Source organism: Gossypium hirsutum, chromosome D08 (genome assembly GCF_007990345.1).
Source record: "Gossypium hirsutum isolate 1008001.06 chromosome D08, Gossypium_hirsutum_v2.1, whole genome shotgun sequence".
In the NCBI taxonomy this organism is placed as follows: Eukaryota; Viridiplantae; Streptophyta; class Magnoliopsida; order Malvales; family Malvaceae; genus Gossypium; species Gossypium hirsutum.
In genome coordinates, this window is record NC_053444.1 from 50,678,886 (window position 1) to 50,750,974 (window position 72,089).

General features: G+C 32.9%; 3 protein-coding genes and 1 pseudogene across 5 annotated transcripts; 2 read left to right on the forward strand and 2 right to left on the reverse strand.

Moving 5' to 3' along the window:
• The first annotated feature begins 21,641 nt into the window (after positions 1 to 21,641).
• LOC107900904 (shaggy-related protein kinase theta) lies at positions 21,642 to 27,751 on the forward strand. Its single transcript, XM_016826681.2, has 13 exons — positions 21,642 to 21,937; positions 23,676 to 23,936; positions 24,312 to 24,404; positions 24,728 to 24,787; positions 24,899 to 25,171; positions 25,343 to 25,417; positions 25,740 to 25,796; positions 25,877 to 26,017; positions 26,459 to 26,509; positions 26,605 to 26,700; positions 26,783 to 26,866; positions 27,111 to 27,213; positions 27,288 to 27,751. Exons 1-13 carry the CDS (start codon positions 21,878 to 21,880, stop codon positions 27,347 to 27,349), a joined length of 1,416 nt encoding a protein of 471 aa, XP_016682170.1. The 5' UTR covers positions 21,642 to 21,877; the 3' UTR covers positions 27,350 to 27,751.
• On the reverse strand, positions 27,734 to 29,543 carry LOC107900905 (uncharacterized). 2 transcript variants are annotated; one of them, XM_016826682.2, is made up of 3 exons: positions 29,152 to 29,543; positions 28,923 to 29,069; positions 27,734 to 28,076 (listed from the first exon to the last, which is right to left on the reverse strand). In XM_016826682.2, the coding sequence occupies exons 1-3, from the start codon at positions 29,434 to 29,436 to the stop codon at positions 27,933 to 27,935; spliced, it is 576 nt and encodes a 191-aa protein (XP_016682171.2). In that variant the 5' UTR covers positions 29,437 to 29,543; the 3' UTR covers positions 27,734 to 27,932. The 2 variants fall into 2 exon arrangements, with proteins under 2 accessions (XP_016682171.2, XP_016682172.2); XM_016826683.2 differs by having other exon boundaries at positions 27,734 to 28,116; positions 29,152 to 29,533.
• A 1,191-nt stretch (positions 29,544 to 30,734) lies between these two features.
• Positions 30,735 to 33,498, reverse strand: LOC107944914 (eukaryotic translation initiation factor 3 subunit I-like; annotated as a pseudogene).
• A 13,825-nt stretch (positions 33,499 to 47,323) lies between these two features.
• On the forward strand, positions 47,324 to 49,729 carry LOC107900903 (uncharacterized). Of its 2 annotated transcripts, none has more exons than XM_016826680.2 (3): positions 47,324 to 47,471; positions 47,605 to 47,830; positions 49,435 to 49,729. In XM_016826680.2, the coding sequence occupies exons 2-3, from the start codon at positions 47,648 to 47,650 to the stop codon at positions 49,507 to 49,509; spliced, it is 258 nt and encodes an 85-aa protein (XP_016682169.1). In that variant the 5' UTR covers positions 47,324 to 47,471; positions 47,605 to 47,647; the 3' UTR covers positions 49,510 to 49,729. The 2 variants fall into 2 exon arrangements, with proteins under 2 accessions (XP_016682169.1, XP_016682168.1); XM_016826679.2 differs by having other exon boundaries at positions 47,384 to 47,526.
• The last annotated feature ends 22,360 nt before the right edge of the window (positions 49,730 to 72,089 follow it).

Consider the following 72,089-nt stretch of genomic DNA (forward strand, 5'->3'; position numbering starts at 1 on the left):
ATAATATTAAAATTTTTTTTAGACTCGGATTTGTGGTCCCGAAACCACTGTTCCGATTAGGGTCAAAATCAAGTTGTCACAGGTCTAAAGATCCAATAGATGATAAGATGAAAGAATTGATCATGAATATTAAAATTTACAACGAGGTTGGATGGAACATAGATGGCGGGATTAAACAAACCCTTTTCGTTTGACACACCGGGAGGTAAGGATAAAAGATTTTCGAAATCTTTTAAGGTCAAGAGAATTTTTGTATTCATAAGATAAGAGTTGATAGCAATAAGACTTTTGTTAGACTCATCATGCTTGAGCTTGGCGCTACAATAAAAGGTTTGGACAAGGATTTTGTAAGTTGGAGAACGGATTCTAAAGAAGTCAAGCCATTGCCACTCACGTAAAATAGGAATATAACGAAAATTAAATATTTCTAAGCAGTCAAGGTCTAGAATTCTAGAAGTATTAACAATTCTAATGGCAAAGTTTTCATCAAAACATTCTCGTTCTCCTGGAGAATGAAAACATTCACCAAAAGATGAATTAGACCCACTAGATGTAGCAACATATGAGGGACCAGAGCGAGGTCATTTCTTAACAGGCATAATGATAATATAAGGCTCTAAAACACACTAAGTTCATTAAGAAATTTTGTTTGGGAATTTTTACAAACACTTGGTGAGCAAAAGGTTAAAACAAAATTTTCAAGAATGTGGGCACAAATAGGCAACCCCTTGCACAAAAACACAATATATAGATTCTAAATCATCCCAAAAACACAATTTTAAATAAAAAATTTAACAAATATTGAAGGAAATTAGAAACAAATAAAAAGAAAATTCACCTCAAAATTGGTTTTAAAATGATGAAATTCTTGAGCAACCTTGTGTAATCCTTGATGAAAATGACAATGAGAGTTGCTATGTTTAGAAGTTTTAAAGAAAAATTAGAAGATTTGAAGTTATTGGAAAGTTAAGGTTTTAGAGAGTTTTAAAAAAATGGGTGAAAATATTTTGGGGGAAAAAACACTTTTTGTTTTTAAAAAACGGTGCAAGATTATAAAACCCCGACGGGTATCGATATTTTTAAATGAGTATTGATAATTTTTTATAAAGTATCAATATTTTTTTGCTGATTCGATACTAATCTACTGTAATTTGATATGTCAAATTAGGCTTCCCCATACACTTAATGAGCTTGTTTCTGAGAAAATTAGTGTCTTTTTCGTAGCTCTTCGTAGTTTTTAGGATTTCAACTTAATAAGTGTAAATATCTCATTTTTCTAGTTTTTTATATCAAAATTGGCCAATTATGCCATTGGGGTCCCTAACATGCTTTTGAGTATTATAAGTGCTTATCGGAGGCCCAAAACTATGCAAACCTATCACCAGAGGAAGGGGTATCTCGACATCAAAGCATGGGGGTCGCAATACCCATACAAAGGCCTTGATGAAGACAACCTATAGTGGTATCGCGATATCCGCCCCGTGGTACCGAGACATCCACTTACCTTGGAGGACTCCATTTCAAGATTGTTGACAGTGTCAAGACATCTATACTTGGGTATCACGATACCCATTTCGTGATGGGATAAAAAATGACACAAATGGTACTCTTTGACCGACCAAAGCACCAACTATTGAAGGCTCGTTCAGGGGCCTTTTAGGCACAGGAATTGGGTCAAAATAGCTACTATATTAGCCAAAATTTTGCTGAGAGAGAGGAGAGACACATTAGAGCCACATTAGGGTAGTTTTAGCTTAGGTTTCTCTTTAGTTTTCTTTGTAGTTTCTTTTCTTTTTCTAGGGGTTTTAGTTTTATCTTCTTCCTTAGTTTAGATATAGTTTTGCTTTAATTTTTTGTTATTCATCTCTTTTTTATAGTAGTTAAGTTAGGTAGCATTGTAGCTAGGGTTTATTTACAGCATTATTCCTTTTCCTTACTGTAATGACAATTCTAGTTTTAGTTTAATGTATTTTAATTTCTTTTACTTTAAATCTGCTAAAGTTTGTTCCTTTTATGTTTATTGCTTTAGATTTTCTTATTTAATCCAAATTTTTATATATTTCTTAAGTTTTACTGTAATGTCTTCTTTTCTTTTCATTTGCATGACCGTTTGCTTTATTTTCAGCACGAGTAGCTAAACCTTTAAGAGGGTTGGTTGATGAAGATGCAGTGAGCTAATTTTTAGATGAATGACCAAATCATAATAAATTGGACTAATTTAAATTAATTTAAAAACTTAGGATTGACGACCCTAATGGAACATTAAGGCAAGTGAGACCAATAGAAGATCTTGTTGGGCACCAGTTCATTTGTCCCAGGTTAATTGGTGAGATCGACAGATAATCTAAATTAATTTGTCTAATTTGGTAAAACTGAGACCAAGAGGTAAAATGGAGCCATTTTGAGAGTTTCAGTGATTTGGATCCAAAATTCAAGAATTAGTAAACCGCATCAATGTCAACCAAGCATTGATTGTTATTTAATTGTTTATTTCGTAACTTTGAATGTTTTACAATTTAGTCCTTACTAGCTAGATTGGACGTGTCACTAAATTAGATGTGTCTCTAATGTACCTAAAGCTTCTCTTAATGGCTTGTAAATGAGAGTCTTTAGGACAAGATTGATATCTAGCATACAAGAAAACACTAAACATAATGTCGGGTCTACTTGCAGTAAGATAAGGAAAAGAACCAATCATTGACCTATATAAATTTATATCTACACATTTACCTTATTTATCTTTGTTAAGCTTTGTAGAAGAGCTCATAGATGTAGCTTGTGGACTGAGATTGTCCATTCCAAACTTCTTGAGTATTTCCTTTGTGTACTTAGCTTGATTGATAAAGATGACATCCTTCCTTTGCTTGATTTGGAGTCCCAAAAAGAAGTTTAGTTCTCCCATCATGCTCATCTCAAATTCACCTTGCGTTAGCTTTGAAAACTCTTCACAAAGAAAATCATTAGTAGCACCAAAGATAATGTCATCAACATAAATTTGTACCACTAATAAATATTTTTCTTTTCTTTTGATAAAAAGTGTTGTATCAACCTTCCCTTTATAAAAACCTTTTTCAACAAGAAAATTTGACAGTCTTTCATACAAAGCTCGAGGAAGTTGTTTCAAACCATATAAAGCTTTTGCAAGTTTGAAAACATGGTTTGGAAATTTTGGATCCTCAAAAATGGGTGGTTGTTCAACATACACTTCTTCATTTATAAAACCATTTAGAAAACATTTTTCCCATCCATTTGATATTATTTAAAATCATTAAAGCATGCAAAATCTAAGAGCATTCTAATGGCTTCAATTCTAGCTACAGAAGCATACATTTCATCATAGACTATTCCTTCTTCTTGAGTGTATCATTGAGCAACAAGCCTAGCCTTGTTCCTCACTATGTTTACCACTCTCATGTAGCTTATTCGTAAAAACCCACTTAGCACCTATAGTAGATTTTTCACAAGGTTTTTCTACAAGGGTCCATGTTGGGAAATGTGCACATATTGTAGTAAACATGTTACTATTTTCTATTTATTTAAACAATGAATAATAAATAAAGTTAATTTCACATTTCACTATTATGTCTTTTGTATTTATGTCTTTTATATTTTGCATGCATAGCGAAATTGTGACAAGGCAAATATTAGTTCATTGATTGTCTAAAGTTCAAACTGAAGATAAGTGGCATTATAAAGAATGTTTACATTGCGAGAAAGACAACTTACTTCAGTAGATAATCTAAATGAGTCCGTAATCCTGTAAAATAATCAAAGTGAGCATTTGATTCAAATACTGAGAATGATTATTATGTCGTCTACAATTTTAATTGGGGAGATGACTAGTCTTGGTTATCAGAGCAGTTGACTTTACAAATAGAGACATAGATGTATTCATTGGTAGAATGATACATTGGACTGGAATCAAGATGAATTAATTCTAAATCCGTTTGTGAATTAATTCACTTGTGACGCTCATGGCGTGCTTTACCTAAATCTTGAGTTAGTCACTGACTATGCATATGCAACTCATGTGCTTTGATATAAGTGGAGGCTTATGCTCTAAAGATGATCGAGCCCTTAGCCAGTATGATGGGTACATGACTTGTGTATGGCATGGATTTACTAGCAATAGTGGAATTCATAGATCAATTAAAGAGTTAATGATATCCTCTCATTGGCATTGTGTGGATTGATAAATATGGAACGTGGCCACGAGTTTCTTGTTCTCGAACGAGCAATTTATCATAGCCATTTGTTAACAGTGATCATATTAATCATTAAGAAGACACAATGGTGACAATGAGATAAAATAGGATTGTATTGAGTGAACGGATTTAACTCAAAGAAATCAAGGATATCATATGAGGGTAACACACACATGACGAGGTCATTGGACAAAACAGTTGTATGACTTACTTTAGGAAAGAGTATGCAATAAAGAGTTTTCAATCATGATACTTCTTGTGGACTTACTCCATGAGTAAGTAATTGTGAATTATTGGAACGATGCTTCTGAACATAATTGCAATCACTAGAGCCTAATTGTATATGTCCGGTTGATCCATCTGCTAGCTCAACAAAAGCTCGACCGTACTGCATTTGAATCAGAAAAAAATTCTACGACTTTGGGAATAATTTAATTGAGTCGATTTATTCGATGTGGAATTAAATTAGGTGGTCGTGAGAATTGTTCAACTAGAGAATTTGATTAAAGAATTTTCTTAAAATTTTAATTTGGAAAATCTAAGTGATTTTTGAAAAAATTAATTTGATCAAGTAAAATTAAATTAATAAAATTAATTATAATTAATGTGATATTTTTAGAATTTAATTTTCAAGTCAGACAACTGGTCTAATGGGTAATTGAACTTGAAAATTGGATATGAGATCGTAAACTGAGCCCAGGAGCCCAATACCAAAAAACTGGTCAAACTGGGCTCGATATGTGAAATCGAGCTGACGGTCCAACCGGTGGGTAGATCGAACCGGTCTAGTTGGGTCCGGCAGTAGCCGAATCGGCTTGGATGCCGTAAGGGTGCCGTACCTGCATTACCGGACACGATGGTGCAAGTGGCTGCGACAGCGGTGTCCTAGTGGCCGGTGGTTAGTCGTCGGTGGTTGAGCAGTGGAAGAGTTACACTCCTACTGTGACTCTACCAGAGAATTTGATTTCAGATTAATTATTTCAAGAATAATATCATTTTAATAGTTTAATATTAAATTTAATTTAATACTCATCTTAATAGTATTTTATTCATTTAATATTAATGTGATTATCTTTAATTTAATGTTTATCTTATAGATAAACATTCTATTATTTTAATAAGATTTAATATGATATTTAATCTAATATTTATCTGATAAATATTATATTAATTTAATATTATACACACACTTGAATTCAAGAGAAAGTTGTAGAGAGAAAATTCTCTGAAAATATTATTCTAGAAAATCTCTAGAGACATTTTTTTATTTACAACTTGACCCAAAAGTTTAGAGAAATTGCAAAATTACCCCACTAGTAATTTCTTTGAAAAATTTTCTGATTCGAAGCGAGCCCACATTCGAAAGACGTGAGCTTGAAGATAGCGGAGAAGACTGCTCGGTCGAAACGCTCATCCTAGACGAATCGAAACGGTGCAATTTTGATTAAATATTTATTACATTGCGTATCATAATCAAGATCTTATTTTGGAAAAAATTTTAAAACTTTGGTTTTTCCCTAAATTTATTTTCTGCTTCATTTTTCAAACCTGTTTTTCCAATAGCCCATACATTACTTCTCTCAAATTGATTTAATTCCTCTTGCATAGCAAATACCCAATATTCTTTTTTGATGTTTTTAGGCTCAATGCATGAGATAAATGCAACATAATTACATGTATTTCTAAGAGAATTTCTAGTAGTTACCCATTTTGATGGATCTCCCAAAATCTTATCATTCTTCACAAAGTTGTACTCTCTTGGATGATTGACTTCTCTCTCCTCTATGGTGAGCTCCTTTAGAGCTTCTTGTGTTTGTTCTTGAATCTTGTCATTTGATTAATGATCAGCCTTATCATCATTGTTTAATATTCCTAGATCAATGATCGCCTCTCTCTCTCGATCTCGCAAATGACCGGAGAGAGTAGAAAATAAACACTCGAGAATTTAAGATAAGATATCAAAATCGCAGTTTTACTACAAGTGTGACAGGTCAGTTGTAATATCTGTAGTGTTGCAATGGAACATTAGCGTATTACAAGGATCGAACCCATGAGAATCATGGATTGAAACGACTTTTAAATGTCGTGCATGTAAAATAAAGAGTCTAACCAACTAAACTCAAAAAGCTATATTACGGCAAATGATAAAAATTAAGAGAAATTAATCTACTTTACTATCTAGCTAACAAAGACTAAATTGTAAAACATGAAAAGTTACAAAATTAACTTTTAAATAATAATTGGTGGTTGGTTGACATTGATGTGGTTTACTAATCCTTGGATTAGGGATCGAAATCACTTAAACTCCTAAAATAGCTCCGTTTTACCTCTTAGCCTCCACTTTACCAAGTTAGACAAATTAATCTGGATTATCTCTCGATCTCACCAGTTAACCTGGGACTAATGAATTGGTTCCCAACAATATCTCCTCTCAATCTCACTTGCCTTAATGTTCCCTTAGGGTCGTCAATCCTAAGCTTTTAAGATTATTCAAATTAGACAAATTTATTATGATTTGGTCCTTCATCCAAAAATCAACTCACCACATCTTCATCAACCAACCCCTTTAAAAGTTCAGCTACTCATGTTGGAAATAAAACTAACAACCATGAAAATGAAAAAGCAAAGAAGCCATTAAAGTAAAGTTTAAGAAAAATATAAAAGTTGAGATTTTTATGCAATAAAATGTAAAAGGCATGTAAAGAAAAGCATTCAATAAGAAAATCTAAAGCAATAAACATAAAAAGAGAAAATTTTAACAACAACAAAGTAAAAGAAATTGAAATACATTAAACTAAATCTAAAAATTTCTTACAACTAAGGTATAGGGACTAATGATATAAATAAACCTAAACTACAGTGATAATTAATATAACTAACACTAAGAAAAACTAAAACACGAAAAAAAGTTGCTAGGAAATGTAATATTTACAACTAAAGAAATGAAAATGAAAAACCCTATAAAAAGAAGAAAAAGAAGAAGAAGAAGAAGAAGAAGAAGAAGAAGAAGAAGAAGAAGAAAATCTAAGAGAAAACCTAGAGAAAACTAAGCCTAAACTAAGGGAATGTGGCCTCCTTTCTCTCTCAGCCAAATTTTGGTTCATATAGTAACTATTCTAACTCACTTTATATGCCCAAAATACCCTTGAACGGGACTTTACTGATTGGTGCTTTGGGTGGACAAAGACTACCATTTTTATCCAATTTTTCCCCTCACGATATCGATATTGCAATATCAAGCAAGAGGATATCGTGATACCTCAAACAGTTTCAAACTTGGGGGTCTTCTTGGAGGGTGGATATTGCGATACCAATGAAGGGTGGTATCCAATCTTCGAGTCAGTTGGAGGTATCGCGATTTCAAGATTTGGATATCATAATACCCTCTCTTTTGGTGTCGTTTTCGCTCATTTTCAACCTCCAACACATCCCTACATCACTCAACCACACGTTAGGGCCCCCAATAACACTCTTGGCCGAACTAGGTCTCAAAATGAATAAAAAAAACAAGGAATTTACACTTATAAACTTAAATCTAAAAACTACAAAAAAAACCTATAGAAAAGACACTACTTTTCTTGAGAATAAGCTCCTTAAGTATACTGGGAAAGCCTAATTTGCCATATCAAATTACGACAGATCAATCATCATCATCAACATAAGTATCCTTTCTAGGAAAAGGATTAGAATCATCGAAAACAAAATGTATTGATCCTTCAACTACTAAAGTTCTTTTATTAAAGACTTTATAAGCTTTAGAAATTAAAAAATAACTAAGAAAAATTAATTTATCACTCTTTGCATCAAATTTACCAAGATTATCTTTGTCATCCAAAATAGCTAATGTTAGGCATTTTGTTTTTTGAAATGTTCATATGGAGTTTTCTTTAAAATAGACCTAATAATTACTCTATTAACAATATAGAAAGTGGTGTAATGAATTTTATTAATTTCTGTTCCATTGGTCACTTCTAACATTAGTGATAGAGTAACCTTTTTTTTATTAATTTCTGAAAATGTAATGAATTTTTCTAAAGTTTCATCTTTAGCACTTAAAGAAAGAGCCCAAGTAAATCTAGAGTAATTATTTACAAGCACAAAAGCTTATTGTTTTCCACCCAAGCTAGTAGTCCTCATTGGTCCAAAAAGATCAATGTGAATTAATTGAAGAACTCTACTAGTATGCCTCTCTTATGCATGCCTTTAACACATGCATCACAAATTTTATCTAAACCAAAGTCAATTTTTGGTAAACCTCTTACTAAGTCATTTTTGGCTAATTTATGCAATATGTTCGTGCTAGCATGTCCTAATTTTCTATGCCACAATAAATAATTATTTCATTTTTGGCAATAAGGCATATGTTTGAATCATGCATATCATCTAAAATATTTCTCATCATATATCCTACAAGCATAATCTTATTAGACACAATGTCAATTACTTTACATCCATTTGATTTAAAGATGACATTGAGACCTTTATCACATAATTGACTAATACTTAATTGATTGTGCTTAATATTGCTGACATACAAAACATTTTCAATAAAGATTGAAGAGTTTTTACCAATACCATTTCCTTTAATAAGTCCTTTGGAGTTGTCACCAAATGTAACTTCTCCTCCACTTTTTGGCTTCAATTCGATAAAATTGCTCGTCACCAGTCATGTGCCTTGAGCATCCATTATCAAGGTACTATGAGTTTTTGCTTGAATTTCTCACCTTGAACTAATGCTTCTTTTCCTACAAGCATAGCGTTAATTTTTTATTTTTGGTATCCAAATTCTTTTGGGTCCATAAGCATTAGTTTCCAAGATTGTAGTCCCTTTAGGTATTCATTTAGAAAGGATATCCTTATCTTTAGTAGTAATGAGTCCTTTAGGGACCTATATACTTCTAACTAATTTTCCCTTATAAGTTTTAAAAGGACCTCTATGTTTATGGTGATTAACAATATTTTTAACAAAGTTTTGTTTGAAATTGTCTCTTTTTTCAAAACTTGTTGGAAAAATTTTGTTAAAGTGAGTTTTTTCTCTCTTAAGCAACTCAATTTGCTTTTCATGATTTTTATGAACTTTTGAGAGTAAATTATGCAAGTCTAAATTTTTCTTCTCAAAATCATTAATAATTTCTTACATTTTTTTTTTACCTTCTCTTCAAGTTCATGATTTGTTTTGAAAAATAAGTCATTTTCATTTTTCAATTTTGAAATATTTTTCTTATGCTTTGTAACCATGACTTCAAATTCCAAACCCAACTCATCATAAACATATTTTAACTCATCAAATGAATAAGAAATTGATGAGTTAGAAGTTACCATAGAGTCATTAATGGCCATAAGGTCAAAGGTTGGCTACTTCTTGATCTTATTCATTGGAGGAATCATCATCACTCCAAGTAGGCACATTGGCCTTAAGCTTTTGTTTACTTGATCCATTCTTCTTTCATTGAGGATAATAAAACTTGATATGTCCTGATTTCTTGCACTCAAAAAAAAAATAACGAGATCTTTCTCTTTCGTAGATTCAAGCTTCAGTCCCTCCTTCTTTTGGAATCTTCTTCCTTTATTAGACTTCATAAACCTCTTGAATCTCCTACAAAACAAAACCATCTCTTTGTCTTTATCCACCTCTCCACTTGATTCACTATCTTCATCTGTGGTGGATTTAAGAGCAACAATAACCTTTTTCTTCTTTAGCCCCTTCGTTAAGTCTCATCTCATGTGTAAGCAAAGAATTGATAAGCTCATCTAAAGTTAATGTTTCCAAATTCTTTGCCTCTTCAATTACAGTCACTTTGGCTTCCTAAGATTTAGGTAAGCTTTGAAGCATCATCCTTATCACCTCTTCATTTGGATAAATCTTCCCATAAGACTTTAGACCATTGATGACGATGGTGAAATGATTGAACATCGTCTTAGTATCCTCTTCCGGCTTCATCTTGAAGGTTTTATAATTAAGAGTGATAATTTCAATTTTAGATTTATTCACTTGACTTTTTCCTTCATGAGTAGCCTCCAACTTGTCCCAAATTTCCTTGGCATTTGAGCATGACGACCCTCTACTATATTCGTCGGACCAAGTTTACAAAATAGAGTGTGCATTGCCTTAACATTAAGTTGAGTGCTTCTCCTATATTCCTCATTCCATTCCTCCTTGCTCTTTGGAACTATAAGCTCTCATTCTTGTTTGAGTGGTATGGAGGGACCATTCATGATGATATCCCATATGACAAGATCATTTGCTTGGATGAAAAATATCATCCTTGTCTTCCAATATGAATAGTTAGCACCATTGGAGTAAGGAGGCTTGGAGAGAGAATGAGATTCACCAAGAAAAATTAACCCAAAAGTAGACGTTATTGTTTGGATTGAATTGTTGATTGATTAGCTTCCTCAAGGATATTCTTTTTGGTTGTTACATAATTTAAAAGAGACTAGCTTAGATACCAATTGTTAACTCAATAAAATAACTTGAAATAGCCAAAATAGGGGTGAATTATCCTTTTAAAATTTTGGTGGAAGCAATGAAAATAAATAGAGACAATGAACACAGTGATTTTCCAAAATTCACTAATTTGACAACCTTTAAGCATAAGGTTTAACCTTACAAACTCCCTTAAGGTTTCTACCCAAACCTTAAGACATAAACCCTCTCAAAGAAATATAAATAAGCAAATAAAGAAATAATCCTTATAAGATCAAAGTGTTTGCCAATTAAGCACAATTACAAAGAAGAATACTTGAACTAATAGAATAATAATAAATCTCACAAGTGTATGTAAGAAACGTATAGAAAAATTGTGCACAAAGGTTGTTTGATTGACCTTTTGGTTTTGATTCTCCTTCTTATTATTGTAGAACCTTTGGAAGATAGAATTTATACCCTCAAATTGATTTCCAACCGTTGTGGTTATTGAGATGAAAATACCAGTTCATTTAATTCAACTGCAACAAAAGTTATTGATACTTAATTTTAACATTTAATGCCTTGATTCAGTGACCATTAAACCGATAAAATCGATACCAAGAGAAAATTATCGATACTAAATAAAAGGTATCAATACCGGTGATAGTACTAGAAAGAACATATGTTATCTCCTTACTTATTGGTTAATCTGTCCCCATTTAGTTATCTTTAGCACATATTTTAGCAATTTTAGTTCAATAAATTATATTTTATAACTCAGTAGATCTTAGCCTATTTATCCTTAAATTTTGCCATGTTTTGGTACCAATCTCGCTGCATGAGTATTTTCAGATTGCACCCAGAATTGTCTCTGCACCTGACAGTTGTCAAGATAAGAACAAAAATGTGTGCGATGTCTAGTCTAGTATAACCAACTTTTACATGCAAAGGCAACATGATTCTGATGAAAGGACACCTGGGCTATTTGGAAGAATATAAATATTCACGTGAAAAGAAAAAAAAAGTAAGGCTTTTTGGGGGGTATTATCTTCTTCAACCTATCTTTTGAAGCATTTCTATCATGGCAGGTTAAGCTTACTATAGGTGAACTAGCGTGAAAGGGATACAGATTAGCTCTTGACGAGGAGCCCTGAGTGCGACACAAGAGGGAGTTGAGAGATCAAGTCAAGATTTTCTAGGAATAGTACTTTCCACTTGTTTCTTTTATGTTTCTTTTATATTTCTTTTCTAAACGTTGGTGATTACTTTCTATTTCACGTTTGTACGAAAGTATACATGATTTCTAGGATAAATGTTATTTTATTCCGTCTTGCTCCTACTGTTTAATCTTTGGGTTTGAATGTTTTTAGCATGGAAGTGTTATTGCAGTCACTGACACTGGAAAGTGCAATGGCAGTTCAAGCTAACAAGCAAGACAACGGAAGTTGCTTGAGGATTAGAGGAATTTAAACTACTTATTCTTAATAGTGTTCCATTGCCATCATCGGAAGGTGTGACTAATGTGCATGTTTAAGTTTTAGATTAAATATAGAAGTTAAGCTAGGTAAGATATTCATTATAATTTAATGCATCGACAATCACCTATCCTTTTATACCTTTTGAGCACTTAGTATTCTGTTGAAAATTCACATTAGGGATCCCAGTTTATCATTATCATATTTTATCTTATTATTTTCAAGTTATTGCTTCGACAATTACTCTTACAATTTATCTCGTTTCTATCTATCTATTGCATTGACATTGATAGACAAAAGGCAACCATCCTCGTGGGATCGATATTTGACAGACTCATATCTGTCTAGTATACTTGCATCGACAGTGTACGTTTGTACATTATTGTTGTGACGTTAAATAGCTGATCAAGTTTTGGTGTCGTTGTTGAGGATAGCGTTTGTTTGATGTTTATTTTTGTTTGTTTTTATTTCATAATATTTAGTTGTTACTAACTTGTTTTCTTTTTTTCGCTATTTTCACATTTTCTTTTAGGAGTTGCATGACCCAAAGCAATTCGGATTTTATTGTCGATTTTAATCCAAAAACTAAAAGAACCACTTGGAGGAGACTTCGAGAACAAAGGAATATGGCTTTACCATGAAACTATGAACTCATACCCTCGATGCAACACCAAAATGCTAATGACCAGCCGTTGCCGCAAGACGCTGAAATACAAAACAGGACTATACGAGATTTTATAATACCTGTCTTGGATGACTTACAACCGAGAGTTGTTAGGCCAACAATCTAAGCTGGAAATTTTGAACTCAAGCCAGTAATGTTTCAAATGTTGAATTCTGATGGCCAATATGTTGGACTGCTACATGAAGACGCATGAGAACATTTTAAATCATTTTTATTGATTTGTGTTTCCTTTAGTCAACAAGGCGTTCCTGATGACGCTTTGAAGATGTAATTATTTCCTTATTCCTTGCAGGGAAGAGCTCACACTTGGTTCATTGGGCTACCTTCTAGATTAATTACTTCTTGGTATGCACTAGCAACACAGTTTGTTTTGCGATTTAACCCGCCGACAATGAATGCTTGTCTCCGAAATGATATTACAGCTTATCATCAGTTGGATGATGAGAACCTTCACACCACATGGGAACGTTATAAATTTTTGCTTCGACGTTGTCCCATGCACAACATTCAACAGAAAATACAAATTGAGATTTTTTATAATGGGTTGAATTCGTACACGAGGAATCCTGTCAACGCATCAGCAAATTGTCCTTTGTTGGATTGTACTTATAATAATGCTATTGGAATTCTTGAGAGAATTGCTTAGAATGATTATCAATATCCTATCTCTAGAGCTGCACAAACAAAAGCTACTCTGGGAGTTATTGAATTGGACGTAACATCTGCACTTAGTGCTCAAGTTTCTTCTCCTGTAAATATGATAAAAAAATATGCAATGGACAATTAAGTTGCACCTATACAAGTCGCTCAATAAGTTTTTGTTCCTACCTTTTGTTGTGAGATTTACAATGACCACCACAGCTATGAAGATTGTCCACAACATGCAAAGAAAGCCTTTTATGTCAGTAACATCCGCAACAATTCTTATGGCACCTCTTATAATAATTCTGCAGGCAATCAACAGTCTTGGGGAACTCAGAATACTGGAAAAAATGCTGCGACATTCAGATATGGGAATATATCTACTCAAGGCAATTATAATTCAAGACAAGGGAATTACAATCAACAACAGCAGAACTACAATCAGCATACTTAGATGCATCCATAACAAAGCTAGATGCATCCACACCAGAATCAAACGCAGCCACAACACTCTTCAATGCCGCGTCAGCGTGTTCAAGAACATTGACGACAATAGTACAGTAAGCTTTTCTTTCTGACCTGTTAGCAGCTCTTGAGGCTTCAATGGGGGAGCATATGACTCGCACAGAAGCTATTGTGCAAGGGAATTCATCTTCTATTCAAGCGTTGGAGGCACAATTAGGACAACTAGTTCTGAATCTGAATACTCAACCACCGGGCACACTACTTACACAGAAAATCCCAGTTCGAGGGGGAAAGAACATTGCAATGCTATCACTCTCAGGAGTGATAAACAAACTGGCGAGCCGATTACAGTCTCTACTGTAGCACCTCAAGATACTGGTAAAGTGAACCCTAATGAAAAGGTTGAATCTAAAGAGCTTGTCGATGTACTAGAAAAAGAAGCTCCACAAATTGTCACTCATATGTCTATTATTCGACCCTCAAAACTATCGATGCAATCAAAGGTGTCAGCGCAATCAGATGTATCTCTACATTTACCTTTTCCACAAAGATTCAGGGAGAAAGAGCAGGATAAGCAGTACCAACAGTTCCTAAACACACTAAAGCAACTTCAAGTCAATATTCCTTCAACAGATACTCTTGTGCAAATTTTGAATTATGGGAAATGTATGAAGGAGCTTTTGTCCAAGAAGAAAAAGCTCAATGATATGGAAACTATTGCACTCACAGAAGGCTGTAGTGTTGTTTTGACAAATAAGTTGCTCCTCAAAATGAAAGATCCTAGGAGCTTTACTATCCCATGCTCAATTGGCAACCATTATTTAGGTAGGCTTTATATGACTTGGGAGCTAGCATCAACCTAATGCCACTATCCACTTTCTGAAAGTTGGGAATTGGTCATATGAAACCTACTGCAGTGACATTGTAACTAGCTGATCGATCATTGGCTCAACCTGAAGGCCAAATCAAAGATACCTTAGTTTGAATGTATAAATTCATTTTTTTTGGCTGATTTTATCATACTTGACTGTGAGGCAGACAAGGAGGTTCCCATAATCTTGAGACGACCATTTTTAGCCACCGGACAGACTCTTATTGATGGTTACAAAGGTGAACGACCACAAGACTTAATGATGAGCACGTTACCTTCAGTGTTTTTGAATCTATTCAATGCGAGGATAAATAATAATATCATATTGCCAATGTGCTAGATGATCTAATTAAGGAAGAATTCAATGACCAAAGCACAATACTTTCTGAGGAGTTTGCAATGAAATCTAATGATGAATTCTTAGATAATTGTGACAGCATGGTTAAAGCTAATAATATTAAACTCAGGCATGGATAGCGGATTGAATCCTTAGACTTAACCAACAGAACATCTCCAATTTTCAAACCATCTATCGACGAAGCTCCTACCCTGGAATTGAAACCACTACCTACACAACTTAAATATGTCTTTCTTGGTGATAACAATACTCTTTCAGTTATAGTCTCTACAACACTAGATGTAACTCAAGAAGAGAAATTGGTTCATATTCTTAAGCATTATAAAAGAGCTATTGTTTGGAGTATTTTCAATATCTGATGCATTAGTGCATCTTTTTGCATGCACAAGATCAAGTTAGAAGATGAAGGCAAGCAATTGATTGAGCAACAAAGAAAATTAAACGAGAAGACGAAGAAAGTTGTTAAGAAAGAAATTATACAATGGCTTGATGCTAGAATTATTTACCCTATTTTTGATAGCAATTAGGTAAGTCCAGTGCAATGCGTTTCTAAAACGAGTGGCATCATTGTGGTTAGCAACGAAAAAGACAAATTAATTCCTACAAGCATTCCTACAAGATGGCGAGTCTATATGGATTATCGCAAACTTAATGTTGCTATAAGGAATGACTACTTCCCACTTCATGTCATTGACCAAATGTTGGACAGGCTTGCTGGAAGAGCCTATTACTACTTCTTAGACGAGTATACTGGGTACAATCAAATTGCTATTGCACTAGAGGATCAAGAGAAAATAACTTTCACCTGTCCCTTTGGTACTTTTTTTTTTCATCGTATGCCTTTCAATCTTTGCAATGCACTAGCCACATTACAAAGGTGCATAATGTCAATATTCTCGGATATGATTGAAGATACTTTAGAGGTTTTTATGGATGATTTCTTAGCTTATGGGAATGATTTTGATCATTTCATTGACAACTTGGATAAAGTATTAAAGCGATGTGAAGACACACATCTTGTTCTAAATTGGTAAAAATGTCATTTCATGGCAACTGAAGGCATTGTGTTAGGCCATCGCATCTCTAGTCAACGCATTCAAGTAGACAAAGCTAAAGTGGAAATCATTGAGAAATTACCTCCACCGAAAAATGTGAAAGGTATTCACAATTTTCTTAGGTATGTGGGGTTTTACCGAAGATTTATTAGAGGTTTTTCGAAAATTACAAAGCCCTTATGCCCATTCTAGAATAAAAAATTCTTCTTTAACGATGCATGTCTGGATGCATTCATTCAATTAAAGACGCAGGTAGTAAATGCACCCATTGTCGTTGCACCAAATTGGTCTCAACCTTTTGAAGTTATGTACGATGCAAGCGACTTTGCTGTGGGTGTTGTTCTAAGACAACACGTAGGAAAAATATTTCACGCCATCTATTATGCTAGCAAAACTCTTACAAAGGCTCAAATCAATTATACCACTATAGAGAAAGAATTTTTGGCTGTAGTCTTTGCTTTCAACAAGTTTCGTTCTTATCTTGTCAGTGCAAAGGTTTCCATATTTACTGATCACTCGGTGTTAAAATCTCTTTTTGTAAAGAAGGGTGCAAAACCAAGATTGATACGCTAAATCTTACTGTTGCAAGAATTTGACATCAAGATAAAAGACCGCAAGGGTTCAGAGAATCAAGTTGTAGACCATCTGTCTCGATTAGAAGTTGGCAAGAAAGACAGAAACATATTTCAAATTGTCGATGCATTCCTAGATGAGAAGTTAGTTGTTGTAGATACAACTCGTTGGTATACGGATTTGGTTAATTATCTAGTGTGTGGAAAAGTCTCATTGGGTGCCATAGGCTATAAAAAAGAAAGGTTTCTTCGTGAAGTAGTGAAGTATCATTGGAACGAACTGTATTTATCCAAGGTAAACAACATTATTCAGTATTGTGTTCCGGAAGTGGATATGCTTTCAATCTTGAAGCACTGTCATGATGCTCCTTATAGAGGTCATTTCGGTGGCATGCGAATGCTGCTAAGGTTGTCCAATCAGGATTCTACTGGCCTTCATTATTCAAAAATACCTCCAATTTTTTGAATCAATGCAATAGGTGTCAGCGCACTGATTCTATATCTTGACGCAATGAAATGTTGTAGTAGCCAATTATGGAGGTTGAATTATTTGATGTTTGGGGTATGGATTTTATGGGACAATCCTATTGAACCTTTCTTACAACAAGCTCTTACTAACTAGTAAAACTTAAAAGAAGGTGTAAGAGTTTACCAACAGACAACTTAAGTCATAAGCTCTTGTAAGCTTCACAAATAACATATTCATTAACGATGAAGAACTCTTCTGGTTTTCTTTAATGATAACAAATTCTAGCAGTGAAGATGAAACAAAATATTTTCTCCACTATCAGGCTATCCTATTTATAGATAACTCACATCCAAATCCCACTCAGGATTCACTCTAATTATTACTCGTTCTCACATGCTTCCACTAATTAATCACTTCCTATAAGGCTATCGAAGTGTCCTAATTACTAACATGCTACCTCATCTAAAACATTAGATGACTAAAGTGTGCCCTACTAATTACTATACTTACACTAGCAATGACACAAAAATATGGGTAGCAGTCTTATTAGCGGGAGAGTCCGCCTAATAAGGTTCACGCAATAACCAAGAAGTCGACATTTGTGGAGTGGAACTCCACAGTTTTGGCACTCCACAGTTTTGGCGAAGTTCTACGAAGTACTTTTACCATCCATATTCGGTCTATGTGATACGAGTCACAAAAGCCCAAATTCTTGAGGGCAAGGCCCAATAAGAAGATTCCAAGCCCAATCAAGAAATGCGCAACCCCGTATCACTATGTCTCGTGACTTTGGTGGTCTTCACCAGCGTACTCTCTCGAACTGAGCTGACTCACAAACCTAGGGTGTAACACATCAAGTTTGATATCAGTGGAGCATAGATGAAGCAACAACTCCCTGATTTGTGCAAGGTCAATGTAACATCTGCGTTATGCCTTGGAGCTAGGTACAGAGAGGTATTGAGTTATGATTTAGTTGGAAATTCTTGAAATAGAATAAATAGAAATTTTAAGTATTAAATTAAAAAGTATTTAGACCCAATAGGAAATTAGAAAATACTCCTTAGATAGGAAAATTTTAAATAGAAGTATTGACTTAATTGAAAGAGAATAGAAATTCTTGTAGCCAAAGTAGTAAAAATAAAAAGTTAGGAGATACATAATGGTGGTAGAAAGGAAGGAAGGATTAAGAATGAATTTTACCAAAAGCTAAGTATGTCATCTTAGACATTATGAAAGATGAAGACGGGTAAATTGGTAATTAGCCAAGTAGATATTTCTGGACATAATGATTAAAGGTAAAATGTAACGATGGATGGCTAGAGGACTTATTAGCAATTTAACCTTTTTAATTAAAAATGATGAGATATTTTGTGAAATGGTGTAGAAAATGGGAAAAAAGATGAAAAGTTATCAACTTTTCACAAGCCAATCATCACCTTCATTTCTACTTTTACCTATCTTTGTTTTTATGTCATTTGTGTCATTCCTCCATTGTTGAACAAACCAAGCTCAAAACCTTCATTTTTCTTTGCTATTTCTTTAGTAAACCTACAGATAAGGCTAATGAGTATCTTATTTTCATAAGAGAATCTCCATAGATATATTAAAGGAGAGAAAAAGCAAGAGTTAAGGTTTTTTTCTTCAAGGAGTTAAGGTAAAAGATGAAGAAATTATCATGCCATACATGTTTATTTATATTAAATATCATAGGAAAGTCACTTGATTGTGGTTTTTAACAAATAAATGTTAAATGTTTGTTATGAAATTGAATAAAAAGAAAAGGAAGGGAGATGATCAAATTGAAGGAAAAGGAAAAGAGAAGACCAAGGAGTGAGAAGAGGAGGAAATATATCATCTCAATTTTTTTGTAAGTACTACAAGGAATTTCAATCTATTTTCTTTAAATATTTTTATTGTATTATGTTAGTTACCTAGGGTAGTTAAGTAAATATTATTATGTTAAATAAAAAACTAAATTGTGAAATTATGAAATATGTTAAGAAAAGTATAGGTGAAGATCATAAAATGATATACTTGGTTGAATGTTAAATATTTATGTTGAGAAAAATAAAAGTGTATAGAAAAAGCATTATACTTGTGATTTATGAAATGGGGACTAAATTGTGAAAGATGGAAAAATGTGAAATCTTTTCCGAAATACTTATGTAAAATATATAAATGTATGAAATTTAGCTTTTATACCCGAGTAGACAGAATTAGAACTATTAGGATATTAGTGGCATGCCATTAAGGATCCTCAACGTGCTGTCCGTTTTCTAGCACGTTAGTGCTCTCTATTTAGCGCACGCATGTTCTCTGTATAGCATCTTGGTGCTCTCTATTTACTCATGCATATAGTTGCACCCCTGTACTTGATTCGTATATCCGGAATTGTTCTAAACAGTCTATTGTGGGCAAATGTGTGAAATGCTAGTAATACAAGTATTCAAGGTATCAAGGTAAGTATAAAAATTATTCAAGGTAAATAAATTTTTTGAAATGAATGTTTTGTTATATTGATGTCCATGTGTGAGTATATGATGTATTTTAGTAACATTTTTAATATATGTTATGTTCATTTATTCTTGTAGTGCTTACTAAGCCTTTATCGGCTTAAAGCGTATATTTTTAACGCGTAGGTACAGTTAGACTTGTCGAGCTTAAGTTGGGGTTGTGAGTTCTCATGTCATCACATCACTGAGGAAATAAGTGTAGGCATTATATTTTGGGTCAAAATGGCATGTACATAGGTAGACCAAATGTGTTCCAAGTGTTACAGACTAAAATACAAACTTTTAAAACTGATCTATTTTGGTATTTTGATTTAACTATTTTGGTTCTATATGAAATGAATTATTGAAAGCTATATGTATGCATGCAATTGTGGTTTGATAATGTGATAATTGTGATTGAATTGGAGTTGTTTTAAGTAGTTTTAATGCATTTTGAATTGGTTTTAAGTGTTGAGATGAAACCGGTGTATTGCAGTGGTTTTTAGCAAATTTCCAAATTATTTTTATCAAGATTAACCCAAGGTAATGATACCAAGGGGAAAAGTATTGATATCTGGGCCTTAAAACTCAAAATTTTCAAAACAAAATGTGATATCGATATCGATATCATATTTGGTATCGATTTTAAAGGCAATATATCGATACCTAGGCCCAAGGTATCAATACATTCATCAAAATTTTAAAAATTTGAAGTTCCAGAATGCTATTTTGGTATCGATATTGTTTAGGGGTATAAATACCTTTCATAAGGTATCGCTACCATGTGTTTAAGTATCGATACTTACCTCTGTTTTGAGTAAAAATCATTTTTAAATCATTTCTAAACGTAATCAATTAACCAATAATGGCTCCAGACGTTTCTAGTAATAATTATTGAGTTAAATAAGTTATAATACTATGTGTAAATGTTCAAATTACATAGTGTCTGGTCAAGATCACTTTGGCACTAAATATAATAGCTTTATATCGAGTCCCGATAGTCGAACCGGGTATAAGGGTGTTACAGTCAAAACTATACCATCTTTTCCAAAACATAGGTATTGTAGAAGAGTTTGCTAGAGGAACCATTGATTGACTTGAGGAGGTTGGCATAGAACTTATAAACCACCTCCATAGAGCTTCACAAAAGTAACAGATTAAAGATAATTCTTTTCATAACATCAATGCCTCAATCACCAAAGCTCATTTCATGCATGTTTTGATTCTCAATAAAGGTTTTTTCTTGGCAAAGAGCAAATATCTTTTGGTGCAGACAATGGACGAAAAGGTGTGCTGCTTCTTCAACATTTTATATATAAAAAATTTAAATATCTAAATCTCCATCCGTAATTTAAATAAGCAATACAAATTTAAATAATAAACACTCAAAATATTTATCTATATAACCACAACTAATAATTATAAAATCTAAATTCATAATATTCAAATCCAAAAAAACAAATCAAATATTCATGAATGTTCGGATCCAACCCCATCCTAAACAAATATAGTGTCCATGCAGTGCAGACCTAAGCCTTAAATTAGAAAATTTGTTAAAAGAAAAGTTAAACTTAACCGGCAAAAGAACGGTCAAAGATTGGCCAAAGCTCCGCCGAATATTTGGCGATGGATATATGTGTCCCCTATATGCGCCGCAAATACACTTTTTGGACCTTTCCAAATAAACAAAACCATAAAAACAAAAAAACAAAAACAAAATCTTTGTCAATTTACCCAAAGTTTTCTCTATTACTGATCGTTGGATCTCTAACAATAATACTATCCACGCTTCAAATTTATCCTTTGATTTAAGTTCAAAAGATGAGGCTGGTATGATCGGCTTTGACCAACCATAAACACCAAACCAGGAAATTTATATGGTGGCTTTTAATTTTTTTTAATTTTTAATTTTTTTTTCTTTCAATTTGTGTTTTCTAAGAAACACATAGGAAAGAATAAATAGAGATCGAGGAATATTTTAATTTTTTTTGTTAGGATATTTTTTGGTTCATATTCTCTTGTAATAGAATCGAAGAAGGTGGAAGTAGAAGAGAGAAAGCGGATTTTCTCTCTTCTCTTCTACATTTTTTGTTTTTTTTTCTTTTGTTTCTCATGACGGCATAATTCGTCGTTTTTATTCCAAGAAATTAGGGTTTGGGTTTGGTGAATTTCTAAGATCATGAATGTGATGCGTCGTCTCAAGAGCATTGCTTCCTCTCGCTCTTCTATTTCCGATTCCGTAAGTTCTATTTCGGGCAAATAACCAAAAAAGGCCGTTTTTTTTCAAAATTTACCGAAATGGGCCGGTTTTTTAATTATTTACCGGAATGGGCCATTTTCCACGAAATCGCGTCCACGTCAGCGTGATGTCAGGGTACGCGCAGGAAATCGCGTCCACGTCAGCGCGATTTGCTGACGTGGAAGGAAATCGCTCCCTCTAGGACGCGATTTGCTGACGTGGCATGAACAGTGTGTTTTTAGCTTGGAAAACTTTGAAAGGCCATAACTTTTGGCTCGGTTGTCTGATTGAGACGGATTTTTTTTTATTTTGAATAACTTTTCGAGATCTACGCGCTGGCAAACTGCCAAAGGTGGTTTGCCAAAGTTTTCATCGAAAAAGATCCTTTTTTGCCCCTAAATTTTGATTTTTTCGGTTTAAAATTGAATTTTGAAACATTCAAATCGTTATTTTCCTTATTTATTTGAAGTAAACACCGGATCTTTTTTTACAGCATTGTCTTATATCATCCTGTTATAGGTATAAGTCAGCTCATTCCACTTTTGAGAAGTTCCCTAAAATTTTCCATTTTATTCAATTTAGTCCCTAAAACCTAAATAGTCATATTTTCAAATCTAAGCTTCGTTTTTCAATTCAAATTCAATTTCATCCTTCCATAACATTCAAATATTCTTAAATACAAAAAATTCGTGCTAATTTTGAAATAATTACACTTTAGTCCCTATACTCGTAACTAACAAATTATACTTTACAAATTAGTCCCTATTCATCTCTAAGCAGTTTGCCAGCGCGTAGATCTCGAAAAGTTATTCGAAATAAAAAAAAATTTGTCTCAATCGGACAACCGAACCAAAAGTTATGGCCTTTCAAAGTTTTCCAAGCTAAAAACACCTTGTTCATGCCACGTTAGCAAATCGCGTCCTAGAGGGAGCGATTTCCTTCCACGTCAGCAAATCCCGCTGACGTGGACGCGATTTCCTGCGCGTACCCTGACATCGCGCTGACGTGGACGCGATTTCGCGAAAAATAGCCCATTCCGGTAAATAATTAAAAAACCGCCCATTTCGGTAAATTTTGAAAAAAAACGGCCTTTTTTGGTTATTTGCCCTTCTATTTCCCCCTTATTTTTTATGGACCCGATGGGCTCTAAGCTCCGTTTGTTTGTTAAGAAAATGGTTTGAAGGAAAGAAAGCAAATATAACGGGTTATTTTTATTTTATTTTTAAGACTCTTCGTTGAATATATATATATTTGCACTTTTCTTTCATGAGTAGCTAAACAGGGAAAAAATTTCTTTTGATTTCTGTATATTATTTCTTGATTTAGCTGGGGTATTAATTATTCTATGTTGAATATGCGTTTTTTTTCATTAAAAAATACTAGTTTTTTTTCGTACGTGACTATTTGTCGCTTTACAGCTGGATAATTATATAGTAATTGTTTTCCTCTTTGCTGCATTGTTTTTGTCTTGTTTTGAAATGGTTACATTGAGGCTGAACTGGGTATTGATTTGTAAATGTATTAAGCTACTTTCCTCTTCCAGTTTGTGTAATATTTATGCAATCTTGTGGAATACAAAATTCCATGTGCTGAAAAAAACATAATATGAGAGTTACATTGAGGCTAATATTAAAGATAGAAATAAAAAAAGCTACTCTTTCTATGAGGTGCTTGTTTTTCTTTCGATTTTTGTTTTCCATTTCTTGATTCTTCTGAGAAAATTTTCTTGTCTCATCAGGGTGGTGATAGCTTCACCAAGAGGGCAAAGTTTGATCAAGAATCAGAATTCAAGGCAACAGGGGAATCAAATATATCTGATAGGAGTACACCTGGGCCAGAGCATCATATGGCTTCTACTTCATCGGAAACTGTAGCAAGCACGTCCAATGCAGCTTCTAGTTCTAGTAATATAACAGAGAAATTAGATCTCGATCAGCTCCCTAATGAAATGCATGAAATGAGAATTAGAGATGAGAAAACTACTGGCCATTATGATAAGGTGATTCTGTGGTCTTATAGTCTTCAAAATGTCTCTGTACATGTATGTTGACGTTTTTACCTTGTCTTCATATCTAACTTGTTTTATAATTTATAATCAAGTATGCTGGAATGCCATCCATTTGAGAAGTTATTCTTTTCATACTTATACTTAAAAGCTTTGAAGCTCTTGATATAATCTGAAGCAATTACTAGTTTCTATCTTTTTTTATGACTTCAATTGAACCTTAGCAGGGAACCAATCTATCTCTTCTAGAAATTTTGTGACCAACTTTCTGCATAATGTTATTTGATTATTTGAAATGATTTAAAGCTATCTAAAGTTAGCTTCCCTAATTATTTCTAAACCTATTGCTTTGAAACTTGTATTGCGCAGGATGTTGGATCTAATGTTATTAATGGAAATGGAACAGAAGCAGGTCAAATAATTACAACTGTTGTTGGTGGTCGAGGCGGGCATCCAAAACAGGTGATTTGATTTTGGTTGACATTTTGTTGCACATTGTTAACTGCTAATCTGAAATATGTTTAGCAGCCTATGTGTGAACTAATGTTGCTTGATTCTTTTTCTTCTTGAAAATTTCCCACTGCTTTTTTCCTTCTGGGTGGAGTGGGAATTAAGTTTTTTTCTGTTAGGTTGTTTAATCTAGGTTATATCTAAAAAATGTTGCTGAAGCCATAGTCATGTTAGAAACTTGGTTTACATGTTTGTATTCCATTGCATTTGATTACTATGTTTGTATTAAGCCGCAATTAATTCTTAACAAAGCATCTTTTTCTATTGTGCTCCAGACAATCTCGTATATGGCTGAGCGTGTGGTTGGGACTGGTTCATTTGGTGTCGTCTTTCAGGTATGAGTATATTGACATGTCATCACCTTCTTGTCTATAACCATTTTCTCTTAGTGTTTGCATTTATCAAGTATATTTCTCTGAGTTATAACACTTTATGTTATGATGTAGGCTAAATGCATGGAGAGAGGTGAACCTGTTGCTATAAAGAAGGTTCTGCAGGATAAAAGATACAAGAATAGGGAGCTGCAGATTATGCATCTACTTGATCATCCTAATACAGTCCAATTGAAGCACTATTTCTTTTCAACCACCGAAAAGAATGAGCTCTATCTTAACCTTGTTCTGGAATTTGTACCTGAAACAGTTTTCCGAGTTTCAAAACACTATTGTAGAATGAATCGCCATATGCCCTTTTTTTATGTACAGCTGTATACATACCAGGTGATCCTTGACCTTGCCTAGCTTTAGCTAATTAGTAGTGGGTTGTGAAATTGTACTGGTTCAACTATTGATCTAACCATTTCGTGTTGCTATTCTAAGCGCACATTATGACAAGCTATACTGCTTTTCTCTCTCTCTCTCTCTTTCTTTCTCTCTTTTCTTCTTTTGTAGATATGTCGTGCTCTAAATTATTTACACCGTGTGGTTGGTGTATGCCATCGTGATATTAAGCCACAAAATTTACTGGTAAGACATTTTTGCATTTATGTTATGAACTGGTGATTGATATTAAGAAGTACTTCAATTTCTTGTTTGAGAATTTTACCTATCACCTCGACTTGACAATTTTTTTCATCTTGAATGCGCTATAATACGTGACACTGCGGTGTAATGCTGGTCAGTCATAATGCTTGTTCAAGGATTTCTTTGTGTGCACGCATGATTTAATGTGTCTTCTCTTCACTGTGATATATAGTTGACTTCAACATGTCATTGCTTTTGTTCTTATAATGATTGGTTTTATTAAATGGTAAAAGCATATTGGAGCTAATGTTTGGATGATTTGCAGGTCAATCCCCAGACTCACCATCTCAAGATATGTGATTTTGGCAGTGCGAAGATGTTGGTATGTTTAAATTTTTCGGAAGTTTGAAAATCCTTTTTTCTGGTTTGTAAAACTTTTGAGACTTACTCTGCAATCCTTAGGTGCCAGGTGAACCCAACATATCATATATATGCTCACGATTTTATAGGGCTCCAGAACTCATATTTGGAGCAACGGAATACACAACTGCGATTGACATGTGGTCTGTCGGTTGTGTCATGGCTGAGCTTCTGCTTGGACAGGTGAGTTAAAAATATGTGTATATTTCCTTTTAGATGTAGCTTTGGTGTCAACTTATGTTCTATTTTCCATCTAATGCTTGCGTGGTTCTAGTTTCAATGTATTTCAAATCTACTGGTTTCATTGACATTCACAATGTGTCTGCATTTCAACATTGTTATATTCTCCTTTGCATCTATTTCTGCACCATCTTTTATGCAGTCGCTTTTTGATTTCTCTGTAAGATATAGAGGGCTTTGGCATCCTGAAGTCCTTCGTCGAAACAGATTTTACAAAATTATTCTTTCATCTATCTACCATCTGCCTCCTTTTGTCTTCTTCTCCAAGGCATCCATTTGTAGTGTGTTAAACTCATATCTTCTGGAAAACTGTTCTATGCATTAGTACTTTGTAGTAGATAGATGGTATTTTCTAAAGCATACTGGGTATTACACCATTTGCAGCCATTGTTTCCTGGTGAAAGTGGTGTTGATCAGCTAGTGGAAATTATAAAGGTGCACATCTATGGCTTTTTTGTGACTCGTAGTTTTACTTTTCATTTTATCTGTTTTTTAATTTTTTTTCACTTCATTTTGCTTTATCATATCAGAAATTGGGAACTCCCACTAGGGAAGAAATCAAATGCATGAATCCAAAATATACAGAGTTCAAATTCCCTCAGATCAAAGCTCATCCATGGCATAAGGTGTGCTTATTGGATCGGCTTCTAATTATCCATATATGTTGTGCAGTAAAAGTGGATATCTAACTCAAGTTACAATTTTTAGATATTTAACCGGAAAATACCTCCTGAAGCATTGGATCTTGTGTCAAGGCTGCTTCAGTATTCGCCAAACTTACGTTGCACCGCTGTAAGTATTTCACATTATGTATCATTGTTGTTTTCAGCTGCATATCCATTTTCGTTTATCGACTTGAATCTTGATAGGGAACAACAGTTGTGTGATTATCCCCCAACCCACCTTTATGACCAAGTTGTAGCTTAAGCACTCTATTTCGAATGGTAGCAACCGACTGCAAGCCATCATAACGGATTAAAATAGTTTCATGTTCTTTTGCAAACTCTTACCTCCATCTTTACTTCCTGGTTTTCAGATTGAGGCTTGTGCACACCCTTTCTTTGATGATTTGAGAGACCCCACTGCATGTTTGCCTAACGGGCGAGCTCTACCTCCTCTATTCGATTTCACGGCTCAAGGTAAGCTAGGTGGGTTAATCGTTTTTGCATTTTATACCTGTTCTGACTTCTCAAATTACACATTTCAACTGCAGAATTGGCTGGTGCATCTCCCGAACTACGTCAACGTCTTATTCCGGAACACGCAAGGGCATAAGATCAAATGAGACCAGCATCTATAGTCAAACTGTAAATTGTTTTGGATGCTTAGTTGCCACACCACCCTACCATCAAGCCAAGCACCCACAGGATATACAAATTCCCTATAAATGGATATGCTGGTGATGAGATATAGAAGAACTGCTTTGCCAAACAGGTTTTTGAGTTCTTTTTCTCATTTGTACGGGCTTTGGCTGCCACATATAGTAGTTTATTATTAGCAATCATGATTCAAAAAGCCTAAATTTTCAAAACAGAAGATTTAGAACTTATTACATTGTATAATTTTCCTACTACTACAGAGATGCAAAGTGTCCATGTAAATCCACGCTTTGTTTTCCGGTGATTTTTTTCACTGTAGCTAATTTATGAACTATATCAATAATAAATTACTTCGTTACATTAAATAAACGCCGGTTTAGCGGCAAAAGATTTGTGTTGATTTGAAAATAAAACATTATATTTATAAGCACAAGAATGATCTCATGGAATCCTAGGATCACTTTGTCTACTGCACATTTTTATTGAGAAAAATGAGTTGGAAATTGAGATAATAAGGGCATAATATTGTTTTGGGAATTTCACAACTTGGCAAGGGGTGAATTATGGAAGGTAGCACGAGAAGTAAAGAGCAGTTTCCCAGTTTTCTTCATCTTGAATTCAATAGAAACTGCAGTTATATTCCTTCCACTTTTCACTACAGCTCCATCAACAATCAGCTCTGCCTGCATATTGAATGATGGTTTATGTACATCCCAAGGAAGACTGCAATCAAGCATGCAACAGAACAAGACTAGATCATACAAAGCTAGTTATTTCCTGAGACGTATTAATTACACTAAAAGTCTCCTCCTCCAAGCATCAATCAGGTTATTCTGTTTATCTAGCCATCAATTCCGATGTTACACGGAGTATATTAAAAACGCATTACGCACATCTATACCTATCTCATAAACTGCTTGGCTCTAACATGTCTCTTTAAACATCGTCAAATCCAAGGTATAAATGTAGTAGATACACACATGTATAAAATTGATCAATATGTTTCATGTTATCTAAACTGGTATCTAACGTCCAAACTCCAAACTTGATTGACGTAATTCTACAGAATTAGAGTTTTGGAAGTTACAAACCAATTTAGAATCTAACCTATATCAAAGGTAGAATTTGCCTAAGGCATAATGTTTAAATGAGAGGTCAAGGAAGATCATGCAAAGCAATTTGACAAAAGCAACCTATATCAATTCCACTTTGACTCCAAATCAGAGGTTCAACAAAAATCAACGTTCTATTAAAGACATTCTAGAACGACTTTGGTCATCACTAGAGAATTAGGAGGAGATTTTTAACAATGGTATGAAAATTGAGCAAGGTCACGGTTGCAAGTTGCAATCTCCCCATGATTCCATGCATATAATCCTATCTTTTCCAGCCAAATCTTTCTCAACATAACTAAAAAGGGGAACAGAAACAGGTTCAAAACTGAGATAGAATCTGAAATTTGAATCAATACTATACTATAATTTGGGATTTAACCAAAAATGAGATATCAAAAATCCAAAAGAGCTCACATCTTTCGGAGCAGCAGAGAGATAAGACATCCCCAAATCAACAAGGAAAATTTCCTTATCCTCACCGACCACCGTCCTAGTCGTCGCAATCGCCACCCTTTCCGCTATCGCCGCAACGGCCCCTCCATGTAACCCACCAAAATAATTCTGCAACCCAAAACAAACTGAGAGGAATAATTGTTATAATAATTCAGATAAAAACGATAACAAGTTCAAAACAAAGAATTACGGCGACAGCGGGTGTGACGGTGGCGAAGCAGGTGACGTGGCCACGTCGGACAGTGTGGGTCTTGAGGGTGTTGCATAATAAATTGGAGTAGAAGTCTCTGGAACTGTAGTTTTCTACATTGGGATCGTGCATTCCTACCCTTTTCAAGAAACCCATAACTTGAGGCTCGTAGGGGTTAGCTCCGTCATCGGATTTGGTGGAGGTAGCAGCCCCACCAGGTGAAGTTGATGACGTTTGCAGCTCCCGGGAACCAGGAACTGTAGCTTTGGAAGAGGGGTTTGCCATATCTCTCTATCTCGATTTCAGTGTAGAATGACTGTAACCTCACTATTTTCCTTTTTTTTTCCGTAAAAAGCCTCAAATTTTTTCAAAAAAATAATTAAATCCCTACCTTTTCTTTTTCCAACCAATTGGCTACTTTAATTATTAAAATAAATCAAAAACTATTTTAATTGTTAACTTTAAGCGTACGTTTGGTTCGCTGTATTAGATTAGAGGTGTATTGGATTAGAGGTGTAATAGCAAATCAACTGTTTGGTTGAATGTAATGGAATAGAGGCGTAATAGTAATCTTGTGTTTGGTTGAATGGAATAAAGATGTAATAGCATAATGGAAAAAACTAAAATGACTAGAATACCCTTAGCATAAATTTGTTTTAGTAAATGATTATTGTTATTGTTATTTAAATTTTAATAAGATTATTATTATCAATAATAAATAATTTAATCATATTTAAACATAATTATTATTAAATATATTTTAATTAAAATATATAATTTAATAAAATTCTTAATAATTTGCAGAAATTTGTTTTGGTAAATTATTATTGTTATTGTTATTTAAATTTTAATAAGATTATTAATATCAACAATAAATAATTTAAAAGATAATTTAACATAATTATTATTAAATATAATTTAATAAAAAATATATAATTTAATAAAATTATTAATATTAAATATTCTTATATGAATTTAATAAAATTATAATATATAATACTATAAAATATAATTTAAAATAATTACTATTAAATATAATTTAATAGAAATATATAATTTAATAAAATTCTTAATATTAAATATTTTTAAATGAATTTACTAAAATCATAACATATAATACTATAAAATATAATTTAAAATAATTATTATTAAATATAATTTAATAAAAATATATAATTTAATAAAATTCTTAATATTAAATATTCTTAAATGAATTTACTAAAATCATAATATATAATACTATAAAATATAATTTAAAATAATTATTATTAAAATATAATTTAGTAAAAATATATAATTTAATAAAATCCTTTAATATTAAATATTCTTAGAATTTACTAAAATCATAATATATAATACTATAAAATATAATTTAAATTAATTATTTTTAAATATAATTTAATAAAAATATATAATTTAATCAAATCATTATATTCCAATATAAATATCTTAGTCAAAATATGACTAATTTTCCGAAGCATGGGAAGAGGATTTATCTAGTAATTTTAAAATTTATCTCAAAAATGCTTAAATTAATAAATTGAAAAAAGAAAAAATCGAGAGGTATTTGGGTCAGACTCAAGTTATTTCCAAAATGTGTTCGGATGCTTAAATTAATGAATGAAAAATCACATAAGCGATAAAGTGGCAAAACATTTGCATATTATACAGCTTTAAAGAAACTCAGAATACATAACAAATGATGTTTGCATTTTAAAATATGGTAAAAAATATATTGCTTTAACGAAAATACAACAAAACAGATCCCAATACCATGCCCCATGGATCTAAATTTACCCACTCTTACTTCGACCAAGCGACCGTATCGATTTCAGCTTGTGCACTCCTATATAATTCCAGTCTCTTCGCAAGAGCGGATCGGCATTCCATGATTGCTGGATCCTCATTCAATAATGCCGATAATCATTTTTGCTACAAAAGAAATTTCCCAGAAATCATTCACTGATCATCTGTTTCACCAAAATAAGTAATAGACGGTAAGTTGGTTAAGAGAGGACATTTCTCACCTCCAGTTTACCCAATTCCGTGTAGAAAAAGTCAAACAGGCTTCTTTTAGCTTCACGGACTTGACAATAAACAATGGACTTTGGAATCGAGTGGCTCAAAGTAGCGCAGACCATATATACGTAAGACAAAACTGTACTTCCTGCTCATACATTGTTAGGATTTGCAGCAACAATGTTCAGCTGTCATTCTTGCACAAACCATAAAAAATGTACACTGCAAAGTTATTGGAAACAGAGGAAGTGGCAATTTGCAGCAACAATCTACAATACACTTTTCCTAGGATTTTCGAAGAAAGTCACATATAAAATACGCGTTATCCTAAAATATTGTTGGCAGTAACATCGTTGTAAATCTTATTTAAGTAAATTTTACTAGAAGGAGCACACAATAAAGATCAAATGCATTTTACCTTCTCAATGTAAGAGCGAACCATGTTCTCAATATCTTGCACAATGCTCTCGGGCTGACCCTCTACATCTAGCAAGATAATCAATCAATTTCAGATAGTATCATACAAATTAATCAAGAATTTCACTGATCATGTTGCAGCGGAAAAGCTAAAAGGATAGGGTTTAAAGTGATAAAATGGTATGGCTATTATATTTGAATTTAAAATGAGAAAGACAATTGCACTTTGAATATTGCACTTTTTTTTTAGGTCACCGTGGAAATATATTGCAGACAACGAATAACAGTAATATAAGGCTTCAAATTTTCTAGGTGTAAATTTACTAGGCATTACAATATTAGACACCTTTAAGCCTTAGTGCTAGAAGTTTAAATGTTTCAAGTCCAGAAGTTATTACAATACTAAGAAACGAGATACTAACTTCAAGAACTAGAAAAAGGCTATGTCAGATTTTTAATGCAGCCAACTAAAGAAAGATGCAGTTAGGGGCAAAGGGAATTGCATACAAGTTATGCTGCTCATATTTGTTCTTACTTACATGGTCGAGAAGTGGAGACATAGCAACAGCATTGACTGGACGTTCAGTAACATAGGTCTTGATAAGATTCAACGTTCTTGTGTCCCATAGCTAAACATTTACAGAAAAATGTAAGAAGAATCAGGCAGAGGAAATTTTAGCCAAAGAATAAAGAATCTGGGGTTATTTCAGAAAATAGCCACAAATGCTCAAAAAACTTGTGAGGTTAATAAGATGCATCACCTTGGCAGATTTATCTAAGGAACCAGTAAGGAAGTGTGAACCGTCTGCAGATTTTGTAAGTGATGTTATTGTCTTTTTGTGACCCGATTCCTTGTCAGCCTCCCTAAGTAGTTTTCCAGTCTAGAAGACAACATCGACAAATCCAACCCGAAAGATAAGATCATTTCCAATGTATAGATTAATAAAGGAACATGACAGAGGATATTGAAGAAAGATAATTAAAAAATAAGAAAAGATCTAGTTTGAAGAATATCAAGAAGTGAAAACAAATTATTACATCAGAATATTTTCAATGTTGAAGACAAACCGATCAATTGTGCAACATTATAGAACAAAAATAGCTTCCGTGTTCACAAAAAGAACTATTCATATCTGACAGCAATTTACCTCAGAATCCCATATACGAATTACGGCATCTTCTCCAACACTAACGATAGTCCTATTGAGGGGTCCCCAAACAGCTCTGTTTATTCTACCTTACAGAGAATAAATCCATATCTGACTATTACAGCTAGTTTATCCCCTACAGAGAAATCCACCGACCTCGCAGGAGAACCGAAATTGAAAGTATATAATTGAGCTCCCGTTTGAACATTCCACAGCTTCACAGTTTGATCGGCACTTCCCGTAATAAGCCTCATCGAATCCCCTACAAGTTTTGAGGGAGGGGACTAAAAATTGGAACTTCAAGTTTAAAAACTAAAAAATAAAATAAATAAAGAACAAAAAGAACTTACTTGAGACGTCGCAAGACCAAACAGCGCCATTATGGCCACGATAAGTGCCGAGACGCTCACCATTGTCGGCGAACCAAACGGTAGGGGTATGGTCTTTAGCTCATGAAAACAAAAGATCTCCATCTCTGTTGTACTTGAGAAAAGTCAATGGCCTTTCATGACCTTTCATCAAAATCGGCCTCATCTTTTTCTTTTCTTCTTTTCTCGCCAAAAATTTAAAGAAAAGAAGAACTTGCCGCTTCTGTCGATGCTGTGAGGGAGAGGGTGGGTGGAGATGGATTTCAGTGATGACTGCTTGGGAGAGGCTTGGGAGGGTAAAAGAGTACCGATTAGGTAATCCTTTCTTTTGGAAGGGATTTGCAAATCGGCGCTGCATAAGGAAAAATGGGGAATCCGTCCGCAGTGTAATAGGCCCGTATTAGGACAATACAGCCAACCAAACAAGGTAATCAGTGGGGCCACAGATTAGGGGTGTAATACATGGTCTAAGAGTTTCTATCCTCAATTTTTTCAGTTAAAGTCATTGTGTATCACTGCATGACATGTTAAAAAAAACGATTAAAAATAAAATTTGATAAAAATTATTAAATTTTAATAAGTAGTATTTAAAAGTTATTAAAAATCATAAAAATTGAAAATTTTTATAAAAATCATAAAAAATTAAGAAATATGAAAAGAAATTATAAAATTTTATAAAGTCGTAAGAAAATTATAAAAAATGTAAAGAAATCTAAAATTCATAAAAATTATAAAAATTATTGTGTCCCATTATCGTGTCTCTCCAATACAACCAAGTCGATCATAATCGATCCAATGTTTCCTTAGTTGTGCTTACCTTTCTCCTCTACTTACATTCAATCTTTTCTTGTTGGCTTTGATTATCAAACCAATTTCAACCCAAACTTTAGAAATATTAGAAAAAGTGAACGTCCTTGTAGCTATTGTTGCATTTTGTCATGCTATAGCATGCATCATTGATTCCTTGTGCTGCTTCCTTGTCAATATTTGTAATGATATGTAGTGTACGTGTGTATCCAAAAATTATCTGATTTCATATGTTTGTAATGATCTTTAGTGTGTGTATGTATGTATGTAACACTCCCCTTAGAAGCAACTCTCACAACAATTTCGGTGTAAAAAATTTCATCAACTTTTATCAAGTCATTCACTGATATAGTTCTTTCCTCTACTTGATTTTATAATCTTTTTATAATATTTTTTACAATTTTATAAAAAATATATTTTTTTTCTATATTACTATATGTTTTATAAAATTTTTTACTATTTTTATAAAAAATTACAAGTTCTTTATAAATTCTTTACAATATTTTATATTTTTTTTATATTTTTATAATTTTTTTCTATTTTTAATAAATTTTTAATATTTTTCCATAAATTTTTTTATAAAATTTTAATATTTTTCTATAAATTTTATTGATTTTTATTTTTTATCATTTTACGCCACATGTCATGCCGTGTTGCAACACATGATAACTTTAACCGGAAAAAAATTTGGGGGCCATTAATTTTAATGGTCAAAGGGCTTTTTTGATGCAATTTGACAATTCAATTACCTAATTGAGTGTAAAAAAAATAGGGGGCTTAATTGGTTTTCTTGAAAAAGTTTAAGGGCTTTTTTACACCCTTAAACCTTTTGTTTAAGGGCAAGTAGAATACAATTAAAATATAAATATAGGTACAAGTAATCAAAAGTATTAAATTATTATAAACGGACTATTTGAGTAATTACAATGCAAAATCAAATTATTACATCAGAAGCAGACTAAGAATTGATACAATCTAAACTGAAGCCAATAAATTGACTGAATTAAAACTCGCTTATGACAACCGCACATGATTGGACTTGGAGGCCTACCTATATAATTACTATGATAGGTCTCAAACTTGGATACTCAAGATCCAAGGCTTCCACTTTTGCCAACTGAAATCTAATTCTTTACTCTAAATTCTTTTATGAAATATGTCGGTAAAAGTATCGTGGTGGCTATTTATTAGAAATATATCTGCAATTTTATTTTATTTACTTAAAATAGATCAATTAATTCATTTACATTAGATCAAATAGATAATTTACTATTTTGTTAAAGTTTCATCTATTTTTATAATTAAGCGATGACATGATTGACAGAGTAAGTATACAACAACACTTAATGTGTCACATGCACATTATACTAATGTGATATTTTATCACATTATCAAATATTTAAAAATAAATAATCCTAAAAAATAAATAAATTTTTTTAATAATCTTTATATATACATAAGCACAAGTTTGGGAAAAAAAATTTAATTGGCAATAATATTTTTAATGATCATTTAATTACTAAATTGATATTAAATAAATAATTTTTCTATAAATAATGGAGTTTTTATTCATTTGAACTATTTCATTAAGAATAATAGATAAAATATCATATAATTAAAATATAAAATCATATCATAATTTTTTTGTATAATAGAGTTTTTTTTTTTGAACAAGTTGAGTATATTAATTATAACAATATAGATTATTTTAAATCAATTGTCATTTAATTAGTGTTATAGTTATATCCTAATTATATGTAAGATTTATTATTATAAGTAACATTCAACAAATGGAAATTTTTAGCATTGATAAGTTCGAAATGACTCAAAAATAATAGAATATTAAAGTAATTGTAACACCACTAACCTGTCTCCATCGCCGGATTAGGGTTATGGAGCATTACTATACGACATAGAACCTTTAGCATCAAATACAGTGAACAACATGCAATTTATATCTCAACATTTGATAACATAATTTAACTATGGCAAAAATTACATTTTAGGCCTTAAACTGAGCCTTCGGGGCCCTAAAATTAATTTAGAAACAAACATGGATTGATTTGAAACAAAAGAAAGAATTTAGGAAAAACATGAAAATTTTGTGAAACAGGGGTCACATAGCCTTGTAAGTATTCGAAGTAAGGACACACGGCCGTGTCCTAGCCTGTGTGTATATTCGAAAATAGGGTCACACGGTCGTGTCGCAAGCTGTGCTCGAAACTATTTTAGGAGACATGGTCGTGTGGTAGACTATGTTTCAGACCGTGTGTAACCTACACCTATAATCTTTAAGACACACGATCGTGTAGGTTGGCCGTATGTGGCACATGGCAATGTGACAGCCCGTGCCCTAGGCCGTGTGCTCCATAATTAGCCTCTAAAACAAGTCATCTCAAAGCCAAATTACCTTGCCCAACAAGCTACTCTATTTGCACATACATTCAATGGACCTAAATGCACATTAAACATTCATAAACATACAAATTCAATCAACCTAAATACTTTAACCAATATGCCATCCAAAGGTACCTCATTTCATACCAAAACAAAATCAATTAAGAACAAATCTATAATGTCACATCTCAATCATAAAACATAAGCAAAATAGTTACCTAATGTCAACAATTATCAACCCATTTCACCATTCGAAACAAGCATACCTAAAAGACCATTTTCATATAGCATTTAACATATACAAGCCAACTATACCATATATACATATAACTATTTACAAAAGTAATCAAAACACAACAAAAGTATAAATGACATTAAACCATATACATGTCATTTATAACCATACCCAAAACAACTCAAAATCTACCAAAATGTTTGCTCGATAGTGTGATAGATATCCGACAAAGTTTCAATCGATCGAGCTTCCGACGATCTACAAAATAAAGGAAAACATCTTCATAAGAATTTAATGTTTAGTAAGTTTGTAAAAGGTAAACTTCAACTTACCGAACATCAATTAACAATCCACACAACTATGCTCATTGCATCATTTTACATTAAACTTTCCTAAGCACCATAATTCACATGGTTAGTAAATATCATGAAAACATAACATATGTGCATCATCTCATATACTAGGACATAAATTCCATACCTTTCTTTTTCATCACATAATAACTTTACATTCATCACATTCATAAGTTCATATACATCTTACCTTTTCAATTGAACATTAGCAATAATAGGTTTTTATACATGCCTTTCCTTCATCCTTTACTTACCTGTTGAACCATCTAGATTTTCATCGGATACTTAAGAATGCTCACACATAGTGTGCCTTTTTCATGTAATTGTAACATTTCCTTTTCAATAATGCTCACACGAGTTGTGAAATGGGTTTGCTCACACGAGCTGCGGGTCAGAATGTTAGCTACACGATGCTGCTCACACGAGCTGTGAAGAATCCGCAACAAATGCAAGACCTCAGCCATCGGTAGGACATTCAAGATCAGCACCTAAAATCGTATAACCCTAATGACATGTTAATTGTATCTTAAGAATTCTTAAGGTTCAAACAGGATTATTTAACCGTCAATTATTCAAAACATCGTGATACTTAACAGATAATCAAATCAAACTATAATTAATAAGATTATAATTCATACAAACTTACCTCGATAACAAAGGTCGCAAAAGTAAAGTTGAAAACTAATCCAAAGCTTTTGTTTTTCCTCGGTTTAAGTCCGGTTATTGTGTATCTTGATCTAAATAAATAATTTCATTCAATTAAATATTTCAATAACTTCAGTTATTCAATTCAAGAATGTAATCCATATTAACAGAAAATTATAAAATTACCCCTACTATTTTAACTTTTTCACAATTTAGTCCTTAAGCCTATAGCTTGAAAATTTACCATTTTCTACTAAAAATATGCTAGCCCATTTTTCCCCTATACTCATATCAATCCATATTTTTCCTCATTTTACAAAATATACATAAATTTTACCATTTAAACAAATTAACCCCTAAACTTTAAATTCTCTAAAAATCACCTAACAGAACATGTTCATTTAACAATCAAAATTAATAATCTATCAACTAACATCAAAACATATTCAAACTCAACCATAGCAAGTCCCTCAACCTTTATTAATTTTTCAAATTAACCCTGGGCAACATAATTTAAGTTAAAACGAGCTAAAAAATGTAACAATCATTGAAAAATAATAGAAAAACCACTTACATGCAAGATTATTGCACTAGCCAAACCTTCAGGTTAAAAAATGATGCTTTCCTTCACAAATTCAGTGGTGAAACAAAGAAGGAAGAAGATGGCCACCAACAAATTTTTTTCTATTAATTTAGTCATTAATTACCATATTGCCCTTAAGTTATATCTTACATAACAACTAAATCATGTCCATCTTTGTCCACCATAAATTCATGTGGTATAATTACTACGTAAGTCCACTACCATATATTTCCAATGCTATTTAATCATTTAACAAATAAAATTCCACATCTGTATCTTTTTGCAACTTAATCCTTATCATATAATTAACTAGCTAAAATTAAATTTTTTTAACAAAAATTTATCACGACCCTAATGTAACCTTATAGACATTAAATAAATATGAAAATATTTACTCCCTTGTCAGAATTATGGTCTCAAAACCACAATTTCTGACACTACTGAAATCAGGCTGTTATAGTAATGGTTTTTAAAATATAAAATTTCAAGTTATAGTCAAATGACAATGGCACTGAAAAGAGATGAAAGAATATTTTAATCAATGGTAAGGTAAAAATATAATATTCATTCATCATCATCACATATTGATTTAGTTTATTATGTATATTATACTAAATCTATTTTAGAGTCACCCTTATTCACTTTCTTCTTTCATCATCTAATATAAAAAATTCACATTATATTTGTATTCTTCAATCTCTCGAATTTTTAGTTCATCATTTTATTTTTTATTATAAAAACCCTATAAACTATTTTTATTTTACCATCGTACTATAACTAAACTAAAGTACTAATTAGATATTTAAGTGTTTAGGTTAAAATTGATCTAGCACTCGCCTCCCTTGGGTACGATTCTTGAAGTACTCACCTACTCCGTTGTAACTATATTACAACTGAACCCGTATACTTTCGGATATCGCCTCATTAATATATATTTTATTGCAGTATTCACACTCTGAACATTAGTACGTCCGGAGGTGGTCATTAATGCAGCTACAAAAGATCCCTTCTCAATTCCTGTGTCTTCTCCCCTACTATTAGGGTTCTCAAAATTAGGGGTACACTCGTACCTCCACGTAGAGTCATTACTATTGACGTTCTTAAGTGCCACAATGATTTCCCACGTCGTTTTGGTCCAAATGCTTCCCCCATATATGACATCAAACTGTACCTGACAATCTTTGTCTAGACCTATATAGAAATATTGAAGTTGTATCGCACTCTCAACCCCGTTTTCGATTAATTTCCGTAGTATTCTCTTGAATCTCTCCCCAGTCTGCCCTAAAGTCTTTGAACCCCCTGCTTGAATTCGAATTACTTTTTATAAGCAGCTAGCACTTCATTCATAGGAACATTTAGCTTCAAAAATAATTGCGAGCTCACTAAAAGGCTCTATTTTAAACTACGACACTTTTTCTTCAATTACGAATTGAAAATATGATTTTAGCACAGTTTGTGCGAGCTCCTATGTGAGCTAAGGTTTTCAAAGAATGTTTTAATAAAGGTTTTTCAAGCTGTGTATCAGCAAAGCTCCCCTATTAGCTAAGGATAAGTTGTGTATCAGCGAAGCTCCCCACGTGAGCTTAAGTAATGAATTTGTGTATCAACGAAGCTCCCCATGTGAGCTTAAGTGCTAATTTACTTGAGAATAAGCTAACTAAGTATATCGAGAAAGCCTAATTTTTCATATCAAATTATGGCAAATCAATGACATCAAACATCTAAATGTTGAACCTTGTTGCTACCATCTATGAACAGGTTGAATGCGAAAAATGAATCAATCTCTGATACCAGTTTGTTGGAGATAAACTTATGTAAGCAACGAACAAGAAAAATAATGAAGAAATTGAAAAGATCAAACACTCAAATTTTACATGGAAAAACCCATCTGAAAAGAATAAAAAACCACAGGTAAAGATAATTTCACTAAATCGGAAAAAACGAATAGTACAAAGATGGAGATAAAAACTAAGCCCTAAAACCCGATAATAAGAACCCTAAAAAATAAAACACAAAATTTTCTGAAAGCTTGTAGAAGCTAATACTCAAATGTGTTATAGGTTAATCTTTCTAGGGTAGAAAATGGCCTATTTATAGGCTAAATTCGTAGGTAAAATAATATTAAAATAACCTACACTAATCAGAGTTCGACTGGGACAAATAATCATTATTTGACTGGAAAAAGAAAACTAAGAAAATTACATAACACGTTGCCATGTCCTCCATTGTGTCGTCGCGACGTCGTTTCTGCTTCTACCCTGTTTCATCATCGCGTTGTCGTGATGTTACATGGCTCCTTGTCGTGACATTGCTCTCTATTTATGTCTTATTTTGATCGAAAAGCGAGGCATACTCCACAATTTTTGAAATTTAATATTTAAGATATAGATTTACATTAAATTTCAAGATAAAGATATGTTTTTACTTTTATTCAAATTCATAATAAGCATTGCGGTAATAAAAAATATAAACATGGATATTCATATGCAATGCATGTGATCTAGAAAATTAATTATTAAAAAAAACCACATTGGATAGGAATTAAATAATCATTTATCATATGTTGGATTTAATTTACACGTTAACTTAATAATATAAAATAAATAAATGACATGTATTATCGTATAACTAATTTTAGATTTTGAATATATATTTTTGTGAATGGCTTAGCTTTATCGTTTAAAGTTTTTTTTCTATGAACAATCGTGTTATTTTTTGTGTATAATAATTATATTTAAGGTAATAAAAAATGTATTCTCTCTGTGAAAACTCTAGTTCTGAAACCAATCTAGTTGGAGAATTGATATTAAAAAAGGTTTGATTCAGAGATAAAAATGATAATACAAGTAGTGATATGTTGATCGATCTGTCTTCTGATCAACCAACCTCTTGGAAGGATAAGCTAGTTGGCCATTCTTCCATATCTGTCAAAAAAAGATTGGACGAAAAAGAACATTTTGATATTTTGGAAGGGGATATTCAGAAATCCTTTGTGAACAGAGTTCTTTATATCACTTTCTCGGGAAGGATTCATCAAATCCTCATACAGGGTATGGATAATACAGTAGTATTAATACTTCTGGGTCGTAACATTGGTTTTTCAGTTTTGCAGAATAAAATTTATAGTTTGTGGAAGCCCACGGCGCCGTTGCACATGATGGATATTGAAAATGGGTATTTCCTTATCAAATTTCAAAACAAGTTAGACTGTGAGAAGGCTCTCTCTAAGGTCATTGGACCATATTTGGTCAATACTTGACTATCCAACCTTAGACGATGGCTTTTAACCCTTTCCAGGCTTATCCAAATGTGGTTATTGCGTGGATCAAATTCCTTGGTCTACTTGGATATCTGTATAAACATAAAATTTTGGCTGAGATCGGAGAAATGGTTGGAAAGGTTATCAAGTTAGATATGAACACAAACAATAGGATGAGAGGCCGTTTTGCTTGGATGGCGGTTTATGTTAATTTGGAGAAGCCTTTGGTTTCTAAAATTTTAATCAATGGTCATTCACAAAGAGTGGAATAAGAATCTCTACCGACAATATGCTTTCACTGTGGGAGGTATGGCCATGTGAAAGATAATTGCTCCTTTAGGAGTCATGGAATCACTATGGAGAAGAAAACAGCTCCGTTTAAAATGCTACCAAAAAATCACAACATGGTCGAGGACGAAAAGGTGGAGAAAGACGAAAATTACGGGCCGTAGATGATAGTAGAAAGGAGATTAAAGAAAAATTTTAGGGATAATGTGCAGCATTCTTATGGGTATCAGGAGAAAGAGACGAAAGGTTCTCATTTTAGGGCTCTGAATAATAGGAATTTGAATCAAGAATTACCTGAACGAGACATGGCAGATCTTAGACGCAACAAAGGGAAAGAAATTCTCATTGTAAATAAACAAAGTAAGGAAAGTTCCTATCGCTATAATGGTCGACTGGAAATAGACTCGAAGAACAAAGGAAAATCTAAGGAGTTGGGTCCTAAATTGGGCCAAGTTTGGCTATTAGAGGACTTGATAACGTTGGGCCAGGTGTGGGGTCTAGCTTGGTTAATAAAAGTTGGGCAGGGAGTCTTATTACATCTAAAGGAATACCTCACAGATTGGGCCTTGGTAGATCTTCATCTACATAGGCTCGATCTTTGTTGGACCAATTAGGGCAACAAGCGACAGCCCAGAAGCTTCTTGTTGGTGGAAACAACAGCATTGGAAACCTAACGGCGAAAGGATATTCGTGTGGCCACTTAATTGGGGTTCCTCTTATTCATAATGATAGACCTTCGGTGAACCTTTCAACACCAAATTCATCTATGGAAGGACGTTCGACTGACGAAGTGGTGGTAGACGTTAGAAATCTCGACTCTGATAAGCATTCGATGGTAGTCTTTCCTGAAAATAAAAAACTTAACAACTCTCATTCTTTAAAGACCAGCCTGGTCTTGAATCAGGTGATGTTTTCTAGTCAGGGAAAAGGCATTAAATCTAAAGGTAGAGTTATCATAAAAAAATTAAATAAAGTGCATTCTGGTAGTAGTAGCCATTTCAAAATCAATGGTAGCCAACGTGTGTTGCTAAAAGACTTTATGTTTCAATTGGCCGAAAGTATTTCGACCTTAACCAACGAAAAACCTGGTTTAGAATGACCCTCAAATGCTGAAGCGCAGCAGAAGGAAGGTGAACTCCCTAGACAGTAAGGATTGGTTTTTTTATTTATTTATTTTTTAAGTGTTTTAATTTTTATTATTTTATAATTGTTATGGATTCAAATTTTAAAATCTTTACTTGGAATTGTCAAGGGTGTGCTAGCAGGAATTTTATCTGGGTATTTTGTGAATACAACATGGAACACCATCCTGACATCGTTTGCTTACTAGAACCGAGAGTGAGTGGTAAAAAAGAAAAGTATATTATTGATCAATTGGGTTTTAATTTTTCTCATCGGGTTGAGGCTATTAGATTTTCAGGTGGTATCTGAGTGGGTTAGAAAGATTCTATGCGGATTCAAATCCTCCAAAATCACTCTTAATTTATTCTTCTTCGTGTTAATGACCATGTTTCCAATAACTCTTTTCTTATTTCCTTTGTATATGGCAATCCAGGCAGGTCAAAAACAAAGCTCCTTTGGGATAGATTAAAATCTGCGTTACCTCTTCAATCTATTACGTGGTTATTAATGGGAGATTTTAATGCCATTTTATCACCCGATGATAAGCGAAGCCCTTTTACCGTAGGTAAGAGATGTGATTTTTTTGGTAATTTTGTTGATTCATGTGAATTGTAGGATTTGGGATATTGTGGTCCTTCATTCACTTGGTAGAAAGGTGGAACTTTTGTTAGGTTAGATCGAGCTTGAGCTAATGATGCTTGGATTTTAGTTTTTCTGCAGTGTTTAGTCTCACATCTCCACGCATTAAATCTGATCATCGACCTCTTCTTCTATCTACGAGACCAGATTTGAACTTGGCTAAAGGAAGACCTTTCAGATTTCTATCAAAATGGGCTAAGCATAATAATTTTCCTACCTTTGTCAAAGAAAAGTGGAAATATGCAGGTAATACGGTAGTTTCTTTAAATAATTTTACCTTTTACATCAAAGACTGGAATAAGAGTGTCTATGGTTTTTTGGGCTCCCATAAGCGACATCTCATGAGATCGCTCAACAACATTCAAAAAGCTCTAGATCAATCCGACTCAAGTCATTTAGCTAAGCAATATATCAAAATTTGTGATGAGTTGGAAAACGTGTTTAATCATGAAGATCTGTTTTGGAGACAAAAGGCTCAGTGTGACTGACTTCAATTGGGGGATCGAAACACTAAATTTTTTCATAGTTGCACGATTAAGAGAAGGAATTTTAACCATATTACAGCTTTACGTATCGGCAATAAGGAATAGTGCTCTAATCAGAAAATTTTGCAAACAGAAGCTGTGGGCTTCTTTGAAAGACTTTATGGTGAAGCGCCACAGGCCTTGGGAGACCTTTTCAATATTAGATTTCCTTGTTTGAATCCCTCAGAGATTACTTTATTGGAGGAGTTAATCACGAATAAAGAAATCAAAAGGGCTTTATTTGATATAGCGCCATTAAAAGCTTCTGGAAGTGATGGTTATCATGCTTATTTCTTTCAAAGCCAGTGGGATATTCTTGATAATGATATTTGTAAATGAGTTAAGGGAGTCTTTGTTGGGCAACCGATTGAGCAGGATTTGAATAATACGCTGATTGTTCTAATCCCCAAAAAAGATTGTCCCGATGATTTCAGTCAATTTCATCCTATCAGTTTGTGTTTTGTTTTATATAAATTAGTGATGAAAGTGATTGCTAATCGATTTAAGTTGGTTTTTCCCAACATTATTTCCCAGGAACAAGCTGGATTCATAACTGGTCGGAACATATCTGATAATATCATTTTAGCGCAATAAGTCATACATTCTATGTGCTACAATAGTAATGGGAAAAACTGGATGGCAATTAAGTTGGATTTGGAGAAAGCGTATAACAAAGTTAGTTGAGACTTTATACGTGCTTCTTTGACAGCTGTTGAAATACTTGAGTTTCTGCGGAAAGTGATAATGTCGGCCATATCTTCCTCTTCTATGCAAATACTTTGGAATGGCGTGCCTACCTAGAAGTTTAAGCCAGCTAGAGGAATCCGCCAAGGGTGTTCTTTATCGCCTTATCTCTTTGTGCTTTACATGGATTGGTTAGGGCATATTATTCGGTTGAAAATTGATATAGGTAAGTGGGAACCTATTCAGCTTTTAAGAGCAGGTTCAGCAATCTCTCATCTATTCTTTGCTGATGACTTGGTAATCTTTTGCAAAGCTCAATTTGATTAAGCACGTTTATTGAAGAACATTCTAAATCAGTTTTGCGAGATTTCAGGTCACAGAATTAGTACTAGGAAAAGTAATATTTATTTTTCTAAAGGTATTAATAATGATGTTCGCGACTAGATTGTTCAAATGTTTGGCTTCCAAGAGGTTCAGAATCTTTGTACTTATTTAGATATCCTTATTTTTCATAATAGGGTAACTAAAAGTACCTTGAGTTTTGTGGTTGATAAGGTAAGGCGTAAGCTACATAATTAGGATGCAAGGAAGATGTCCATAGCGGGAAGAATCATCTTGGCCCAATAAGTACTTCTTTCCATTCTTACTTATTTTATCTAGTAGATGTTGATACCGAAATGAGTCTGTACAGAAATTGAAATATTGGTCAGACAGTTTATTTGGGGTTGTGCTGATGGTTACCCAAAAATGTCGTTAGTGGGATGTGACTCTATATGTTAGCCACGGTCTTGAGGTGGGCTTGAGTTTCGGCACTTGAGTGATCAAGACATGCCTTTTCTCATGAAGATTGGATTCAATTTAGCCTCTAAGAGTAATGCCTTATGGGTTCGCGTCATTCGGTCTAAGTATGGCTGGAAAGAACATATCCCAGAGACTATTAATAGGAGTCAGTGCTCACATTTATGGCAATTTCTTTCTAAGATATAGTCGTTATTCCGTGAAAATTTAGCCTGGGCTATTGGATATGGAACAAGTATCCGTTGTTGGAAAGATTTTTGGATCCCATGTATGGGTTCTTTACTCTCAAAAATTCCATCTTCTACTAACTTGGATTTGGATTGTCTTGTTAGGGATTTGGTCAGTTCTGATGGAAGATGGAACTTGGATTTGTTTCATGTCTGGCTGCCTGAAGATGTGATTCATAGAATTATTAGTATCGCTCCCCCTAATCTAGATTCAGGATCGGACAAGGTGATATGGGCTCGATCGACGATAGGAGCCTTTTCAGTTTGTAGCACTTTCTGGACTTTAAAAGAAGACACTTAGAATATTCGAGAAGATAATTGGAAAATTATTTGGAAATATCAGGGTCCACAAAGAGTGAGATTTTTTCTTTGGCTCGCTTTCAAGTAGAGACTTCTTACTAATTGGGAACGTACAAGAAGGGGGATCGGTCAAAGCAACTCTTGCAGTGTGTGTGGACATGAGTTTGAGGATATGATCAATGTTCTTTGCAATTTTCCTGCAGCAAAAGATGTATGGATGCATGTGCTTCCAAATCAACTAAAGCAAAGGTTCTTTTCTAACTCATTCCAGGTTTGGCTTTCATCTAACCTTTGTTGTCATATGAGATTGCAGGATAGTGGACTCACTTGGTCATACCTCTTTGGACTAATCGTTTGGCGTATTTGGAAGAATAGGAATCTCTTTATCTTTCAGAATATTTTTTGGCCGGCAACTGAAGTGGTGGAAGTCTCTATTAGTTGGGCTCATCAATTTGAATATTACTTTAGTGTATACAAAAACAATATTCCCAACTTGAACCCTATTAATATTTCTGACAATATTTGGGTGCTTTTATCCACTAATAGTGCTGTGGTAAGAGAAATTGGCTATGCTGCAACAGGAGGTGCAGTACGAGATAGAGATGGAAATTGGATCATGGGATTCAGTCGATATTTAGGTGTTTGCTTACCGTTTAAGGCCTAAGTTTGGGGTATCCTAGATGGGATCCTTATTTTACTTAATAAAGGATACAGAAGGGCCATAATTCAGACTGATAATCTTGAAGTTGTCCAAGCTTTGACCGATATGGGATTAGAAGATTTAGGGATTATTGTGCTTAGAAGGACTCAACGTATCATGAGAGCTAAAGGACAATGAAGGATCAATCACATATCGATAGAGCAAAACTTGGAGGCAGATCGACTTGTTAAACTTAGTTTGAATTGGAAATCAGCCTTACAGGTCTTTGATGAGTCACCTAAGGAAATCTTAGAAGTTTTACAAAAAGAAAAAGTCAATGGTTTTTTTATGCATTTGATGTAATTCATTTTTCTTTTCACTAAAAAAAAGTTTTTTTTTCTATGGCTAAGTTTAATTTTATTGTTTAAATTTTATTTATTGCTTAAAAATAAAAAGAAAAGAAAAATATCAAATAAACTTGTAAAAATCATATTTAAAATCTCAAATCAATATATTGATTGGTTGTAGCTTAAGTTAACGTGTAAATCAAGCAATATTAAAAGTTTGTGGTACATTAAGACATAGCACAAATAGTATAAATGCCCAAGTCAACATTTTATTTTTTGTACAGGCACATTGAATGAAATTTGAGGGGCAACCGTGACATTAGCCCTACTAAGAACAGCCCACTAAAACCAGAACCACTTTAAATAGGTCTGTAAATCTTCAAGCAATGGGCTTCAATGGGCTCGTATGATAATAACAAGACGATAAATTCCTTCATAAGCCACCAAAAATGCTTTAAATCCATTCCCTCACTGTCCATTCCCTCACTGATCCTTGTTCTTGACCTGCCATTACTCAAAGGTAATCCAATCACCAAATAATCCTTCTCTTTTTCCTCCCTTAATCCTCCAAACAGGTTATTTCATAAAGCTCTGTTGTTTCTTCTTCTTCTTCTTCTTTCATTTTGATGCATTTTTTTATCTATTGTGTACAGATTTCTTAGTGATTCAATCCGTCGATCAAATTAGGGGGAAAAAATGGGAGGGGGAGAGCATGGGCATGGGCATGGGCATGGAGTTCAAGATTTCAGGGAGAAGGTGTGGAGCATGTCGGGGGGTCCGTACTGCCGGCCCAAGCACTGGCGCCGCAACACTGCCATTGCCATGTTCGGCGTTTTCCTCATTTGCATCCCCATTGCCATGAAATCAACCGAGCTCGAGGTTCATAAATCCCCCTCTTTTCCCTCTCTTTTTTTTTTATTACCGTTTCTGGTTGCTGTTTAGAAATAGAACCTATATTAGCCCTAACTAATTGAATTGTTGACTCTAGGGTTTTTACCATTTTGAAAATTGAAAGGATTCATTCTTTATAAAGTATTCATGCTAAGATGTTGGTTATGGATTTGGTCAAATCATGTAGCTATTTTGCCTGCGCTCCTCATTTTTGTTGAAATTTGGATACATTTCTGGGCATGGGTATGGTGGGATATGACTTTCCTGTATAGAGAAACATAGAAAAAAAATTCAGCATAGGATATGTTATACACTGAAGAGCTAATGGTGGCTCAGAACGGTTCACCCTGCTTGGTGGGGAGCCGTATGGTGACCGGAGATAGGTAGAAGGAGCTAGAAGAATGGTGGAGGTCCAGTTAGGTGGGAAATTCAATGGTGGAGGTCCAGTTAGGTGGGAAATTCAGGTGTTTTATGGGTACTTAGGCTCTATCGTTGAGGTCCCTGTTTATATATGCAAGTCTTCCCTTGTCCCGCGGTGCCACATCTCATTCTCTCGTTGAGGCATTGGCAGACAAGTGGTCTAGGTAGGATGAAAAGTGAGTGGGGCTTGCTTGATGTGGACAGATTGCAGGGATATGTTGGGTGAGGTGTTTGCTTGCCGGTCAAAGGGTTTACCCTGCGAGGCCACTAAGGAGTTCTAATGATAGGGGTTTAGGTGAGGTTTCCACAAGGTGTTTGGTGATGAGGTGTAACAGGCTACATACCCATATCCAATGCGCGTTCTCAAATCTGAGTAACATAGGCTAGTAGAAATGTTGCCTGAAGCCTGAAAGTTTAGATATAAACAAAGATAGAAGTGGATACAAAGGTCAATTATGAAAATCCCTTTCGAATAGGCTACCAGCTATCTGCTTGATCATTCAAACATTTAGTTGACTGTTTTTGTTTAAATTTTATTAATCAAACATAGTTCTAGTGTTCATTAAACTTGCTCTCAGTTTCATTTCAACATCTAAATAGTGCAGAAAAGTCCAGTTTTTCTTGTAGTTGCTTGATCAGCATATATTCCTAATTGAACACTGATAGATCTAACACTTCCCACTTTCCTTAATGAAATTAATATGTGAAGAAGGTAAGTTAGAAAAGTCACCCTCATCATGCATAAAGTCTATCTTATTGATGGTTTCCAAGCCCAATCACTAATGTAAATTCCAGCTTCTCATTTTCTCATCTGGTAACTGACATTTAGCTTCCTCAATGGCATTTTTACTCTTTATACTTGTATGTTAGCATGTCAATCGTCTATGTGCCTTCCAAGCTCAATTTGTCACTCATAGATCGTCATACTGTGTCTTCATCAAATTATCGAAGTAAATGTCTGTATTTGTATTGCTTTATGTACGTCTTTATCTCCTTAAGTGGTTCTGGGTCTCAGCAGATCAAACTGCTAATGCCAGACACAAATTGCTCAACTTTTAATTTGAGAACTTTGGTGACTAAAATCTACTAATTTTCAGATGATATTGATTCAAAACTTATAAACCATCTTTTATCGGCTACTGTATATTACCGTTGATACCTTTTTGTTGCAGCAACGACCTCATCAGCCTGTCCGTCCGATTCCTTCACAGCTTTGGTGCAAGAACTTCGGAAACAAAGATTATTGAAGTCTGCCTGGGGCTGTTGGAGTACCGATGGCATATCAGAGCAGCCTATGATCTGTATTTGAGACCCTTTCACCAATTTAGCTTTGTTCGTGATCAATAAGTTGTGCTTGTTTTGCCTTCACTGTGTTATTGACAAATTTTGAAGTTGATTTTTTTTTCAAACTGAATCAACTTAATATCTGTTTATTCCATCGGTTAAGTGGATTAAATCGTTTTTTTCCCTCTTTTTCTTTCCAAGTGTTAGAAATAAGAATGAGTAGAAGAATATTTTTATATATGGGTTAATATACCATTTAAGGCTTGATTTTTATTTTTGTTTCAATTTAGTATTTGAGGGGGTTTTTTTTTTTGTCTCATTTGGTATGGCGCACAAATTCAATTTAGAATTTAGAAGTCAGGTTTTACCAAAGATTCAAACTTAATTTCACTTTTCCAAAGATAAAAATAAATTTATCTAAATAAGAATTGTACGGTTCCTTAGCTGTAAATTTTGAGAAATTTCCTTTGAGACGAAAGAAAGGTTATATTTAATTTTTTGTATTCTAATATACTTTCAAATGATAACACCTAAATTGATTATGTTAAATTTTGCTATTAGTTCTGTCCCATGTATAAGTTGTTGGTTTGATGCATATTCTTCAATCTAATAATTTTTAGTCTTATACTTTGTAAATTTTGAAATTTTAATTCTAAGTCAAATGATAACCACTAATCCATTAATCAAAAGAATGTATTTTTTCAATATTACGTGGAAATGATGAGCTGACATAGCATTATTGTAATGACCCGATTTTCTTATTGTCGAAAAATTCGATTCTTAAGGTCGAATTTACTTAAACCGGGACAACTTATTATTAAATCAAGAATGTTCTTGAGAAAATTATGGAATTGGCAATTAGAAATATAAAGTGGTTTTTGTGAATTATTAAATTAAATAGTGCAGAAGCTTTCACTGTTTAATGCCACTTAACAGGTTACTATGCTGAAATAAACTGCCTAAATTCAATCAACTTTTAATGTATTAGTAATAATATACAAAATGATAATAGATGCGGAAGACGGTAGATAATGTTATTATAAAAGTAGAAGTAAATGAAAGGTTTTTATGAAGACAAATGGGATGGTAAGTAAGAAGTGGATCAAGAAAGATTTTCTAAACTTTTTTTCGATGTTCCCTTTAGGCTTCCTTTCTTTTTCTTTGAACCCCGCATAGTTTTTCTGATAAGGATAATATCTCGTCATTGACATGGTTGCTTTCACGTTGCAATCTTTTTTTGTTTGCATCTGGATGCCGTTTTCTTTAAGTTGCCTCCTTTTTTATCCACACTTGAATGTTTGTTTTCTCAATTTGCTTTCTTGGATGTTATTTTCTCACGTGGCTTCCTTTTTTAATTTTATCCTTCTTGAATATTATCTAGATTCATTTCTTCTATTTCGTCTAGATGTAATGAATCTATTGACAGTCTTAGGGAGTTCCAATTCTCCTACATGTTCTTGATTTCTTCTATTATATGTGATGAAAAATCATCAATCTCCATGTCAGCTATCATTTTTAATAGTTGCATAGATTCTTTGTCTCTATCTTCCTGGGTGTTTCCAGTATCGTATGCCAATATTCTTCTTCTATTAGTCCAGAGATTATAAGTTTTTTGTTAAAGTAAATATTGGGCTTTGGTCATTAAATCTATTCCTGTTTGGTTTTGATAATAATTAGGATTATTATAACACTTGTCAATGTTTTTTGTCAAGTGTCTTTTTTCTTCTCTAGCTACAGAAAGTTTGGGTCCTTCAATCATTTTTTGAAGAATCCAAATTTGATATGGCTGATAGAATTTTTCTTTTTCGGCTATACCAATAAGACTACTAATGTCAAGATGAAAATAATAATAAAAATCATCTTCATATACTATACGTAATAATATAGTTTTGATAAATGCATAAAAATCTTTTTATAAATGAAAAGAGAAATTTTGAAATGTTATTTCTTTAACAAAACCCCATTCAATACTGCTTATATCAAATGGTTCATGATCAAGTCTAAATTTTATAGTAGGGAATTTTTCATTTAAATCATTTGTAAAAACATAGGCTTGTAAAAAAATATTCTGAAAAAGTATTTTGAAATTGAGCTTGTTGTTTGCATATAACTCCATTTATTTTTGTAAATATTTCAACAGGTAAAATATTTCTAGCCTTCTTATATAACCATACCCTAAACATTTTATTTATAATAGGGCTATTTGTTCCTTTATTAATAAAATACTGAAATATATTAAGAAGATTATTTATCTCCTTAATATCTAAATAACTGATTTCTAATTCTTCCCAATCTCTATATAAAATAGATTTTAGTAACAAATCATGAGCTTCATTTTCTTTAGTTGTTTTTTCAACTAAAAATTGTGAAAGCTTAGTAAGAGCTCTTCTGAAATTAGCTCTTTGCTTAGAAATATGAATTTTCCATATTTCATTAATAAAATTATATAATTCTAGTGGTAAACCTGAATTATAAAAATATTTTATTTCTTGAATTTGTTGTTGTTCCAACAAATTTTCTGATGAATAAATCTTCCCTGCTCATTTTATTATTTCAGCATAACTGGCTTGATATACTGAGTTTGGATCTTGGGACTAAGGGAATTGACTTACCGTTTTTGGTGTAAAAGATAAATGAGTTTCAACTGGTTGTCTTACCATTGGATATGAAATATAATATCCTTGATTAGGATAAAAGGATGCTTGTGCAGGTATTGTCACAAATCCTTGATTAAGATTTGTTATTTTCTCTTTGTTGGGTCTTTTATGAACAATAGTCCATTCACCGACTTTTTCTAGAGGTTTTTTTTACCTCTATCCATATGGCCTGCAAAGATAATCAACAATAATATTGTTAGTTCCTTTTACATATAAGACTTTAAAATTAAAAGTACATAATTCATGTAACCACCTAATTCTTCTAGATACCATTTCCAAACGTTTATTAGTAAGGAAATATTTAATTGTCAGATTATCAGTTTTTATAATAAATTTTTCAAGTGTTAAATACATGAGAAAGTTTTTTATTCCTTTCTTTATTGCTAATAATTCTTTTTCATATATAACATAATTAATTTCATTTGGTTTAAATTTTCCCGAACTATATCCACATATTAATTCTTCATTTTTTATTGATTTAGCTTTTAAAATACAACCCCAATAATTTTGTGAGGCATTTGTTTCTAAAATTAATTTATCACCTTGTTTAGGTAAATAAACTTTTGGATTATGATTTATTTCAGATTTTAAATTTTTTATGATTTTTAAGTCTGTTTTGGACCAGATAAAGGGTTTATCCTTTTTTAGTTTTTCATATAACTTACCTATTTTTTCAGATAAGTTAGTAAAGAAATTTCTTCCATAATTAATAATTCCCAAAAATTGTTGAAGCTACTTTTTATCTTCAATGTTTTCAGGAAATTCTTTTATTTTTATTATAATATGATCTTGTAGTTTGAGACTATCTGCAGATAATTTTAATCCTAAGAGTTCTATTTCTGTTTTTTCTAGTTCTATTTTCTTAGGACTTAGTATGATTCCAAGTTTTATGAATTCTTGAGGGATGATATTTAAATGTTTTCTATATTTTTCTAATGTATCTAAAAATATTAAAATATAATTTATATAGACTACACAATTTTTTTTTATATTTATTAAATATAGAATCCATTCATTTTTGAAAGATTTGTGGTGCATTACATAATCCAAATGGTATTATTTTCCATTGATAATGTCCTTTAGGTGCACTAAAAGCTGTCAAAGGCTAGGATTCTTGTTTAATATAGATCATTGGTTTAACTCTAATAATTTTATTAGGATTTTCCAATTTAATTTCACAATATCTAGGGCTATTTTGTCATAATTTTAATGGTTCTTCACTAAAATTATTTTCTAATATTTTAAACAACCAATGACTTATTTCAAGTTGTTTAATTTGTTTTTTCCTTGGTAGGGTAAAATTTTTATTATATATAAATTTATGATTTTCTACTAATAGTATTTCTACAGAAGTTTTTTTTCTACAGATAACATAATTAAATTTTTTTATCAATAGAAAATGGTAAATGTTGGTATATAAAATTATTTCCTAATAATATATCTCCATGCATTGCAGGAAAGCATAATATTTTAGGTATCACAAATCTTACATTATTTATGTAAATTAGTACATTTCTAGCTTTATATTAGATTATGGCTTCATTACCATCTATTCCTATGGCTTTTATTGGATGTTTCATATGTTCCCATTTTTCTAAAGGAATGACATTTTTTACTAGTTGTAGCTCCAGTATCTAATAAAACATGCAAAGAATATGTTTTATATTCTTTAAATTGAAATGTAATTTCAATATATGTGTAATATTATCATTTTGTAATTAATATCAGAGCATCGGTGTAACGATACTTGGAGAAATAATATCGTAGTATTCATTGTAAGTTCTTATCTTTTATTTACAATTCTGTTTATTTCATGCTTATTTATCTTAAAACCCATATATCTATTATTCTGTTTTACTATTGTCTGTTTATGTTTGTGTGAGACTTTTGGCTTTTTAAGAGTAAAGATATATAAAGATAACAGAAGATTTTAGGTACCCAAGATAAATTTCATGGAAGAAACTAATTGTCTATACAAAGATAAATTTTTCAATCATGCTATGCATATTGATTCTAAAAATGAAAACAATATTTCAACTCTTAGTAAAGATTTTAATAGTTTAATGGATATTAATTCTATATATTTTCATAAATTATATAATAAGCAAGTAAAATAAAACAAGTAAATAATTTAGGTGAAGTTACAGAATTAGATTTGAACAACGAATATAAAGAAATCTTATTTGATGTTAATAATAAATTAGAACAAGTTCTTATTAATAAAAATATAGAACAAGAAATAGATTTAAGACCTTTATATTATGGAAATAGTAATATAATATTAAATTTGTCTGAAAAAGAAGATACTTCCTTAGAAGAATCATCTTCTACAAATAAAATAAATAAAGAACCTAAAAAACAGAAAAGAAAATATACTCATCAACAAAAATATGATTTCCAATCCTATAAACAACTTATAAAACATTGGAAGAATAAATTTACTAAGACATCTGATAAAAATGAAAGAATAGAATATCTAAAACTAATAGAACAATTTTATGAAAAATATAAAGATTTTTTTACATTATTTAATTATCATTATATGTTAAACTATGATACTACAGACAGTAGTAGTAGTTCTAATAATTCTATAAATTTAGAAGACATAAATGTTACTAGTTATAATTCTGATAAAGAAAATACTTCAACAGATGAGGAAGAAAATATAGAAATACCAGAACTTATGGATACTAATAAAACAGATCCTTATGGAAAAAGAAAAATAGAGCCAGATCTTCAAAAAGATGATTATCTGAGATCTTTTAATAAAGATTATGAAAAAGTTGAAAATACAACTAGAATTTTTGATAATCAAACCAAAAATATTGCTACAAATGAAATAAAATCCAAAAATTTAAGAGAATAATCTACTCAACCTGTACCGCATAGAATAGATGATTTAAATAAAAGAAATATTGCTCAAGGAGGAATATATTTAGATTTAACTAATATTTCTATAACAGGTTATGAAACAACTATAGATGATTGGGCACAATCTATGACTATTGTTGTTAATAATAACAACATGTGGTTAAAAGAAAAAATTTTAAACTATTTTATTAGAACATTTCAAGGATGTTCTACAATTTCTAAAAAGATAGGATGAATTTGAAAAATGTAAAGAACAAAAAGGGTAGTTAATTAACCAAATTGGAACTCCCAAAGATCTTTTAAAAGGATTAACTTTTATTCTAAAAACAGAATATTGTGGCTATATTGATAAAAAAGATCAGGATTGTCAGTCTAATTATATATTGTCAAAAATTAAATTATGTGACATTAGATATTTAGAAGAATTTTCTAAAAATTTCTTCATGAATATCAAAAACTAAAAAATGAAAATATAGAATTTTGGAAAAGCCAATATTTTCATAAATTACCACCACCATGGGATGAGATTTGTATAAAAAATACGATTCTTATTTAGAAAAACATAGTAAAATAGCTAGTGTAGAACCAGATAATATAGATTCTATAGGAAATAGAATTAATTTTGCAAAAGAAAGAATAACTTTACATTATCTACAAAGTAAGGCTTCTAAACAAGTTAAGCATAAATTAAGTAATAAGCATTGTACAAAAATTTTAGAAAATGAATGGAAATTTGGATGTAAACCAGTACGTCCTAATATTTATAAAAAACATAAAAAGAAAAATAGAAGATATAAGCTAGTTAGATGGAAACTAGGAAATAGAAAAAATACTGGTTATAATAAAAAAATTGTTAGAAGAAAAACTTCTAAAAAAACAAATATGTAAGTGTTTTATATGTGATGAAAAAGGACATATAGCACCAAATTGTCCTAATAAAAGAAAAAAGTGCAAGAAAAATGATTAAAACAATTGAAGAACAAGTTAGAAATATGTTCAGAAGAGGAAATAAATCCTGAGGAAATATTATACGAATTAATATTAGAAACAGATTCTGATACAGATGAAGAAGAATATATATTTATGTTAAGAAGTAGTTCTAATAATCAATTAGAAGAAATTTTTAAAAATGAACAACAAGATATAAAATTAGGAAATATAATTGGAGAAAAAGACTTTTTAAATGAAATGATAAAAAAAATAAATAAAAATCATATTTCTAAAGAAGAAATTTATAAAATATCTAAATATAGGATATGGTGTCAAAGACATACAGAAAAAATAAGTGGTAATACAATAGCTAAAGATACTAGAGGAGGATTAATAGAAATCTTATTATTTACTAAAGATAAAATTAAGAGGATTAGATATATACATTTAGGAATAATAGTGATAACAATAAGAGCTTTATTTAGAAAAGGTCATAATATACCAATAATAACAATTTTATTAGATAAAAGATTTGAAAATCGAATAAAACACTTATTAGAGGAATTCAATCAAATTTACATATAGGAGTAATAGGATTTATTACTTTAGGTTTTCTCTTGTGAATGACTACTTCTAATGGTTCTCCTAACGAAGACGACAAAGGTGGGGCTTGTCAAAATAAGAAAGTAAATTCGAATGTGACGATGGCAGTGAAACTAGATCTTGATCCACCGCTGTCATGGAAGGAGAGGCTAATAAGGAAAACTTCTCAGGAATAAGGAAGGAAGAATAGTGGATCAAATATTGATGAAGATGATGACTTTGCCTTTGTGGAGGGAGATGTTATGAGATCTTTTGTTATTGGCATTCCTTCTATTAAGTTTTCGGAGAGAATTAACCAGTTGTTGATCAAAGATATGTCCTTTACTATGATGATCAAGCTTTTAGGAAGGAGCATGGGGTATGCTACACTCCAAATCAAAATTTACGCTCTGTGGAAACCAAGTCAACCCTTTAGCTTGATGGATACTGCTAATGTCTATTTTTTGGCCAAATTCCAAAATACGAAAGATTACGAACGGGTACTCTCTTAAGGACCTTGGATCATCTTCGGCCAATATCTAACTGTTCAGCCATGGTCCATTGACTTTGATCCAACACAACCCTTTCCTAGTGTGGTCATGTCCTGGATTAGATTTCCCAGGCTACCGGGTTATATGTACAAAAAGAAGATCTTATGGGAGATTGGGGGCATGGTTGGTAAGGTTGGCAAGCTAGACTTCAACACAGATAGCAGAACAAGGGGAAGATGTGCGCGTATGGCGGTCTATGTCAGTCTGGACAAACCTTTAGTCTCACAAATTCTGATAAACGAGTCCCTCCAAAGAATAGAGTATGAATATTTACCTACTGTTTGCTTTTCATGCTGGGCAGATTTTGAAGGGAAACCGTCCTGCAAGGGAGATCAAACGGTTATTTCAGCTCTGGTGGGGGAGGAATCAATGGACGCTAACGACGTCTATGGTCCGTGGATGCTTGTTGAGAGGAGTAGGTGTAATTCAAAGGATGCTAGAAAGATCAGTGCCGGAAATCTTGGAAATTTGGCAGGTAAATCAAGACTTAATGTGTTGGATTCCCTAAATGAAATTGAGAATTTTCAAGGGAGACTCGTGAAGGGGATTTGAACAATAGCACTAGTCAAGATGGGAATTCTATCTCACTGAATCTTGTCGATGCAAATAGGGCTCCAATTTCATTGATTGAAAAGTCTGGGCAGGCTAGTTCTATAGGCCATAGGAAATCAGTGGGCCACATTGATTGTTGGGGCTAATGAGCCCAAGGGAAAAGAGAAGAGTGGACATGGTCTTGTTTCGGCTGGTGTGTTCCAAGTCCAGCGGGTCAAGGGAGCCTTCCTTCGCAAGCCAATGGTCTAGGCTGTATTAATTTAGCTAATAGACCCGATTTCGCTAAAGGCCCTATTGAGTTAAAGGGTTTTCAAGGTCCGCCATTTTCAGACCATACTAAGGACGTCTAGATGCCTTTAATTTTGGGGGATTTTCCTATTGCTCAAAATAGGGAAACCGTGAATAGGGAAAATATTGGTGATCGATCTAGGGTAAGTTGTTATTACGCCATGAATAATTATGCCTTATTCTCTCACTTTAATCCTATTTATAAAGGGAATTCGGAGGTGCCAGTTTCTATAGAGAAAAGTATTTTATATCCAAACAAACATTCTGTAGTTGTTTTCAAGGAGAATGTGCAACCAAATTCTTTGGGAGACATGGGTGAGGGTCAAGCTACAGAGGTGGCTAGTGGCTTTGCGGATATTGGTGTGAGAATTATTGGTGGGAAATTTAATGGAGGACAGAGAGGCAAGAAGCCCAACCGGACCATTCGTGATAGAGGAAATATTTTTAAAAATTCTAGTACTCAGGTTTCTTTTCACGAGTTGTTGAGAAACTTGGCTGAGTCTCTGTAGGATGCTCCAGATGATGGCTGTAAGGAGTCAGGGAAGTAACCTGTCTTTGAATTTGCCTCTTGTTTGTAAGTTAGTTATTTTTTTTTGTGTGTTGATTTAATATTTAATGGATTTGAATATTTCCCTTCTTTCATGGAATTGCCAAGCGTGTGCGAACACAGTTTTAAACAATATATTTTTAGCTTGTTGGAGCCAAGGGTAAGTGGGACGAAAGCTGATGAAGTCATTGACAAGCTGGATTTTCAGTACTCTCATCGAGTTGAAGCAATAGGATTTTCAGGAGGCATTTGGATTGGTTGGAAAAATACTATTAATCTTGAGGTTATACGTAATCATCCTTGATTCATTTTGGTCCGTATTTACAGTAGTGTGTTTCTTCTCAGTATGTCTTTATAGCTTTTGTCTATGGTAGTCCTAATCGGAGGAAACGAAGATTGCTTTGGGAGCAACTGAAAACTACTATCCCTTCTGCTTCGATCCCTTGGTTAATTATTGGTGATTTTAATGCTATTTTGTCCTCTGATGAGAAAAAAGGAGGGAGGTCTAATAGGACAAGGTGCTCTTACTTTGGAGATTTTATCGATTCTAATGGGCTTCATGACTTAGGTTTTAATGGTCCTTCGTTTACTTGGCAAAGAGCAGGGACTTTTGAGCGTCTTGATCGTGCTTTGGGGAATGAAGCGTGGGTTCAAGCCTTTTCGAATTGGATGGTTACTCGCCTTACTAGGCTAAATCGGAGGTTTTAATGGTCCTTCGTTTACTTGGCAAAGAGCGGGGACTTTTGAGCGTCTTGATCGTGCTTTGGGGAATGAAGCGTGGGTTCAAGCCTTTTCGAATTGGATGGTTACTCGCTTTACTAGGCTTAAATCGGATCACCAACCACTTATTATTAATTTTAATCCGGCTCTCCCCTTACCCAAGGGACGTTCTTTCAAATTTCTGATGGGTTGGGCACAACATCCATCCTTCAATTTTGTCAATGAGAATTGGAAGTATAACGGTGACATGTTTGAATCCCTTTCTAATTTAATTGCTAGCCTCATGGAATAAATCTGTATACAATCATATTAGTGATAGTAAAAAAATGTTGTTTCTGTAATAACCCAAAATTTACGGGCATCGAAAAAGTGTAGTATCAGGCCTCCGTCTTAGAAAATTGAACCTGTAGATAATTATTAGAGATACCTATGAGTTTAGTAGTGTGTTTAATTAGGTTTTAATTAGGTGAATTTAGCTTAATTTAGGGTAATTAGCAAAAAGGATTAAATTGAGTAAAGGGTAAAAGTTTAATTATAGATTAAAAGAAAATATAAAGGACCAAAATGAAAATTATGCCATTTGTCCTAATTGAGGCGGCATAAGTTGGGTAAGATTGAAGATTTTTATGAGATATTTTTATTAAAATTTCATTAATAATGATTAAGGTTTAATATTAAATCATAAATTATATTAATTATTATTATATTATGAAATAAGTTAAACAAAGACAAATGTATGGCATAGATGATGTACAAATGTGTATATGTGATTAATTATACAATAGATATTTATTATTTATTATTAAATAAAAGATGTTTACTAGATAATTAATTGAATTATAATATTTTTATGAGGTAAACAAATTAAATTAAAGACAAGTGTATGGTGATTAAATTAAACATGTGTAAAATATATAATAACACAATTGTAATAAAATAAAATATTTTCTTATAATTTAAGTAAACATATTTATGAATTAAATATTATTATATTATTATAATATATTATTAACTAATACGTAAAAGAATAAAAAAACAAAGAAGAAAAGAAACAGAGACCATTCGAAACAGGGGAAAGAAAAAGAAAGAAAGAAAAATAGAAGAAAAAAAATTAAGGTTTGAGGCTTTAAGCTTTAATTTAGTAAGTCAACCAAGTCCTTTTCTTTTAATTTTGATGTTTTAGAAGTCTTAGAACAAAGTTTTGTTGAATTTAAGTTAAAATTTTGAAAGTTCTTAGATTTTTTAACATGATTCATGTTGAACAAATTGTTGAATTAGGGGTTTGATTGATAGAATTTCTAGTTAAAATTGATAAAAGGATTAAATTGTAAACTAAGCTATAAGTTTTACATAGTAGGGATTAAATTGAAAGAAGTTTAAATTTTGGGTTTTATTATGAACATTAGATATTAAGTAGAAATGAAGTGTGAATTCAGTTAGAAACTTAAATGAGTTAATTAGGATTAAATTGGAATTAGGGTATAAATTGAAAAGAAAATTCAATTAATTATGGTAAATTAGTGCTATAATTAATAATGTAAATTATTATTATTATTATTTTCGTAGCTAACAAAGAACCCGAGGCATCAACATCGAAAGGAAAGGAGAAAGCTATCGAGGACTAAAACGGGAGATTTACGGTTTGTATTACTACAATTCAAATTACTTATTATTAAATGCTATATTTAAATTTATATGTATGGCAAGTGAAATATAAGGTAAGTATTATTATTAAGTTGAAAGAAATTCAATTGAATGATGAATATATGTGTGGAATTGAAATGAATATTGACTTGAAAATGGAAAAAGTGAATTTTGAATTGAATTATGATTGAAAGTGAAAAAATGAAATTGAATTGAAATGTGAATTTAAAGACCCTATTAACTAATCGGGCTGAGTCGGATGTAGTTGGCACGCCATAAGATTGGAAGAGTTCAGGGATACTTCGACCTCGAGTCGATGAGACACTGGGTGTCACTATATTTCTTCGGGTAGATTCGATGAGGTACTGGGTACCAACTTTCTTCGGCTTTGCCGTTGAGACACTGGGTGTCAACTATTGCTTCGAACTATCCGATGAGACAATGGGTGCCATACTGGAGTGTTTGGCTGGATCCATGTATCCGCCAAGGTCCGAGTTTTGTTAATAGGGGTAAATAATGAAATGATAAACCGAATGAGTTGATAAATCGAGCTATTGAAATGAGATGAAAAAGTTAAATTGTGAATTGAAATATTATATGAGATTGAGGAATGAACCTAAGGTTCATGATGTGTCCAAGTTCAAATTGTGGATATATGATACCAATTGAAGAATTGTTATTGTTGAAATATGAAATTTGAGTTTAAATTTGTATGTATGATTTATGCATTACATGTTTATTATTGTTATAATTTGAATTATGATAATACTACTGAGTATGAAATACTTAGCGTACGGTTGTTTCCGTGCGCAGGTCGTTAGAAGTCAAAGGTCCCGGTTCAGCATCCAGATCAATCCCGACTACAGCATAACTTCGGTGATGTATTTTTTCTTTGGTAAATGTGGCATGTACTTTGTTCTTATTAAAGAGTCTAGTAAGTTTTGGTTGTAAAGAATTGGTCTCTAATGTTTGAATGATAAATGAAACGTTAAGTTATAAAATGGTATGTTTGGTACTAGAACTGAAATAGAATGAATGAAGTTTATTAATTTAATAATATATGCGAATATTTATTTAGTAAATTACTAAGTTGATGTTTAAGACATGTTTAGGTTATTAGAATATGAAATTTGTATGAATTGTGATATTGGTTTTGAATTGGTTGCGGTTTGAAATTGCAAGGAAGGTTAAATATTTATAAAGGGGTTATATTGAGTTTTTTTAAAAAATAATAAAAATGATAAAAATGAAGTCAATTAGTAAAATAAATATTTACATGAATTTATGATTATATCATAATATATTTGTTATTTATTTAAGAATTATTTGTAAATTGTCTGATATGTTCGGTAATGCCTTATAATCCTGTTCCGGTGACGGTTTAAGGTTAGGAGGCGTTACATTTTTTTGGTATCAGAGCTATCAGGTTTAGCTGATTCTTGGGCTAAATTGAGCTCGAAAATTGAATCTATAAGTACATGCCACTGTCAAGTCGAAACTGAGGCGGGATTTGGATACTGACCTATTTGTTTGTTTCTGTTTTATAAATTAAAGATGTTTGATGAAAGAATAAGTGATACTGATGAAGAAATGTTATTGGAGATGAAGAGTCGTATGGATTAGATGAAACAGAGTCAGTTACACCTAGCATAAATCCAGTAAGAAATCCACCACCTAGAGTTGATAGAAGAAATGATAGAGATGATTTTGATATATTACGAGTAATTGCCGATAAACTACAAAGAGTAGCGGGAACTACTCCTGCTACGACATCAGCACCTACTCAAAGACGGGCCCCGATAAAAGAATTGAGGAAATATGGTGCTACTGAATTTATGGGTCTGAAAGGAGTCGATCCATCTGCAGCTGAAAATTGGATGGAGTCAACTAAAAGAATTTTACAACAATTGGACTGTACCCCCCAGGAGTGTTTGATTTGTTCTATATCGTTGCTACAAGGGGAAGCTTATTTATGGTGAGAATCAGTGGTTCGACATTTACCGGAGGAGCAGATAACATGTGACCTATTTTAGAAGGAATTTCAAAAGAAATATGTCGGGGAAATGTAAATCGAAGATAAGAAACAAGAGTTTTTAATGTTACAACAGGGTGATATGCCGATAATAGACTATGAGAGGGAATTTTCGAGACTCAGCAGATATGCCTCCGAGTTTATTGCAGCAGAAGCTGATAGTTGTAAGAGATTTTTACGAGGTCTGAGAGACGAGATCAAGGCACAGTTAGTGTCTCACAGATTACCAAGTTCGTAGATTTGACTGAGCGAGCCAAAATGGTAGAGCAAGTGTTAGGCCTCGACAAAAAGACTAAAAGTGTCAGATTAGTCGGGAAACGTGCGGGAACTATCAGCTCAAATCTATAGCCAAAAAGATCAAAGGAATCTCAAGGTGGTTGGAGATCCAGTTTTAGATCAGACAGAGGTGGTAGAAGCAAGGGGAAACAGATGACGGATCTACTAGCAGTGTGAGAGGTCCCTCTCAGGAAATAGAAATTTCAGACTGTCAGCACTGCGGAAAGAAACACAGAGGGGAATGCTGAAAATTAACTAGATGTTGTTTCCGATGTGGTTTTATAGACCATTTCATCAGAGATTTCCCAAAAACTGATAGTGCTGCACCCGTGACATCACAGAGATCAGTATCTATTGCTAGAGGCAGAGGGTCAGGTAGAGGTAGTTCAGTTTCCAGAGGAGGAGGTGTTAGGAATAGCAGTGATATTGTTATCCAGCAGTCTGAAGCTAAAGTACTCGCCAGAGCTTATGTGGTTAGAACTCGGGAAGAAGGCGATGCCCACGATGTAGTAACAGATATATTTTTACTGTATTCTGAGCCAGTTTATGCTTTGATTGATCCCAGATCTTCACACTCTTATATAAATTCAAAATTAGTTGAATTGGAAAATTTTAAATCTGAGATGTCTAGAGTGTCTATAAAGGTGTACAGTCCGTTAGTGTAATACCCTAAAAAAAATTACTACAGTAAAAAAGTAAGATAATATTCCTGATATAGTAAAATATGGAAATAAAGTGATAAAAAGGGTAATTTTGAGTTATGTCAACATTGAGAAGTATATTATGACATATTAATTCAAGAAAGGATTAAATCGCAAAAGTGAGAAAAGTTTTGTTGCCCAAGAGTAAATACTCAAAATTCAAGGGGTTAAAGTGTAAATATGAAAAAGTTGAAGGACCAATAGTGAAAATATTTTAAGGGTATAATAATCTAGAAACCAAGGAAAATGGATGAATTAGGACCAAATTGAAAAGGTGAAGAATTTTGAGGGGCTAAATCGTAATTTTACCAAATTAAGTGATGACTCAAGGATGGAATTTTAAAAGAACATAAAGGGCAAAATGGTCAATTAGAAGAGAGAGAAATCTAGAAGGCAATGATGATGTTGGTGATATTTTAGATTAATTAATTAAATAAATATTAGTTTATTAATATTTTAATTTGATTTTTAAATGATATTTTATTATTTTATTATTAATTTATTTAGTATATATATATATGTGGAAAGAAAGATGAAAAGCAACTAACCCATCATCTTCCATGCATCCAACGGGAGGAAAAGAGAGAAAGAAGGAAAGTTTTGCTTTCTTTACAATTTGGTCCTTCCTCCAAAAACTTACCATTTTCACCTAGAAATCAAAAGAATTTCCATATCCATCAAGAGAGAAAGATAACAAAGAGACTATGAGGAGCTAGAATATCAAATTGGATTCAAGAAATTGAAGCTGGAGGAGAGAGAAACCAAGTTAAAGATTGAAATCAATAGGACAAGGTAAGAACATTGAGATTTCAATATATTTTTAAGTTTGATATTATTGAAATAGCATGGAAAAGATGTTATCGTAGAGTTTTATCATATCAAGTCTTATGTTCTTGATATATTAGTGAAGAGAAATAAGTGAAAGTGATGGGAAATATTATAGAGAAAGGGAATAAGGAAGTTATAAACTTAGTAATTAACAATTTGCACTAAAATAGTTTTGGACAGCAGCAGTAGGTTAACTTTGAAAAATCACCATAAATTATGAAAATGAAATTAGAGGATGAAAAAAATATGGAATTAAATCTTACTGAGTCTAGTTTCTCATAGAAGAAACGGTGTAAGTAATGGAATTGTAAATCATGAGATATAATAGATTTTGTGAGACAAGATCATAATGATTTTGGGTTCCCCTGTTCTGACTTTGGAAAATCATAAAAAATTGTGAAAAAATAATTATGGGTTATAATTTATATGTTTAAAATCCTTAAAGAGTCTATTTTCAAATAAATAAACAGGGATATCATCCAAATTTTTTACAAGGAGATAATTAAGTTTTAGTGAAGAAGGGTCGGAACTGTCAGACAACAGAAAAGAGGTGACTTTAACGAATAAAATGCACTTATTGGCTAAACCAAAAATTTTTAAAATTTTATGGTAAGAATATATGTGATTCTAGTTTCAGATAAAATTAGCGGATCTAAATTTGGAGTTCTTTAGCTCAAGATATAAATAATTTAGTGACTATGACTCAAGTGGACAACTTTGACTGAATATATAAATAAATGGTGAAATTATAGATAATGTTACATATAAGCATGTTATATACATTAAGGATGTGGAATGGAGAGGTGGAGGAGGAAAATATATGATTATTCAACTAGCATGAGTTTTCATTAAAATGACCAATTTACATGTTTTAGGTTCAGGGACTAAATTGAACAAATGTGAAACTTTAAGGGTAAATTTGTAAAAATGTCAAAAAGTGACCAAATTGCATGAAATGAATTGTTTTATTATTTAAATTAGTAAATTGAATGAAATATTAATTTAGATCAAGATTGGGTGGAAATTCGAGAAAAATAGAAATTTTCCAAAATATCCCTGAATTTTGCTATTTCTGCAATTTAGCCTGGTAAGTTCGTATAGACTATATTTTGTATAATTTTAATAGAAGTGAATGCTATTTGGTAATTAATATTATATATATGTGTGTTTTATTATTGGTAATAGGTATAATTATTAGATGTTTTGAAATGATTATCGGAAGCTCGATTGGGTTGAAAGCTTGTTGGAGATATATCACATTATCCATTGGTTCTATTGGTAATTTTGGATGATTTGATTCTGGTTATAATGACTTGTATAAGTTAAATTGGTTAATTTTAGCTCATAAATGTTTTGATTTTGATTGGTTATAAATATGAATGCTTGATGAAATGAAATGCCTGAAAATTAATTTGTAAACTTCGGTAATGCTCTATAACCCTATTCTGGAGAAGGATATGGGTTAGGTGTGTTACATTTATGGCAAATAGTGTTAGTGAATCAAATATGTTCGAGATGCCCATTGGTCATACAAAATAAAACATTTCCTGTTGATTTGTTGATCATGTCATTTGTGGATTTTGATATAATTGTAACGCCCTAAAAATCCCTTATATATTTATTTTTGCATGTTTGTGACACAAATATCTGTCAGCTTTAGTGGTTATGTGTTCTGGGAGTGTTTGAGAGGTCCCAAGTTCAAGCCTTTGCTTGGGAAAATTTTTGTTTTTAATTGAATAAACCCCTATCTTTAATCAGTAGGCTTATAAATATATGATGGTAAAATATGTTAGAATGAGTCTGCTGGTCTAGTGGTTTGGTGGAGTGTTAATGTTGTTAGCAAGGGGGGATATATTTTTGCTTGATGCCATGTAGGTGTTTGTGTGTTAGTAAAAGTCTGATGCTAGTGGCCGATTATGGGAGTAGGGGAGTTATTTTATGAGAAAAATGTGGGATTGATGGCCGATTATGCTAGTGGCTGATTTTAATTAATTCTTTTCCCAAATTCGGTTTCATCTTTTTCCCAGAATCCCTCCAACAATTCTGACGTTACTCTTTTCCTCCTCTACCATCTTTCCTTTTTATTTTATTTTTCTCTGCCTCTATAGCCGAATTCTATCCCTTTTTTCTCTTTTCCCCACATCTTTTGTTTCGTTTTCTCTTGACTACAATCTCCCTGTGTTGCTGCCGAAATCCCTTCTCTTCTTTTCTCTTGACTACAATCTCCCTGTGTTGCTGCCGAATCGTATGCTACATCTTGTTGGAGCAGTGGGGGTAAGCAACATAAATGAAGTTCAGTTGTTGTTTTTTTAGTGGTATTAGTTCTAAGTATAACCAATGTTGGGCATGGAATTGCCATTTGTTTTAGGTGTGTTTATCTCAAGAGCATTACGTACCAAAAATCGTGTCAGGCGTGTAAACACAACTCCGAAATTGGAATTCAAAAAAAAGCCAAAATAGGTGAATGTCGACATCACATGGGCGTGCGACCGCCCGTGTGGTAGGCTGTGTGACCAGACACGAGCGTGTGATCAACGATGCTGGCCATGTTGGATTCATAGGCCGAGCCGAATTGGGCTGTGTGGGCCCATACGCCCAAACCACTCATGCATATGGGATATTTGGGCTAGGCCATGTGTTCTACACGGCCAAGGCCATTTTGGGTCGTGTGGGCCCACACAAGCATACAATATGGGCATGTGGGCCCATATTTCACTGTTTTGATGTTAAGGTTGCACGGGTCTCCCGAGACGACTGTGAACCTACTGTAGGGTTGGTAAGCTTACCTGGACCCTTAATTGATTGAAATGACTGTATGACAGATATGATTATGCATGTTAATGTAACACCGTTAACCCGTATCCGTCGCTGGACTAGGGTTAAGAGGCATTACCGAACAATTCACATCATTATATAAACATTTCATATACATTGATCATGTATCATCATATCACATTCATCCATAATCACATTGTCCCTTAAATAGGTCTACAAGATCTAAAACATGCTTTTAAGAAGGTTTGGGAATAAACTGGTTACACATAAAAAATTTCGAAACTTTAAGAAATTTTTAAGTAACAGACGTCTTACGCCTGTGTGAACAGCCGCGTGGACGAATATAGGCCATTTGCAAGGCCAATTCGCCAACCATAAGTGCCAACCCTACACAAGCACATAATATACCATTATTTATCAATCATGAATATCAATTTTGAACACTTACACTAATGCATCAATAAGTTTACTAAAGCTTACCACATAACCACAATCACATTCCAATTATAAGGCCATCTACATATCAAACCTCACATTATAAACAAGCCAAATCTCATGGCTCAATACATTTCAAACATATAGGCACCAATAGCCAAAATCACCTATACACTTAACAAACCAACTAGCCTATACATGCCACATAACCAAAATTTCAAACCTTAAGTACCGAAACTATAGTTGGATAGTGTGATGGGATCTCCGACGATTTCCAACCCAAGCGAGCCTTCGGAACACTATAAACATAGAAAAATAACATAAAGTAAGCTATAAAGCTTAGTAAGTTGATATGTAAATAATAAGCAATTTGTTAACTTGGTTTTACCAATCCTCACAACATGTTCTCAAGATAATACAATCAAATTTGCACATAGTTCCAGTATTTACTCATGTTCACATCAAGCTGTCTACTCGATTCATAGTCACTAAATTATTTATATCTTGTGCTACAGAACTCCAAATTAAGATCTGCTTGATTTTCCCGAAACTAGACCCACATATCTTCTTACCATAAAATTTTCATAATTTTTGGTTTAGCCAAAAAGTACAGTTAATTCTTCAAAGTCGTCCCTGTTCTGATGTCTGATAGTTCCGACCCTTCTTCTCTAAAAATTAATTATCTCTTAGTACGGGATTCGGACGATATTCTTATTTTTTTCTCTTGAAAATAGACTCATTATAATTTTAATCATATAAATTCTAACCCATAATTCTTTTTATACAATTTTTAATGATTTTCCAAAGTCAGAATAGGGGATTCCGAAATCATTCTGCCCTTATCTCATAAAAATTAAAATATCTCATAATACGAGATTATTTTGCTTACATTGTTTCTTTTATGTGAAACTAGACTCAATAAGATTTAATTTCATGTCTTATTCAACCTCTAATGAGATTCCCACAATTTTTAGTGATTTTTCAAAGTTATACAACTGCTGCTGTCCAAAACTGTTTTATTGAAAATTTTACTCTTTCAGGATTTCTTTCATACATTTCGTAAAATTTCGTTGCCAGTTCCATATGTCCTCATAACACATATCATATTTCATCTATAAAATTCACATAGATCATATTTCATTTCATTCTCAATCATATAATCATTTACATAGCTAACCTTAGCTTTCACTAGTTTAATCAATTTAATTCTTATATAACATTCAATTCATACTTCCATATAGCCAAATGAGCACATTTTGGTATACAACATATTTAAACACATATCTTTCTCATTTCATATACATGATACGGTACGAACTCACCAATTCACTTTCATTCAATTCTCACATAGGTTATGTGCGTGCCTATCTTGCTTAACTCGATCATACTTTCATTCTCAACTTTCACTTACTTGTTGATTTCTGTCACGAATACTTTTCTTTCGTTGTACCATCACTTATAACCATGTTTCATCCACTTTTCCCGTTGAACCATTTGGAATACTAAAGGATACTCAGGGATCTCTTACACATAGTACTGTAACAATGCCATATCCCAGATATGGTCTTACATGTAATCTCGTATCGATGCCAATAACCCAGCCATGGTCTTAGACGAAATCACATATCGATGCCAATATCCCAGACATGGTCTTACACGAAATCACATATCGATGCCAATGTCCCAGACATGGTCTTACACGAAGTCTCATATCGATGCCATATCTCAGATAAGGTCTTACACGTAATCTCGGTAACCCTAATGTTATGACATCTGTATCCTATCTATTCCTTATGTTCAACCGACACTTTTACTTTGTCGAATCTCTGTCGAACCTTTCCAAAGCATTGTAATCACAATTAAATTCAATATTTAAGCATTCACCATAATTATCTCAATTAAGCATTTAAACATGTATAATTTAATGCTTATTAAACATAAGAACTTACCTCATTCGCTGAACCGACGAATTTAGGTCGACTAATCCGATACTTTAATTTTCCCTCGATCTAGATAATATCAAAATTAACTTATTTAATTATCTCTCTATTCAATTTAATCCAAAATTTTCTTTAAAGTCCATTTACACTTTTGCCCCCATAATTTCACATTTTTGCAATTTAGTCCTTATCACATAAAATCACAATTTCATGAAATTAAACACAAACCCAAGCTAGCTGAATTTTCCATATATTACTTCAGCCCATATTTTCAATTTATTTCACATTTTAAGCACTAAATTTCCACATTTCACAATTTAGTCCAAAATTGACATTTTTCTCAAAAAATCACTTTATAAAAGATGAAAATCTGACATCAAATATTCATAATCAATCATAAATCATCAATTTACTCAATCATTCAACAATGGAAACATGTTAAGTCTTTAACAGTTTCGAATTCAGAGGCACGAGCTAGCTAGATTACGAAGCAACGATCACAAAAACACAGAAATAATTAAAAATGGGACAAAAATACATACCACACAAGCTAGTAAATAGTTGCCGAATGTAAAAGCTCTCAAATGGCTTTTCTTGCCCTAAAATTCGGTTGAATATGGAGAAGAAAAGATGATACCTTTACTTTATTTTACTTATTTTATCATTATTAATTAATTTACTTTTATAACTTTTAAAACATTTAAAATTTACACAAATGCCAAGCCATCACATTCCACTATCAACATTAATGGTCTAATTACCATATAAGTACTTCCACTAAATCCCTATAGCTATTTAATACCTTTAGCTATTAGAACTCAACTTTTACGCTTTACGCGATTTAGTCCTTTTTACCGAATTAAACACTTAAACGATAAAATTTATTTACAAAAATTTCACACAAATCTAGTATCATGTTGTAAATATTAAAATAATAATAAAATAAATTTTATGACCTCAAATTTGTGGTTCCAAAACCACTATTCTGATTTAGCTAAAACTGGGCTGTTACAGTTAATAAACATGATGATGTCCCACTGGTTTGATACTGTATTCCACGAATTTATGCATGATATTATATTTTAGCATGTCATATATGTATATTGCATTGCATTGGGATAGGGGTAGGGGTTTATATTGTTCAGAGGAAGTGCACTGAAAGGCCTCGAGCCTAATTTACTAGCAGTTCAGCTGCAAATCACTGTCTAGTGCCGCATTTGGTACTTTTTGGAGTGTAGGGATGGGTGGGTTGATTATATCCCCACATGGAGTGTAGGGTTGGATGGAGTTGGAGTGTAGAGGCTGGCTGGGTAGGATTTGATATTGCATATCTGTTACTGTACTGAACATGGATACTGTAATGGGCCAAGGCCCAAACACATGACTGCTGTAATACCTGATTTTGGCCCGGGTAAAAGGCCCAAATTACAATCGGCCTATATGGCCCAAGTTTAAACAAAACAGAGGCCCAAATCAAACCTTAGCCCAAATCAAAGCTCTGGGAGCAGATGAAACCCTAGGGCGTGCCGCATGGCCGCCTCGCACTCCTCACGTAGCCAAGAGCCGAACCTTCACCTGCACAACAAATAAACACAAAAAAGGAAATAAAATCAAAGATTGCAGATCAAGAAGATATCAAACAGATTTTTTATTATTATGGCTATAAAAAAGCCATTGATATACTGTAAAAGGGGATTCGAAGAGGAAATAAAAAAAAAGTGATTGTTTTCACAGCAAACTGGGAGTGCAATACAGAGAGTAAAATCGATCAAAAAGGTTGATAGTTACAATTTTTATTTATTTATTTTACTATTATATTTATTATTTTTTACAAACGAATAATATAAAAGTAAAAAAAAAGAAACACCCTTTTTTTGTTTCTAAAACGACGCCAAGGCGATTCAGGGAGCCACCCCCGAGGATCGGTGTCCTGAAACCGAAAGTTATCATGATTTCTTCGCATTTTCTGTTGGTTTTTTGGAAACTTCAAACCCAGATTTGGGTTTAGAAAGATCGAGAAGACCGAATAGGGCTTTTTCCCCTTTTTCGGCCACCGTAAACAGCGGTGCTGTCACCGGAGATTGGTGGCCGGCGCAGTGACCGACGACCGGCCGATGCCAGACCTAGGCTGGACGAGCTGGGGAGGGGAGAGTGTTTTGAGAGTTTTTTTAAAAAGAAACGGAGAAATGAAATTTTTTGAACCGATTTTGGCTT

Excerpts from the sequence above, each read along its gene's own strand:
- LOC107900904 (XM_016826681.2), top strand. The coding sequence starts at position 21,878 with ATGAATGTGATGCGTCGTCTCAAGAGCATTGCTTCCTCTCGCTCTTCT. Across the intron at positions 21,938-23,675 it reads GCTCTTCTATTTCCGATTCC|GGTGGTGATAGCTTCACCAA; the intron begins GTAAGTTCTATT and ends TTGTCTCATCAG. Across the intron at positions 27,214-27,287 it reads ATTCGATTTCACGGCTCAAG|AATTGGCTGGTGCATCTCCC; the intron begins GTAAGCTAGGTG and ends TTTCAACTGCAG.
- LOC107900905 (XM_016826682.2), bottom strand. The coding sequence starts at position 29,436 with ATGGCAAACCCCTCTTCCAAAGCTACAGTTCCTGGTTCCCGGGAGCTG. Across the intron at positions 29,070-29,151 it reads CCGTCACACCCGCTGTCGCC|AATTATTTTGGTGGGTTACA; the intron begins GTAATTCTTTGT and ends TTTGGGTTGCAG. Across the intron at positions 28,077-28,922 it reads TCTCTGCTGCTCCGAAAGAT|GCAGAGCTGATTGTTGATGG; the intron begins GTGAGCTCTTTT and ends TTCAATATGCAG.
- LOC107900903 (XM_016826680.2), top strand. The coding sequence starts at position 47,648 with ATGGGAGGGGGAGAGCATGGGCATGGGCATGGGCATGGAGTTCAAGAT. Across the intron at positions 47,831-49,434 it reads TGAAATCAACCGAGCTCGAG|CAACGACCTCATCAGCCTGT; the intron begins GTTCATAAATCC and ends TTTTTGTTGCAG.